Source organism: Onychomys torridus, chromosome 16 (assembly GCF_903995425.1).
Source record: "Onychomys torridus chromosome 16, mOncTor1.1, whole genome shotgun sequence".
Lineage (NCBI taxonomy): Eukaryota > Metazoa > Chordata > Mammalia > Rodentia > Cricetidae > Onychomys > Onychomys torridus.
Window position 1 is genome coordinate 47,499,027 of NC_050458.1, and position 53,338 is coordinate 47,552,364.

General features: G+C 48.9%; 3 protein-coding genes across 8 annotated transcripts; all 3 read right to left on the minus strand.

Annotated features, from left to right (window-relative positions):
- Positions 1 to 224: 224 nt before the first annotated feature.
- LOC118596793 (cytochrome P450 2D4) lies at positions 225 to 14,204 on the minus strand. 5 transcript variants are annotated; one of them, XM_036207678.1, is made up of 11 exons: positions 14,034 to 14,204; positions 5,411 to 5,655; positions 4,017 to 4,188; positions 3,649 to 3,801; positions 3,418 to 3,578; positions 2,908 to 3,084; positions 2,617 to 2,758; positions 2,205 to 2,392; positions 1,488 to 1,629; positions 1,200 to 1,384; positions 225 to 940 (listed from the first exon to the last, which is right to left on the minus strand). In XM_036207678.1, the coding sequence occupies exons 2-10, from the start codon at positions 5,597 to 5,599 to the stop codon at positions 1,206 to 1,208; spliced, it is 1,503 nt and encodes a 500-aa protein (XP_036063571.1). In that variant the 5' UTR covers positions 5,600 to 5,655; positions 14,034 to 14,204; the 3' UTR covers positions 225 to 940; positions 1,200 to 1,205. The 5 variants fall into 5 exon arrangements, with proteins under 5 accessions (XP_036063571.1, XP_036063573.1, XP_036063570.1 ...); XM_036207680.1 differs by lacking the exon at positions 1,488 to 1,629; XM_036207677.1 differs by having other exon boundaries at positions 225 to 1,384.
- Positions 14,205 to 23,247: 9,043 nt separating this feature from the next.
- LOC118596720 (cytochrome P450 2D1-like) lies at positions 23,248 to 27,263 on the minus strand. The gene is made up of 9 exons (XM_036207601.1): positions 27,075 to 27,263; positions 26,153 to 26,324; positions 25,731 to 25,883; positions 25,492 to 25,652; positions 24,752 to 24,928; positions 24,462 to 24,603; positions 24,062 to 24,249; positions 23,565 to 23,706; positions 23,248 to 23,459 (listed from the first exon to the last, which is right to left on the minus strand). The coding sequence occupies exons 1-9, from the start codon at positions 27,261 to 27,263 to the stop codon at positions 23,248 to 23,250; spliced, it is 1,536 nt and encodes a 511-aa protein (XP_036063494.1).
- An 11,049-nt stretch (positions 27,264 to 38,312) lies between these two features.
- On the minus strand, positions 38,313 to 43,563 carry LOC118596792 (cytochrome P450 2D20). 2 transcript variants are annotated; one of them, XM_036207674.1, is made up of 10 exons: positions 43,502 to 43,563; positions 42,348 to 42,586; positions 41,410 to 41,581; positions 40,989 to 41,141; positions 40,749 to 40,909; positions 39,916 to 40,092; positions 39,590 to 39,731; positions 39,205 to 39,392; positions 38,667 to 38,808; positions 38,313 to 38,564 (listed from the first exon to the last, which is right to left on the minus strand). In XM_036207674.1, the coding sequence occupies exons 2-10, from the start codon at positions 42,534 to 42,536 to the stop codon at positions 38,386 to 38,388; spliced, it is 1,503 nt and encodes a 500-aa protein (XP_036063567.1). In that variant the 5' UTR covers positions 42,537 to 42,586; positions 43,502 to 43,563; the 3' UTR covers positions 38,313 to 38,385. The 2 variants fall into 2 exon arrangements, with proteins under 2 accessions (XP_036063567.1, XP_036063569.1); XM_036207676.1 differs by having other exon boundaries at positions 42,348 to 42,573; positions 43,502 to 43,558.
- Between the last annotated feature and the right edge of the window lie 9,775 nt (positions 43,564 to 53,338).

Consider the following 53,338-nt stretch of genomic DNA (forward strand, 5'->3'; position numbering starts at 1 on the left):
CAGACTCCTCTAAAACTTTAGGCAGTGATTGGTCAAAGGGAATAAACATAGGGCCCTGGATAGTCTTCAGGTTGTGCATCCCCTAGGAGTTCCTTGACCCCTGCACTCTTCCCTGCTCTGAGGGGATCTGAGACGTCCAGTGTCTCAAAGTTTGGTCTCTGGGGATCTTGGTGGAACCTCCAGAAACGTTGAGGGGTATCCACCACAGAAGACTACTCAGATACAAATTTAAGCCAATAGAAAGTCTTTATTAGCCGGTTGGCAACTACACTGGATTTCCAGGATCCCAGTGCAGTCCCGAGCCTTTCTCAGGGTGAGCTTTTAAGTACAAAAACCATATCATAGGTTGATAATATCAGTTAACAAGAACAGTTAGCCAGAAGCAGAGCCACAGAAGCCAAAAAGCAAGGTTAGTACAATTAGAGACTTTCCCAGAACTAAGAGGTGCTGTCAGTGTGTTCAGTTTTATGGCCTGAATGGTACTTCCATCATGGAAAAGGTTGTGCTAAGGTCTGGGAACCTGTTACGACACCGAGGTTTGCTGGTTCTACCAAGTCTGGTCTCAGAAGCACTGTGCAAAGGCCTGGACAGCAGTAACCCTGACAGGTCATAGAATTAGTGGTAACTAAGAAGCTTGGGAGGTAACCCCCTTCTGGACTCCCACAAAGCCTTTTAGGGAAGGACCTGGTACCTGATGGCTAACCTTGGACACTTAACCTGGCATATCACTTTCAGCCTCCCTGACTTCTCTACATCTCTGGGATGTCATAGAAGTTCAGTGAAAGATGTGATGATGTTCACTGAGCAGTTAGCCTCAGCTGTGTGGCAGGTGGAAGCGAGTCTGAAATGGGGGCTTCTAGGAGGAATCCCGCCCTTCCCTTCTATGTGACTTACACTGCCACCTATCAGCAGTCCAGGCCCTCCTTCCAGATGTTGGCATCTGAGTACAAACATGATCAATTTGGGTGAGAAATGTGAGGGCAGGGGAAAAGGTAGCTGTCATTCTCTGAGGTTTAACAGACCAGTCCTTCCACTGGGGTGAAATGGCCTTGTAAGAATAAGTAGGGGGTTGGGAATGTCCAAAGGGAGGCTGCTGAGGGCCATTACAGCCTGGAGATCTCACAGGGATGATTTAGTTCAGAGTGAAATGATTTATTGTACATTAGGACCCCAGCAGGGTAGTGAATGAGATTTCGTACCTCCTCTCAGCGGGGTAAAGCACAGAGCTGGTAGGGCGATGGGGTTGTCAGAGCACCAAAGATGCCCTGGTCGCTGGGCCGGGGCTGTCCTTCAGGCACTGAGAAGCTAAAGCGCTGCAGGAGGCAGGTGAAGAAGAGGAAGAGCTCCATGCGGGCCAGAGGCTCTCCCAGGCATGCTCTGCGGCCTGTGGGTGGGAGAGGGGCTCAGTCAGTCTGAGGCCTGATGGGTGCTCCACCCTCCAAGGTCCCCTGGGAAGAGACACGGAGCCAGGCACCCCCACCCAGCACCTGCAGAGAATGGCATGAAGGCCTCATGCTTCACAAAGCGGCCCTGGGCATCCAGAAAGTGTTCAGGATGGAACTGGAGGGGCTTCTCCCAGACAGTCTCATCCTTCAGCACGGAGGACAGGTTGGGGATGAGGGTCGTTCCCTGGCAAGGAGGCATGTGGTGTGAACATGGACCAGGATGGGGTCACCATGATCACATGCACAGATTCTCCCTCACCCACTTTAATGTAACCTCAGCCCTAGAGCTTCTCAGCCCTCTCTTTGATGCTGTGACAAGGGTAAGTGACAAGTGGCATATATGTTGTTTGTTTGTTTGTTTTGGTTTTGGTTTTCAGAGACAGGGTTTCTCTGAGTAGCATTGCACCTTTCCTGGAACTCACTTGGTAGCCCAGGCTGGCCTCGAACTCACAGAGATACGCCTGCCTCTGCCTCCCGAGTGCTGGCATTAAAGGCGTGCGCCACCACCGCCCGGCGTGACATATATAGGTAAACACACCATCACCTGTACTTGTAGCCATGTTTTAGCTTGCATGATTTTCTAGCTGGGGTTCTGGTGTACAATTCTTGTTACTGTTCCACTTCCCATATTCCCCAGGGGAAGCTGGTACTGTGGAGTTGAGAATTGGATAGCCCAGATTCCAGTCCTTCTTAACTGGGCAGCTCAGGCCACTAGCTGGCTGGTAACACTGACTGGATATTAGAGGGCCCCAGGCCAACCTTCGGGATGAGGAAGCCCTGCATTTCAATGTCACGAGATGTCTTGTGAGGCACACCAAGTGGGAGGATGTCACCAAATCGCTGCACCTCATGAATGACAGCATTGGTGTAGGGCATGGAGGCCTGGTCTGCCATCTCTGGACACCGTGCCTGGCCTATGACTTCATCGATCTCCTGTTGGACACGGCCTGGAGGGACAGCATCCCCTCAGTTAAGGAGACCCAGGCAGATAGATGCCCCTTATGCTTCTACTCTCTCTGTGTTAAACGCTGGGTCCATGGGAGAAAGTTGGCAATCACCCTTGCTGGAGTCTGGGTCAAGTCAGTGCTCGGAACCCCAAGTGTCCCAAGAAGGCTTAAGGAGTGTGCCTCTCTCCTCCTCCTTCTTTCTTCCCAGCCCCAGCCAGACTCACGCTGCACATCCGGGTGCAGGATCATGAGCAGCAGGGCCCAGGCCAGTGTGGTCGAAGAGGTCACCATCCCCGCCATGAACAAGTCAGCCACCACAATACGCAGGTTCTCATCATTGAAGCTGCTCTCAGGGTTCCCCTTGGCCTGGGCCAGGCAGAAAGGGTAGACTCAGTGGGAGAGGAAGTCCCTCAATGGCCTCCCATTGTCCCCAGCAGCCCAGGTGCTGAGTCTCTTGGTGATACACAGGATGGCAGCCCACAGCCCCTGGGCTCATGTTAACAGCTGCCCCTCACCTTCTCCACCTCCTCCAGGAAGGCATCCGTCAGGTCTCGGGGTGGCTGGGTAGGGTCCCGGGTTGTCTTGTGTTCAGTTAGCAGCTCATCCAGAATGGCCATGAAGGCCTTTTTCCCAGAGAAGACCTTGCCAGGCAGCCCTGGGATGTGCAGGAGTACCGGGAACACATTCAGGAACTGTGACCAGCAGAGAGACCAAGAGAGGGACCTGGGTGTTCCTGTGCTGTGGGTCCCAGCCTTCTCCAGGGTAGACTAGTGACGTAGTCCCTCCCAATGCCAGCCTCTAACCTTCCTTTTGGCCCTGAGTTTCCACAAGGGCTATCATACCGTGGAAATTTCCAACAGCCTCCATAGCCACTCACCACTTCCAAACACTTAGACTTCAGTCTATCCTGTCCCCTCCCATTGACGTTTGTCCAGCTCTTCCCAGAATGCCCTCTCCCGGATCATCTTCCTGAGAGGCCCCACTGTATGAAGTTATCTGGGTACAGACACCTCCGACCCCCTCACCATGGGCAGGAAGCCAGCTTCCTCCTCGAGAGTCTCTTTCAGCAAGTCCAGTAGCCTGATGAAGCGTGGGTCATCGTACTCAAAGCGGCAGGCATAGAGGAGGGATGCGATCACGTTACACACTGCTTTGTCCAGTAGAGCGTTAGGGCTCAAAGGACGTCCTGCGAGTGGAAACGCCGGTCAGGGTGTGTGTCGTCTATCTCCACTCGGACCCACCAGTCCATCACCTACCGGTATAGTCAGTGAAGGCAGCACAGAGGCATCTGGCCTCCTCAGTCACCCACTGCTCCAGTGACTTCTTGCCCAGGCCAAAGTGACGGAAGGTGGACACAGAGAATCGCCGCTGCTGACGCCAGGCAGGCCCGTACTGTGCTAGGACCACACCTGGAGGACCAAACTTAGGCCTGAGACCCAGGCCTCTTTTCTGCTCACGTCTCACTGGATCACTGCTATAAGATCCTTCCTCTGCCTTTCAGCCACCAGCCTCTGCTGTCTCTTTGTGCCTGTCCCTCCCCGGCAATTAGGTCCCAGACTGTCTCTGGTCCCAGAACCCTCTCTAGTCCCCACTCCCCACCACTTCTGTCACTTTCTGCATTTGCCTTGAGAGCGTGGTCCAAAGCCCAAGTGGTCATTGGTGTGCAGCAGTGGCCGGTCAGCAGTGTCCTCGCTGTATCTCACCAGTGCCTCACGCAGGGCTGTCAGCCCGTTCAGTACAACCACTGACTCAAAGGCCAGCTGGAGGCTGAACAGGTCCCCAAAGCGGCTTCGCAGCTGTAGGCAAGGAGTCAGTGCATTACTGGCAAGCCTGGATTCCTGTGCTTGCTTAGCTGGACTGGATGGGACCTGGCAGGGGAGGTCCAGTTGTGAGCCTCCCAGAAGGATGGAATCTGGTAGTATTTGTCTTGGGAACCGCCCTGGACTCTTATCAGTCACCCCACCATGACCTTGCAGGTCTGTATATCTGCCAGTGGGTCCCATGTCTAGATGAGGAGACTAAGGATCGTGGATGTAAGTGGGGAGTCTGAGAATCTGAGTGGGCAAAAGGGTGGAAGCAGCCGCTGCATCTTTCTCAACTTTGATTTCCTGGCAGAAATGCTGGTTCAGGATCTCAGCCTCTCCCACAGTCTCAAAATATTTCCCTCTGGTGGAATGAGAAGGAATGTGAGGTCTACATAACTTGATTTTCCTTTTATTTTTAGTGTGTGTGTGTGTGTGTGTGTGTGTGTGTGTGTGTGTGTGTGTGAGCCAAGGTCTCAGTATGTAGCCAGGGCTGGCTTGGAACTAGCTATGTAGGCCAAGATGGTATTGAATGCACAGAGATTTGCTTGCTTTTGCCTCCTCTGAGTGCTGGGATTAAAGGTCTGTGCCGCTGTGTTAGACTTTTTTCCTTTAAAAATTTTAGTGTTTTTTTATTCTTATTTTTATTTTTTAATTTATTTTTTGTTTTTTGGGGGTTTTTTTTTTTTTTTTCGAGACAGGGTTTCTCTGTGTAGCTTTGTGCCTTTTTCCTGGAGCTCACTTGGTAGCCCAGGCTGGCCTCGAACTCATAGAGATCCGCCTGGAACTCTGCCTCCCAAGTGCTGGGATTAGAGGCATGCATCACCGTGACACCTGGCTCTCAATTTTTGGTTTTAGAGATAGATTCATTATATACGTTAAGGTGGCCTGGAATTTATAACCCACCTGCCTTAGATTCCCAATTACAGGCATGTTGGAATTAGGACACAGTCCCAGCACCACTACCACCGACTATATTTTGTCATGTTAACTGGATCTCAAACTGGCTGTTAAGTCCCATCCCACCTCCTGGCCATTGCCTTTGGGAAGTTTAGGGTATCCTCAGGTTCTGCACCACTCTCCCCAAGAGAAGGAAGCCTCTTAACTTGCTTTCTCCTGGGAGCCAGCTCCTGTCCAGCATGTGGTTGCACTACCACCCACTGTGTTCTGATGGGGGTTCACCATGGCCTCTCCTGACCTCTAACAATTCTCTTACCTTTTGGAAGCCCGCTGGCATATTCTGGAAGTCCACCTGCATCAGGTTCCCAAGCACAGGCAAGGGCACAGGGCCTGGGGGGTAGCGGGCAGTCCAGCGCTGGCGCCGGTGCATCAGGTCCACCAGAAGCAGGAAGATGACCATGAATATGGCCACGGACCACAGCTCAGTCCCGGTCAGCAGCCTCATGGCTGCCCTGCTGCTCTCTTTCTCTGGAAACACCTCTTGGTCCTCACTCCAGCCACCTAGGACCAGGGAAAACAGTATTATCACACCCCAGGCACTCACCTGGCCCAGGCTGGTCTCTAGAAAGGAGCCAGTGCTGACCTTTGCCCTTTACCCTTTGCCCTCTGCCCTCTGCCTTCAAGCTAAGCTGCTGTGCTTTCAGAGTAGAATACAAGGAGGGGCAAGACAGGCCAGGGGCAATGGTAGCCTTGGATGTCCCTGTCCCCTAAGTCCTCAGGAGCTTATGCAGGGGAAGGGGACGGAAACCTGGGGGAACCATGGGAGCTTAGAATACTGGTTGTGCTTGTTGGGGTACTGGGAGCTCCAGGGGCAGATGACAGATGCACCCTCTGCTCAAGCACTTGGTCAAGAGGCGGTATACAGGCAGCAGAACTTAGAGAGGCTGCGGATACTGCCTCCATCTGGAGTGGGACTCTCCTGGAGGACTTTGCAGGTAGCGAGTGAGGGCCTGAATGACGCCACAGGACACTGGGCTGTGGGGCCAGGTGCCTGGAGTGGACCATGCAGGTGAGCGAGGGGCACTGGGAAGAGGGCAGTAGCTGATCGCTGGTATCAATGCACCAGGTACTCTAGGCAGAAGATGGTCAGGCCAGGCCGCAGACAGTGTTTCCCTGACCAGCAGCCCGCCCTATGGATGCCATGCTGACCCTAGGCACCTCAGGGCACACACGCAGCCTTCCACGCTCCAGATACCTGGCACAGGTAGGGCTCCTATCATATCCTGGGCATCTGAACATCCAGGGCTATACCCTTCTAAAGGAGCAGAGACTGACCTTTGTCCTCCGCTTTGAGTCACGCGGCTATGTTGTCTGTGCAGCCAGAAGAAACAGGCAGAGGCAGGGGCAGCTACAGAGGCCTTCCCCTCCCTCTCCCAGATACTTTCCCAGGGTAGGGAGGCGAACAGAACTTCTCCAACTTCCGATACTCCCGAGCCCCGGTTCCCCACAGAACCATGGTCTGGAGCTGGGTGTGGCGACTCACATCTGTAATCCCAGCATTTGGGTGGCTGAGGCCTGGAGGACTGCTGTGTGAGTCTAGCCTGAGCTACTGTGTGAGACCATGTCTCAAACAACAAAAAAGTTTGAAACCAAGCCCTGGCTTCTGCCCATTGGCTCACTCACACCCTTAATATGGTGCGGGCTTTTGCCAGCATGTCTTCGTTTTCCCTCAACGCACTTGCCCAACCCCGACTAGGCAAGCGCTCTACCACTGAGCTAAATCCCCAACCCTGGAGGCCCTTGTAGTCCAAGGGACCATGTGACAGGAAGCACGGGAGATGAGGGGGACTAACATTCATAAAAGTGTCAGAAAATACTTAAGGCATGACATTTTATCAAGAAGAGGGGGTCAGGCAAGATGGCTTAGTGGGTAAAGGCACTTTCCTCTAAACCTGACAATCTGAGTTTGACCCCAGGACCCACACAATGGAAGGAGATACTCGACTCCCATAAATTGTTCTCTGACCTCTTCATGGGTTCGTGCACGCCCACACACCTACAATGTAATTAAACCTTAGTTTTACTTTGGCTTATGGCTCTGGAGGCTCCAGGGCTCCCTCCTGGTGGTCAAGTCCTGACGGTATTTGTGATGCATTACATGACACGAAACAGGAAGCCTATGTGTGTGTGTGTGTGTGGGGGGTACTGTTCCTCTCCTAGACCAACTGGATTCAACCACAGGTCTACCCTAATGGCCTCATCTAAACTTATTTTCAAATAGTTATCCACTTTTAACTACCATAGAGGTAAGGCTTCCATCTCAGTACCCCACACAGGGATTAAATGACAGCACATGAAGCTTTAGGGGACACACGGCCTAGTGCAAGCTACAGACAGCTACTTCTGATAGGGTTGTGCCATTTTGTAAAGTTCCACATTGGTTGAACTCTGACAACTCCAATGACTGCAGGAATTTGGTTTTTAGAACTTAAGTAACTTGTTTGCCTAGGTTTTTCCTGCTTCACTGCCCCCCCAAGAATGGCTGGCCAGGAAACATGCTTATTGATCACCTGACCTTTCTGAACTGACCGTTCACTGGTTACCCCTAGCAATGGCCAACTGCAAGCCTAACTTAACGTAGATTTACCATCCCTCCTCCTTTCTCTAAAATGTGTAAGGAGGGACTGTCACTCTTCCACGTGGCCCTGATCTATCTCCTAGTCCCCACTGTGCAGCTGTCTATGGCATCAATAACCCAATAAATTTCTTACCTAAAAACCCCTCTGGCTCAGTGTTCCCAAGGAATCTCTTTCCTTGGCCTCAGACTGCATATGTGAGCCAGACTCACTGAGGTGCCTGATCATATAAGTCTGTGACTGGTTCAGTTCCCCACGTCTTCCCACATGCACAACACACCCTCCCACCCCCATCAACAACACACTGGGGCAGCACTGACATACTCCAGGCACACACCCACTCATGTGCTCAGACACACCCCAGTCAGATCTGTGAGGTGCCCAGCTGGTACTAAGAGCCCGGCTTCTGATGCCCAGACTGCCTTTCCTCGGGAGGCAGCACCCAGTGAGGCACTTGGCTCCACACACGGCTGGTCCCAGGAAGTCACATTGGAGTGTCAGAAAGCAGCAGCATCTCTAGCCACTTCTGGAGGGGCAATGTCACGCCTGCCTCTAATTGTCATTAGAAACCAGATGCTAATGCTGTTGATGGCCCTCACTATGTGAGGGCACAGTCCATCATGATGGGGCACCTCAAAGTCATGGTGGCGGGAAGCATGAGACAGCTGGTCCCCAACAACCAGTCAGTCAGCAGAAGGAGAGTCATACACAATCAGGTAGCAGGAGATGAACACAGATGCCCAGCTTGCTTTTATCCTTTTTATTCAGTCTGTGGCTCCAGTCCACAGGATGGTACCACCAACATCCGGGTAGATCTTCTTGCCTTACTTAAACCTCATTGGAAACTCCTCACAGAAACACTCAGAGAGGTGCATCCTAAGAGATTATAGGGGGCTGGGGAGAGGGCTCAGCGGTTGAGAGCACTGGCTGCTCTCCCCAAGGTCCTAAGTTCAATTCCTAGCAACCACATGGTGGCTCACAACCATCTATAATTTGATCTGGTGCCCTCTTCTGGCATGTAGGCAGAATACTGTATACATAATAAATTAATTTAAAAAAAGAAGAGATTATAGATGAGGTGAAGCTGAGAATTTAAATTCAGCACCACAGAGGAACTTCTTACACACACTATTAATGACTTCATCAAATTCTTTTGAGACAGGGTTTCTCTCTGTTACAGCCCTGACTGTTCTAGAACTTGCTCTGTACACCAGGCTGGCTCAAACTCACAGAGGTCCACTTGCCTCTGCCTCCTGAGTGCTGGGATTAGAGGCATGTACTTCTAAGGCGCCAGCTGCTCCATCACATTCCTAACTGGGCCTGCATTGCATGGAAGTTAGTATTTACAAAGGTTTCTGGATCACTGCGTTTCCTCTTCATTCTTAATTCCTGCCCCTCAGGGCATGGACCCTTGGCTGACCATCTCTGTGCTTACTGACTCTCACTTCTGACTCCCTATATCTGCTCTTGAGACTCTGAAGGGATTTACATTTTGGTTATTCATTTTCAACTACAGAATTTCTTTTGGTTTCTGCTCATTACTGGTATTTGTTAATACTTTCATCTTAATGGTACTATTTGTTTTAGGAGTATGGGTGAATGCTGGCAGGTATGTCTGTGTACCATGTACGTGCCTGGTGCCTGCAAAGGCCAAACAAAGATGTTGGATCCCCTGGAACTGGAGTTAACAGATAGTTGTGAGCTTTCACACAGGTGCTGGCAATTGATCCTGGATCCTCTGGAAGAACAGCCAGTGCTTTTAACCACAGAGCCATCTCTCCAGCTCCAATCTTTTACTTTTAAAAGACCAAAAGAAATTCTGTAGTTGAAAATGAATAACCAAAAGGTAAATCCCTTCAGAGTCTCAAGAGGTTGAGTGTCCCCAGAATGGGTACATGAGAAATCCCCCATGTGAGGGGACTGAGCGACCCTAGAGAGTCCATAGACTGGCAAGACACTTCCAATATGGGAAACCAAGCAATTCTAGAAAACACTGATCTACAATATACCCTTGTATCTTGGGGAGAAAAAGGATAAATGTGTCATTTTCTTCTGTAGCTGTATGGTTTCTGTGTTACCTGAACTGAAGATGTGTGCATTAGACTCCAGACAGACAGGAGACAGATGGTAAAGATAGCACACTCCTGCTTTCTGTCTGTCTCACCCTCCTGACCCAAGACAAAGGCCTAGAAGGTTTTTCCTTCTGGACAGTAGCTCCCCTCCCCCACCGGTCAACAAGTTCAAGACTGGGCTGGAAAACATGAACTACTTTGTTGGGTGGACTTTTAGGCGGTGCGGGTGCTTTTACCTCAACCCTGTTCCTTGTAAGCAATTCCTCAACCCACACTCCTCTTAGTAACCCCAGTAAAACCCCATTAGCTCATCGCTAATTACTTTGGTCTGTGTGCATTCCGCTTCTGGGGTGAACAGGTGTGTGTGTGTGTGTGTGTGTGTGTGTGTGTGTGTGTGTGTGTCTGAGTTGCATCTCCCCAGGAAAAAAACTGTTACACAACAGCTCTTCAGGAGGAATGACATCACACTGTGGGTCCAGGGCAATGGCCACTGATGGTATAGGGAATTAGAAAGTCGTGGGTTTGCCTCCCAGCTGGAGCGTCACTGCATGGATGTCCGTGATATTATTTAGAGGCAGGTTCTCTGAAGAATCAAGGAGCACAGGTTCTTGAACTGAACCAGTGGACAAGCATCACAGCTTGGCTGGGCTCCTGAGTGGTGTCTCCCTATCCCACAGGCCCCGGTTCAGTCTGCTACATGCTACTCATCTAACTGGATGGCCAAAACCCAGTCCAGACGTCTCTCATCCCCTTGAACCTTGAATGCTTTGCAAATACTACTTATTGCACGCTTGCAGGAAGCTCCCAGGCCCACTATCTCTGTTAATCATCAAAATTTCCAGAAAAGTCTGTGACCCAGACCCATCACTGTCCACCCCAGCCCCACTCGAATAAAGATCATATTTCTCTGTACCATCTGTACAAATTTGCAAGTCAGTGAGATTAACATTAGCTTCCCATACTCCTAACCTAAAAAGCTCACCGCCTCTAAACCAGATTATGGCTGTCTGTGGCCAAGAGACATTCCATTGGCCTTTTATGAAAACGCCTTGTTTGTGGGCAGAGATCCAAACAGGAAGAAAGCATCCTTTGTTGAATTCCAATCAACACCGCCGAGTAGAAATCACAGCGCCAAGGGAGAAAGCTCAAGTTGCTCAAGTTCCACTCCCCGTGTCCTCTCTCCCCCCTCGGCCCCCACCCTCCCTCCCTTGTTTCCGACAGCTGCATGGTGACCTTGAAGAAGTCACTTAGAAACTCTGGCTGCTTCCCAGGCTTCGAGAACCGGGTCTGCACTGTTGTTGCCCTGGATGACAGGTAATGTGGCCGAGTCGGTACAGAGCACATACACACTGCACACAAATCTGTCTGTCCCTGCAAAGGGTGAGGCTGTTGTTCTTAATTCACTAAGCGCCTCTCCCCTGAAATACCAACAGATTAGAACTCTTCCAAATCCGAAAATCAAGGTGACCCCTGTATCTAGTCTAGCTATGTCAACCATCCCGGCCTCTTTCTCTTTGAAGGAAAAATCCAAACACAGGAACTGAATCTGGATTCAGAGGGCATTAACAGTTATTGAATACATTACTTCACACACACACTTTTAACCAAGCACTAACGATACCTCCTTGTAGTAGCACTGCTGTCCCATCCAACAGGTAGACCTCACAGGTCAAGAACCCCAAGGTGGTGACAAGAAACGTGTTCAGGAAGATGATCCAATGTTGCCAAAATGCATCACAACCGCTTTATGGAAAGGATCAGAATGTCATTGGCCCTCTTCGCCACATTGCATGGTTTCCCATTGATGTTGCTATGTCTAGAGTCAAGGGAAATTGGATGCTATGCACACAGCAGGCACAGGTCTTCACCTGGCCTAAATGTAGCTCTTCACCTATCACAGATGTGGCCATCAAGGCTCTGGGAAGGCACCTGCCTTGTCAGCCAGTTTCAAAATGACAGAATGGGACCTCCTGTGTGGTCTGTCAACCCTGCACCTCGGCAGCATGGTCCCAGGATCCTACTTCTAAACCCCAGAGGGTAGCCTGATGAGTTACAGACCAGGCTAGGCAGTGAGTGACAAGACCCAGGAGGGTCCCAGGCTGGGGTTTCAGATGAGTGTCTTCCCTGAGTAAGCAGCCCTGCTGGAGCAGAGGGGATACAGGGCTTCTTCTACTGTGTGGCATGATACTCCAATGCTCCCACCAACCCCCTCTCCACCAAGAGGCTACATATGGGAGAGCTCTGATCGGGCAGAGAGAGGGACAGAAGCCCGTGTGTGGTGTTCTAGAAACTGGAGCACTTCCATTTTAATAGTCTATTTCCAAGTACCCTTGTGGGGGCACAAGACATATCCCAGCACAACCTCCGGACAGGCCTCTTCTCCCCACGGTAGGACACAGCCTCCCACTGAGCACCCCAGTGCCGCCTTCTCACAAGCCTGTCTATGTTCAGGGCATAGGCAGCATCATAAAATGTCAAGACACTAACATTCACATCCCCCAAACTGTATCTTCTATGAGTAAAGAGACGACCCTGCCCTTTGAACAGTATTTCTGACAGTGGAGACAAATTTCACAGGGCATGTCTTTTCTCTCCCTCTTAGACAGCTGAACAGGGTGAGGGGTTGGTGTTTTGTAGCTGAGCAAGAAAGTACTTGGACCTAACAGTCTCAAAGCCGTAACCTCTAATTCATCACTAGCATGAACTTGCCAACTGTGCCCTAGAGCTTAGAGATCACACATGGAGCATTCAAACCAGGCAAGCTAACAGTGTAAAGGCCTAACAGAGAGCACCCCGGCCATGACCCGCTTCAGTCACTGCCAACACGGGCCGCTGGGGCTTTTGGAAAACACTCCATTCACTCCCTCTTGAAACATTTTGTTCAGTAAGAATTGTTACAAAACTTCTTGTTCTTAGAAGAATTATCTGTGCACTCCATGTTTGTTCTCAGGATCAAGCCAAATGGGGGACAGCTGCTTTTCCATCCTCCGTGGGGCCTGAGTCTAACTTTCCAGATCCCACAGACACAGCCCCGCAGGAAAAAAAAAAAAAAAAAAAAAGACTCCAACCCCTTTACATCCTCAGGGCTGGGAGCAGAAATACTTGAAAAACTTCAGGGTTAAAATTCACATGGTAGCTTGTAATATCAGCATTTGGGAGACTGAGGCAGGAGAACAGTATGGATTTCGAGGCCAGCCTGGGCTGCAGTATGAACTCTGTCTCCATAACACAAAACAAACAAGTGAAAAGAAACCGAATCTCTAGGACCTTCTGTCACTAACCGATGATAGAATTCTAAGACTCTAGAGATGAGATGCGTGCTTGACTGTTTCAGGGGGGAATGTACCAGTGTCTGCTGCTGACTTGACACCCCAACAAGAACAGGATGGGCCGCCTGGGTGCAGGTAACCATGGTAAAGAACAGCAGGATATTAACTGTGCATTCTAGTTGGTGGTCTGTGGTCGTGGACTGTAAAACTCCTTGTATGCTCAACGTAGAATTTCTTGTTTTCTTTGCTTTTTCTTGTTTGTTTTGAGACAAGGTCTCACTATGTAGTTCTGGCTGTCCTGAAACTCACAGAGATCGTCTTGGCCCTGCCTCCAAGTGCTGGGATTTTGGCTCAGCGTAGATTTCTTTTAGTTTTTCCCTAGTTAAATGGGAGTGGGTCCTCAAAGAGGCCCAGTCACCGACAACAACATTCAGCTGCAGAGGGTCCACTCACCAGCCCCATCCTAACTTCCCAACCTTCGCTCAAGCCCAGGGCAAGAAGCAGAGTCTGTGGAGAGAGGGCTGATTTGCTTAGGTACTGCGGTGCCCACCAGGCCCAGAATACACTCCAAAGGGCAAGTTATGCAAAGGCCCAGGGTCAGGTCTCCACCCTGCTCGCTGCAGGACAGAGGTCCTCAGCCCTGAGGCCTGGCTACACGGGGATTCCTGGGCTTTGTGACTTCTGGCGTGAGCCCCAGGAACCTGCTCTTTCTTAGGCCCAGGGTGGTTCTGGCATCTTAGCCTCAGCCTGGGACAACCAAAACTGCTTACTCCAACCTCCTTCAAGGGACAAAAGGCCCTGGGGTTCCCATCTGCTCACTCCAGCGGGGAGCAGCAGCCTGCCCACAGGGGAGGGACTGGCCCGCTCCAGTGCCAAGGTCGCCCCCGCGCAGGGCTGGGGTGGGGGACCGCCTCGCACCTCTCCCCCCAGCAGAGGAGCAGACTCGCAAGCCCCGCCTTTACCGGTGCGTTCTGAAGCCCAGCCAGGAGAGGCAAGAGGTGTCGGGAGCCCAGCAGGAACCGGAGGAGGATCCCTGAGGAGGAAGAAGAGCTCGGGGCAGGATCCACTCAGAGGAGGAGGGGGTGCTGTGAGGAGCAGCAACTCTGAAGAGGAGGGCACTGGAGGAGGAGGGGACACTCTGAGGAGGAGGATCCACCCCGGGGAGGTGGGGACGCTCGGAGGAGGAGGAGTTTGAAGGACGCCTTCCTTGGAAGAGGATCTGAAATGAGGGGAGCTCTAAGGAAGAGGCCTCAACCCTGACAGGTCTGAGGTTCGAACTCCCCGCTCCTCAGTCTCTCCCAGCAGGCAGAGCCCGCTCCAGACTTATTAGCTTGTGCTCCCAGAGGGGTCCAGGCTTACAGTGGGCCACAGATGGTTCTGGAGGGCACTGTAGACAGAGGGCACTGCAGTGAGAATTAACAAACAAACAAACAAACAAACAAAAAACCAACACTATAGAGAAGCATTCATCCTTTACACACAAGAGAACCGTGATGAGATTAACAGTTAACTTCCCATCAGAGACTGTGGAGATCAGAAAATACAGGATAACATATGCAAATCCTGAAGAATGTCATCCAAATTTTGTCAAGAAAAATGATCCTTCAGGAATTAAGGAAAACGCAGGACATTTCCAGAAAAAAAGCTGAAGGGAATCACTATCAGTGGACTTGCCTTACAAGGCATGGCAGAGGGCGTTCTCCAGGCTGAAATGAGATGATGTGAGCAGTTGACTCAAAGTCAGAGAGGTGAGCACAGGTGAGCACTGTAACAATGCCATAAATAAAAGTGTCAGCGTGCGCCAGGGTTGCAGTTCCTTTCTTTTTTGCCTGTATGGCTGCAAACACCACTGCATAAAACAATAATTACAAATCCGTGTTCACAAGTATAAAATGTATAGATATGCAATCTGTGGCAATAATCATAGGATAGTAGGGACAGAGATGAAATGCACAGTTTGTATACTACAGAAAGTGAATTGATACTCAGACAAGGTTTTTGTAAGTTCAAGGCGTACATAACGCCTAGAAGCTCACTGGCCAGCTCTCCTGAGTGTGTATTGTGGCAGAAACAGCAAGCAAGACTCATGCCCCAACAAGGTGAAAGATGAGACCCGAACCCCAGAAGTTATCCTCTGACCTCTATATTCACTCAGGGGCATGTCCTCTCCCCACCCCATTATACACCCTAATAATGAGGGTTTTTTTTTGTTTTTTGTTTTGTTTTTGTTTTTTTCTTTATTTTATTATGTATACAGAAGAGGGCACCAGATCTCATTACAGATGGTTGTGAGCCACCATGTGGGTGCTGAGAGTTGAACTCAGGACCTCTGGAAGAGCAGTCAGTGCTCTTAACCTCTGAGCCATCTCTCCAGCCCTAATAATGAGTTTTAAAAGATGTTAGCTGGGCGGTGACACACGCCTTTAATCCCAGCACTCGGGAGGCAGAGCCAAGCGGACCTCTGTGAGTTCGAGGCCAGCCTGGGCTACAGAGTGAGTTCTAGAAAAGGTGCAAAGCTACACAGAGAAACCCTGTCTCAAAAAAAAAAAAAAAGAAAAAGAAAAAAGATGTTGACTTAATCCCTGAGGTAAAGAATGAAAAGCAAATAAAATGTACAAAGGTGAAAAGAAAATCAAAGAGGAACACCGAGAAGTGACGGAGGGCAGGGACAGGGCCCAAAGGGAATGCAGAAATAAACAAGTGAAGAGGAAGGGGAAGTGGCCGCGCTTGCTCCCTATTGCTGTGATGGGAACACTTGGACCAGAAGAGACTCTAGGGAGGTAAGAGTCGATGTCAGCTTACACTTCCAGGTCACAGGCCATCAATAAGGGAAGGCGGGGCAGCAGCTGAAGCAGAAACCAGAGGGTGCTGCACACTAGCTTGCTCACAGGCATGTGCTTAGCTAGCTTTCTCATCCAGCCCAGGGCTTCCTGCCCAGGGAATGATGCCACCTATGTTGGATGGGCCTTGGTTTATCAATTAACAATGACAATAAACACACACACACACACACACACACACACACACACACAAAAGCCCACAGCCCATATGATCCAGACTTCTCTCAGTGGAGACTCCTTTCTCAGGTGACTCTAGACTGTATCAAGTTCACAGCTGAAGCTAAGAGAGCAAGGATTTCCTCTCAGTAATTAATTGAGGATTAATTGAAGTGCACCCGAGGTAAACCCTCTTATTGAAAGCAGAGATTGGTAAGTTGGTTAAGAAATGAGATCCATGTGGATGCCAGTTTCAGGACAGCCATCAGATAAAATGAAATAAAGAAGTTGAAATTAGAAATATAGGAAAATATATTCTATGCAAAAAGTAACCAAAGCAAGATGGCTGTATTGCAGTCTAATAGACGATTAAAAATTTAGGGCAGGAAGACGATATAACAATTACAAACACACAGTCACACACTACATACTGATGAAAGTCCAGAACAGATGGTCTAGAGGCTTATGGTCCTATAAGATTATATCACCAGGTGACATCACAGCCATCTTGGTTTCTGTAAATACACTACCGTGTCTGCACAATAACGCGATGTGGAGATAATGCAGTTCCCAGACCAATTGCATCCATAAATGAATCTGATTGTGTCCAGGGAACAGGAGAGACCAAAGCAGACAGGGTAAAAGGGAAATATCCAAAGGAAGAGATCGCCCTATAGTCATAGATGAGGGTTTGATAGCTGACTGTCAACAGTGAACAGAAAACCGCACAGAAGCTCCTTGAGGAAATTTAGGATGTGAACCAGTTAGTGCAGGACTGTGAATCAGCAGGACCTGCTAGACACAGAGAGACCCTCGATGGCCTCAGCACATGCACACAGCCAAGAGCACAGGATCATTCTTCTGGATGATCACACGTTAGGCCAAATTCATGTTCAATACCCCTTTAAAAACTGGAGTCTTCTGGTTGGGCATGGGGGCATATGCCTGAAGGCTACTGCAGAAGGATTGCTGCAAGTGTGTGGCATTTACTGAGCTATGTAGTGAGACCCCCCCCCCAATCACACACATACACATGCAGCCATAAACAGGATCTTTCCTGCTACTGTGGAATGAGCAGAGAAATCTACACATTAGCAGTGAAATGGAAACTGGACAAGCATGTGGATATTAGCAATAATTCTCACAAACAACCAGAGGGTCAAAATGCACATACAATCAGACAACAACCCGAGGTGATGATCACAGCAGCTTCATTCATAGTAGCTAAAGGAGTAAACATAGTGTCTACTGATAGTTGAGTCCATTACAAAAGAAAAGAGCTGTAATCTCTAGATCACAGAGCTCCCAGAACCAAATCATAAAATACATTTTTTCCTTATTTTTTTAAAAAGATTTATTTATTTATTGTTTATAGTGTTCTGCCTGCATGTATTCCTACAAGTCAGAAGAGGGCACCAGATCTCATTACAGATGGTTGTGAGCCACCATGTGGTTGCTGGGAATTGAACTCAGGACCTCTGGAAGAACAGTCAGTGCTCTTAACCTGTGAGCCATCTCTCCAGCCCCCCTTATTTATTTATTTATTTTATTTATTTTTTGGAGCTGAGGATCGAACCCAGGGCTTTGCGTTTGCTAGGCAAGCGCTCTACCACTGAGCTAAATACCCAACCCCATATTTTTTTAAAGATGTATTTTAGTTTAATTTATTTATACCTGTATGTGTCTGTGGGACATGTGTCTGTGTGCCTGCCACATGTGTGTGGGTGCCTAGTGTCCCCTAAGAAAAGGATGTTGGATCCCCTGGAGCTGGAGCTATAGGCACTAATGAGTCCCCAATGTAGGTGAAGGGGATGGAACCCAGGTCCTCTGGGGGAGCAGCAAGAGCTCTTAAACCTTGAGCCATCTCCCCAGCCAGTATAAGCTCTAAAAAAATGTACACATACCTATGATGTTTGTTTTATTGATCAGGCACATCAAGAGATTAACAGTAATAACTAATGACAAGTTTAACAAAATACAGTTCTTAAATGTGGAATCCATCTCTCAGATATCTCACTGCACCCACACAATACTACATAGGGTGCTGCGGGATGATGCAAGGCTGATGAGCTGGACTGAGGAGAAGAGCATGGGTGTTGTGATCTAGCATCAGGACATCGTCACCTTCCTCCTTGAACACAAGGACTGAGATATTACAGAGGCAGATCCAGTCACACAAACCCTTCTGATGTCCCTAATAACATGAACATGTAGGACAAAGACACCCTTATGTTCCCAACCTACGTGGATGGCGAAGAATGTGAGAAGAAATTTAGTCAGACTCCTCCGAACGGCACACGATTCCAAAGCTGAGAATTGCTCATTTCTGGAACTTTCCAGGTCATGTTTTTGGACCGTGGTTATCTACTGTAATTGACACCAGAGGAAGACCAGTGAGTCCTGGGTGAGCACTCGTACAGTGCTAATTAGTACAGTGGACGATTGTTCAGCTTAAAGGAGCTAGTGTGATGCCTGCTGAGCACGAAGCCTGAAGACTTAAGTTAGTCACAGACAGTGCATGATCGCATTTGTCACATCATAGAAACAGAAGGCAGGATGATGGGTGCTGGGGCTGGGCAGAGGAGAGAATGGGGTGCTACTGTCCTGGGGTGCAGAGCTTCAGTTTTAGCAGATAAAGTGATCTGGGAAGGGATTGTGGTGGTGGGGATGACGTGATACCCCTGAGCTGTACTCCGCAGATGGAGAGGATGAACTGTGGTGTGGCATGCTGGAGCATGCTGGGTGAGCATGCATAAGGCCTCGGGGTCAGTTCCCAACACCATGAGAAATAGAACGGTAAGGTTGGTAAATATTAGTGATGCCTAACCAAAATAAAACAAAAAAGACTCACAGACAAATGTTTCAGTTTGCCTTGCATGCCAAGAAGCGTGGCTAGGGTAGTAGAGTGACCTCAGCTTGCGCAGTTCTGTTCTGCACATTCCAGGACAAGAGTTGAGTGCCATTAGCCTGTGGGGAGACCTTGCTGAGAGCCTAGAACATGCTGAAAGCAGTGTCTCTGCACAGCTGGGGCTGAGGGCCGTGTGGCCCCGTTTACATCAGGAACAGGGTTTAGGCAAGTGACCTCCATTGCTTGATTCTGACTTGGAGGGTGTGGAGACTGAGGTCATCCATGGGGTGCTCCTCAAAACCATGCTCATGCCTACGGGGCCCCCAAACATCTGGACAGTGAGGCTCTGTTTGCTTAACTGTGAGTGATGTCCTCAGCCTCAGCCACACTTGGTGGCTGGGAGTCCCTATGTCCAGCACCCTGACACATGTGACAGACAGCTGGGGTGTGTCCGATCCCCTGAGCTCTGCTGTCACTTTCCCTGCTGCTGCTTCTCTTCCCCGTCCTCTCCCTGCAGTCACCTCTGTGGGGACAGCAGCCTTCCCAGCTCTGGGAGCCTTTCCAGGCGCTCACACACCTCAGAGGCCCATGATGATTCATAGAAGCAGCCTATTACACCTGTCTCTGAGACCCACGGAATCCCGCCCTCTGCCTGCAGTTGTCACCAACCCAGTCACCACTGATGGCTCTTTATGTGTGACATGGGTGACAGAGGGTCAGCTGTCACTCCTGAATTCCAGTATGCCTCTCCTTTCTCCTTTCTCCTTTTTCCTCCCTCCCTCCCTCCCCTCCTTTCTTCCTTCCTTCCTTCTCTCCCTCCCTCTCTTCCTCTAGTTTTGCTTTAGTTTTATGAGGCAGTCTCCTGGTTACATAGTCCAAGATAACTTAGACTTTCCTTTATATCCCGGGATATCCACACACATGTGTAATCCTCCTGCTTGAGGCTTCCAAGTGCTGAAACCGCAGGCCTGTGCCAGTGTCTAGGCTCAGCACACCCTTTTCTCACAGCGTTAGTTGTCCCTTGGAAAGGGAGGAGGCAAGTGGTAAAGGTCGTCTGGAGACTGTTGTCTGAGGAGCCAGAAGAGACAGGGATTGAGACTTGTTGTTTGATTGTACTCTTTGGTCTTTGTGTGGAGGGGCCTGCCACGCAGCTCCCAATTAAATCACTCCTGGAGGCTTATTCTTAATTATAAATACCTGGCCTCAGCTTGGCTTGTTACTCGCCAGCTTTCCTTAACTTTAAATTCTCCCATTTATCTTTTGTTTCTGGCCTTTCTTATTTCTGTAATCTTACTTTTACTCCGTAGTGTAGTTAGAGTTTTCCTGTCTGGCCCACAGTCAGGACAAATCTCTCTTACCCGCCAGTCCCACAGTCGCTCAGACCCAACCAAGAAAGCACAGAGACTTATATTGCTTATAAACTGTATGGCCGTGGCAGGCTGCTTGTTATCTACCTTTTCTATCTTAAATTAACCCATTTTTGTTAATCTATACTTTGCCACATGGCGTGTGGCTTACCAGTGTCTTTACATGTTGCTTTTCATGGCGGCGGCTGGCGGTGTCTCTCCCCAGCCTTCTACATCCCAGAATTCTCTTCTCTCTTGTCCCGCCTATACTTCCTGCCTGACCACTAGCCAATCAGAACTTTATTTACACAGAGCGATATCCACAGCACTTCCCCTTTTCTTTCTTTTTTTTTTTTAAGGAAGGTTTTAACTTTTACATAGTACAATTACATATAACAAAACAATTATCAAGCAAGAATTACAGTTACAATATTAAAGAAGATACCCTATCTATCTTATATTTGTGAGTCTAAGGTTTTATATCTAACTTATCTTTTATCATAACTGAGGAAATTATAACTATCTAGTCTTCAACCACATCAAAGACCTCAGAAGGATATAACATTACCTGAGAACCGGGAGAAGGATGTGAGCATTTTTCGGGAGTCTTGCAGGGTAGACAGAGACAGCTGGCAGCCTGGACAGTCACCTAATGTTCCTTTGTAAAGTTGGGGCATCTGACTTCAGCCCACAGGGCTAGAGTCTCTCGGTCATTTCTCTCAGTGTCCTGTAGAATGTCTGGCAGTTTCCTCTGCGAAGCAGGAACCTGAAGGACCATTTTGTCAAGCAAAGTTTAGTGGTCACCTTTCTATGGGTCCTGTATGTCCAGTCGATCAAGCAGTCCAGGCAAGAACAGTTTCTTGTCCAAATGGCTATTTTTGTCAAAGTGAAGATAAAATATGAAGTGTCTTTAATGCCCATTCTCCTCTCTGAAGTAAATTGGTGTTGCCAGGAGCAGACATGTCTCACTGTCTAGAAAGTCTAAATTTTAAAAATATTTTAAATGCCATATTCTGAAGGTCTTTGAAGTATTTGAAGATTATCTATCTGAAATATCTCTATGTATACCTAGAAGACTTACCTAACATGGCTATGAGTATGATTATCACAGATGATTAATTATTAATCTATTTTTAATTATCTATTATAATTTTAAATGAGCTATACAAACACAATACCTTAAACACGAGTAGAAATATATACATAGTATAACAAAATTAACTTTAAGTTTGTATCAATAGACTAAAATCTAAACCAATGTAAAACATTTTAAACAAGTTGTTGTTCTTTAGAAGTAAGTTCCCTAATCTATCCTTTTATCCTATCATATCTATATCATATTCCCCTTTCTTTTTTAGAAAGAGATCTCATTTATAATCAACCTGCTTTAAAGAAAAATATTGTTTTTTCTCTGTCCCACACCATAGGGCTCTTCTGATTTGGGACATAAGAATCTCTTAACCTTTTTTTTTTTAGCAATATGTCTGGGTTTAGAGAAGGAGTGAGCCAATTCCATCTCCAAAGCCAGCTTGATAATTTTGGGAAATTGGGCGTAGTTTCTCTTACTACTTCCTGCTGGAGTGGGGTGTTGTATCTTATGGGAACATAAAGAAAATTTTAGGATTATGGAGTAGTCCATTAGGGTGAACCTCTGAGCCAGTGGCCTTGAAACCATTTTGGATGTCAGATCATCTGGGCCATGGTGTCATCGGAGACCTTTCAGGTGGTCTTGGCTGATCAAACCTGATATATCTTAATCTGGAACAAATCTATAGCCTCTGGCTTTCTGTGGAAACAAAAGCAGAGACTCTTTTCCAAAGCAACATATCCTTATATCCAAATTTTGAAGTCAAGTTACCTTTAAAATTTACATATTTATTTAACTCAACAGCTTTTACGATCAAATCTTTTTGTTCAGTTAAAAATCCCAAAGACAACATTAACCAGATTCTCTGTGTAATATCCATCTTTGTAAGACTGAAACGCCGCTGTGGCTGCTGGCTCCACCCACCTCAGCTTCCCAACATGGTGGTAGTACAGTTTGCCGCCAGCTCTGGGTCTGGGTCTGGAGCCGTGTGTACCATCAACTATCAGAAGCAGTTCTATCAAAGCAGTGCATAGCCCAGAAACTTTTTTTCTTTTTTTTAAACTAGCAAAGGCTAAATCTACCACGCAGCAGAGTAAAGTGTCGCTTGTAGACTCCTCATTCCCGCCACACTGCAGGTCAGACGCTAATGTCAGGAACCTGACATAGTAGCTCAAACCGGCAGGCTGCCGCGTTGGGCGCCATTTGTAGTTAGAGTTTTCCTGCCTGGCCCAGTCAGGACAAATCTCTCTTACCCGCCAGTCCCACAGTCGCTCAGACCCAACCAAGAAAGCACATAGAAACTTACATTGTTTAGAAACTGTATGGCTGTGGCAGGCTGCTTGTTATCTACCTTTTCTATCTTAAATTAACCCATTTCTGTTAGTCTATACTTTGCCACATGGCGTGTGGCTTACCAGTGTCTTTACATGTTGCTTTTCATGGCGGCGGCTGGCGATGTCTCTCCCCAGTCTTCTACATCCCAGAATTCTCTTCTCTCTTGTCCCGCCTATACTTCCTGCCTGACCACTAGCCAATCAGAACTTTATTTACACAGAGCGATATCCACAGCACCATAGCTTGCTGTGTAGCTGGGTGGCCCCTGAAGTCCTCCTCCTTCTCTGGCTATTTCTTTTTTTTTTCTTTTCCAGATTTCTCCTACTATATATCCTCTCTGCCTGCCAGCCCTACCTATCCTTTCTTTTGCTTTGCTATTGGATGTTCAGTTCTTTATTAGACCACCAGGTGTTTTAGACAGGCAAAGTAACACAGCTTCACAGAGTTAAACAAATGTAACATAAACAAAAGTAACACACCTGAAAATAATAGTCTACAACAGAGGTTGGAGTAGGAGACAGTGGCAGCCACAAGACTGGTTTATTGTGCATGGCTCAGCCTTAGTTACAGAGCAGGACTGGAATTTGTGTGCCTGCTGGCACACATCACAGCACAGAGCTGGTAGGGGGAGGGAGCAACTGGCACTGCAAAGACGCCCTGGTCGCTGGGCCGGGGCTGTCCTTCAGGCACTGAGAAGCTAAAGCGCTGCAGGAGGCAGGTGAAGAAGAGGAAGAGCTCCATGCGGGCCAGAGGCTCCCCCAGGCATACTCTGCGGCCTGTGGGTGGGAGAGGGGCTCAGTCAGTCTGGGGCCTGATGGGTGCTCCACCCTCCAAGGCCCCCTGGGAAGAGACACGGAGCCAGGCACCCCCCCCCCCAGGACCTGCAGAGAATGGCATGAAGGCCTCATGCTTCACAAAGCGGCCCTGGGCATCCAGGAAGTGTTCAGGATGGAACTGGAGGGGCTTCTCCCAGACAGTCTCATCCTTCAGCACGGAGGACAGGTTGGTGATGAGGGTCGTCCCCTGGCAGGAAGCACGTGGTGTGAACATGAACCCTCCTCACCATGATCACATGCACAGTCTGTCCCTCACACACTTGATCCTTTCACATAACCTCAGCCCTAAAGCCTCTCATCCCCTTGGAGGGCCCCGCTTACAGGTCTCTATGGGTACCCAAGCCAGACCCGTCCCTGTGTGTAGTGCTTCCTAAAATCCCCTGTGGTCATTTTCACTGGCCATTTCTCTTTCTGAGGACTCTCAATGGCTGCACTCAGGTAGGTCCTGTAAGCATGTTGGACATCTGGGCTATGCTGGTCTTGTTCTTTCCCGACCTTGTACGCTAGTGTCATGATGTAATACTATGAGGGCCCAAGCCTACCTTGGGGATGAGGAAGCCCTGGACTTCAATGTCACAAGATGTGATGCGTGGCAAATTCAATGGGGAGATGTCCCCAAACCGCTGCACCTCATGAATGACAGCATTGGTGAAGGGCATGCGGGCCTGGTCTGCCATCTCTGGCCTTCTGGCCTGTCCTATGACTTCATTGATCTCCTGTTGCACACGGCCTGGAGGGACAGCATCCCCTCAGTGAAGCATTCCCAAGGGGCTTCCCTTTGCTCCTCTCCTACAACCATGTGAAGGGCTGACTCCATGTGAGCAAGATGTCCATGAGTGTTGCTGGCATCTGGGTTAAGTCTGTGCTGGGACCCACAAATGTGTGGAGTCTGCTTAGGGAGTGTGCCTGTCTTTCCTGCCTCCCAGCCCCAGCCAGGCTCACTCTGCACATGCGGGTGCAGGATCATGAGCAGCAGGGCCCAGTACAGTGTGGTTGAGGTGGTCACCATCCCCGCAGTGAACAGGTCAGCCACCACCATGCGCAGGTTCTCATCATTGAAGGAGCTCTCGGGGTTCCCCTTGGCCTGGGCCAGACAGGAAAAGTGGGTCAGTGGGGGAGAGGAGTCTGCAATGTCCTCCCATTGTCCCCAGCAGCCCAGGGGCTGAGACACTAGGTGATACACAGGATGGCAGCCCACAGCCTCTGGCCCCGTGTTAACAGCTGCCCCTCACCTTATCCACCTCTGCCAGGAAGGCATCCGTCAGGTCTCGGGGTGGCTGGGCAGGGTCCCGGGTCCTCCTGTGCTCAGTCAACAGGTCATCCACCATGGTCATGAAGTTCCTATTACTTTCTAAGGCCTTGTCAGCCAGCCCTGGGATGCACAGGAGCATCGGGAACGTGTTAAGAACCTGTGACAGCCACAGAGGAAGTCTCAATGCTTCTGCTTTTAAAAGTCAGTTATTCATTATTCATTATCATGTATGAATCTCCTGTGCCATGGTGTGTGTGAGTATGTCATAGGGCAATGTGCCATGTCCATCGTCTCTATGCTACATGGTTCTTAGGTATCAAACTCATGTCTCCAGGCTTGCTTGGCAAGCTCCTTACCCTCTGGTTCTTAGCAGGCCTCTTGGACCCATCTCAGATCCCAGCCTCCTTCACAATGGACCCAGAGCCTGTTTGTCCCTACCTATCACCTGCTCCTCCTCAGTTCCTGCCTTTGGACTCCTGTAGCCCAGGGTGGATAGAAGGCTTGAGTGGCTTCTGTGTGGACAGAGGGTACATACTCCCTTTCTAGAAACCCTGACTTTCAGCCACTTCTCCCCTCCTGTTCTGATGTTTGTCAAGCTCCAGGCCTTTCCTCCTGCAGTTGACTCCCAGAAAGCCTCCCCCATGGCCTTGGCACAGTTTCCTCTGTGACCATGGACAACATAGAAAGAAGCAGCTCTGTAGGCTGCCCTGAGCCTCCTACCTCAGGAATGAAGCCAGAGATGTCTGCCAAAGCTTTTTCCAGTAGTTTCAGCATCCTGATGAGGTAAGGGTCTTCATACTCAAAGCGATGAGCAAAAATGAGAGACGAGATCACATTGCACATAGCTTTGTTCAGCATGGTGCTGGGATTGAAGGGCCGCCCTGGGAGTGGAGTTGTAAGGGAGTCACTGTACTGCTCATGTCCTCTGTGCCCATCTGCACCCCTCGCCCATCACCCACCAGCCTGGTCGGCGAAGGTGTCACAGAGGTGGCCAGCCTCGTCTGTCACCCACTGCTCCAGGGATTTCTTGCCCAGGCCGAAGTTGCGCAGGGTAGACACAGAGAATCTTCGCTGCTCTCGCCACTCAGGCCCGTAAGGTGCAAGGACCACACCTGTAGACACATCTGTGTGTAACCAAGGATGCCTGGCTGTGCTGTCCTCTGCTCCTGTCATCCTTCTTCTCCACTGGGTTTCTACCCGTGAGCCTCTCAAAACTTTGCTATCTCAATCCAGCTCATGCCTACTGGGTAGTTTCCACCCTGGATGTCAATGGCTTTTTGTTGAATTGCTTGACCACATTACCACCCCCCTTCATGTCCCATGCTTCCTCTGCTCATCGCCATATCTCCAGGGCCACTTCTGCTCCTGCACAGCCCTTTACCTTGGGATCTGGGCTTCAAACCCAGGTGTTGAAAGATGGGGATTGGCGGGCGGTCAGAGGTGTCCTCTCCACAGTTGACCAGCACTTCCCGAACCGCCTTCAGTCCGTTGATCACGACCATAGGCTTCCAGGCCATCTGCAGGCTGAACACGTCACCATAGCGTTGTCGAAGCTGAAGGAGAGGGACAGAGCCCTTAGGAAGTGGAGGTTCCTCACAGACCCTAGAACCAGGCTCACTGCACAAACATGTGTAGTCTCTCTCTCTCTCTCTCTCTCTCTCTCCATCTCCCTCTCTGCTCCCCCATCTCTATATCTCTGTGTATGTGCATTGCTTTTTATTGAACATTGGTCCTGACAAATGCTGGGCAAATGCTCTACCACTGATCTACATCCCCAGCATGAGCTCTGTTGTCTTGTGGCTGAGGCACCTCATCCTTTAAGTTCATCAAAGGACCCATAATAGATTTGGTCACCCAGCTGTGAACTTGCTAGAGCCAGGGAAGTGTCCCCAGGCCCCTTAGCATCCCACCAGTATGTGAGGAAATGCAGGTTCCTTGCAACCCAAACCACGTGGCAGCAAGGGATTCAAGCAGATGCAACCCCTCCCCCCACTGACACAGTACCCTAGATCCTGGTGTAAGCCACCCCTAAGATCCCACCCACTGATGAGATCAGAGGGACTTAGGGCTTTTGTGACTTTGTTCTGCCCTGTCCATTGGAATCCCAAACCTGCTGCTACATCCTGCCCCACCTCCTGTCCTTTGCCTCCCAAAAGTCCACAGTGTCCTTGGGCCATGAAGCCTCCTCCCCTTCTCCCAGGAAGTCTCTTACCCCTCCTCCTAAAGGACCAGCTTTCTGTCCAGCCTGTACCTGCAGCACCACCACCATGCTCTCTGCTGCCCACCATTACCATCTCCCTCACCTTGTACAAGCTGTATGGCATGTTCTGGAAGTCCACATGCAGCAGGTTGCCAAGCACTGGCATTGGCATAGGGCCTGGTGGGTAGCGAGCAGTCCAGCGTTGGCGCCGGTACATCAGGTCCACCAGAAACAGGAAGACAGCTGTGAATATGGCCACAGACCACAGTCCATCCCCAGCCAGCAGCCCCATGGCGGCCTCACTGAGTATCTGGCGTCTTTGGGAAAACCTTGAGGTCCTTACTGAAGCCACCTGGAACCAGTAAGAACTCTCTGACTCTAGCCTGGGCACCCTGTCCCTTATATAGGACCCCAGGTTGCCCTTTGCCCTCTGCTGTGAGCCAACTTGCTGTGTTTACCAGCCTGAGTGTGTAGGAGAGGGAGCAAGCAGGCCAGGCAGGGCAGCCCCAAGGTTCTTTCCTTCCCAGATGTTGTCCAGGGGAGCTGCATCTTCAGGTGGAAAGAGCTCCGCATGAACTGGGTGTAGTAGTCATGCCAGGCTGGGCACAGTGAGCACGGTGGGCAGCTGTCCAGTGGAGGCCTGTTCTGAACGAGTCAGACAGCTGACATGCCATGCAGGCAAAGTTTTGAGGGATTTGTGAACATTGCCACAGACTGAGTGTCTTAGTTAGGGTGTCTATTGCCGGGACAAACCACCATGGCTAATAAGCAAGTTGGGGAGGAGAGGGTTTATTTGGCTTCCGCTTCAGCATTGCTGTTCATCACCCAAAGACAGGGACTCAAGCAGAGCAGGATCCTGGGGGCAAGAGCTAATTCAGAGGCCATGGAGGGGTGCTGCTTACTGGCTTGTTTCCTGTGGCTTGCTCAGCCTGCCTTCTTATAGAACCCGGGAGCAGCAGCTGAGGATGGCACCACCACCCATGGGCTGGACCCTCCCCCATTGACCACTAACAGAGAAAATGCTGGATCTCACTGATTCATTTCCTCAACTGAGGCTCCTTCCTCTTATGACTCTAGCTGGTGTCTTGACACCTAAAACCACCCAGTACACTGGGATAAGACCACCCTGGAGGCTCAGGATTACTTTGTTGGTAGGACATCAGCTGGCTATGACAGGAAGTGCCAGTGGTTGATTTTGTGATGAGTGAGGGGCAGTGGGAGAAAGTTGGCTGCAGCCACGGAGTCTTGTGTACAGGTTGGAGGTTACAAAATTGACCAGGAAGGCCACTCAGAAAAGGGCGGTTGTTACATTGGATCTGAGAAATCTGAGATACTGTCAACAACTGTCAGATAGACACTGGAGCCCATAGATGGGTCAGATTCTTGTCACATGGTGGACTCTTTCCGTTATTTATCTTTTGTTTCTTGTTGGCTCAATATATACCACAACGTCTTCCACATGGGATATGGAGGCAGTGTCCTCCTCATGCCAGAGGCTGTGGTTAGGATGGGCAGCCATGAGGAACATGTAAAGATGACTCCTGAGCCTTCGAACACATGCGCTTGTGTCCTGAGCACAGCTGGGCGCACTGCACGTGACAGCTCATCACTCACTAGGGTCAGCAAAGGTGCAGTCCGGCCATTGTGGATCCAGACCTCTGAAGACCAAAGGCTCAGAAGTCCCAGTGGAATCCAGGTGGGCGTTCTCTGCTGCCCCCTCCAGTGTGGCAGAAGGGAGGCAGGAGCTGATGAGAGGAGAAGGAGCCCACACCATGCAGCACCTCAGCAAGGACCAGACCCTGGGTCCTCTCCTCTCTGCTGCCCTGCCATCCCCTTCTCTGCTCACATCTATGTCACGGGGGCCTGTGGGGGACTCCATGCTTGCTGCTGGATTGAAGCCTCCAAGTCTGCTAAATGTTCCTTCCTGTCCACGATTCTTGGCCCTGCCCAACCCAGTTAGGATAATATGGCACCCTAGGTTGGGGCACAGACAAGGGTCTTTCTCTAGCTCAAACTTGGCCTGAATGGAGCCCTGAATGAGAGTCAGGACAGCAGCATGTGTCATAGTCAGGAGTGGAGGACAGAGACAGCTGTGCTCTGGTCACTGATTGGCTCAGGCTGGTGGCTTCCTCCTGTTTTGCCCCAGGACCCTCCCAGGGTAGCTTCTGAGGCCTGATGGTTAAACCTGGATGTTAGTTGTCCCACATTCTGCCTCTCTTCAAGTCCCCTCCTCTCTTCTGTGTGTCATGTATGATGTCATGAGACAGTGGCAATGGTGCTGACTGGTCCAGATGTGCAGTGTGGCATGTGCCGCCTCAGGCCTGATTTTTCTGCTTCAGGCTAAGAGAGTCCCTGTGATGTAAGTGCAATGAGCAGGTGAGAGAGGTCACACACCGTGTGTTGTAAGGTCCCTGGTCTATCACCAGCTCTTGGGAGATGACATGATGCTCTGGTGAACATCTCTGCCTGTTAGCACTGTTTGGCCCCTTTCCTCCTCCGTCTGTGCCTCTGTAGCAGAATTGTTAGAGGTCTTATTAATAAAATAAATTCGAAGCCAAGTATTGAGGTGAATGTTGGAAGATCAGAGATACAGAACAAGCCACAGCTTCCTCACCTCGCTAGTTCCTCAGACTGCAAGCTTCTGAGTCCTCATCCAAATGAATCTCAGCTGAAATGTGGGGCTCAAAAGTCTAACAGTTTAACCAGTCAAATGCTTAACAGGCCAAATGCTGCTAGATTCTGGTCTCCACACCTTATATATCTTTCTGCTTTGTGCCATCACTCCCTGGGATTAAAGGTGTGGGTCACCATGCTTGGCTGTATCCTTGAACACACAGAGATCCAGGTAGATCTCTGCCTCTGGAATGCTAGGGTTAAAGGCATGCGTTAACACTGCCTTTCCTCATGTTCAATATTGTGACCGTCCTGTTCTCTGACACCAGGTAAGTTTATTAGTGTGCATAATATTTCGGGGAAGACAATACCACCACATGCCTCCTCAGCCATGTGAACAAATGTGACCTGTCAGGATCCATGTGACTTCCAGGGGGACTGGGATCTTGATATTCACATCAGCTGCACAGGTCTGCCATATCCACAAGAGCAAGCAGGAACTGAGTCCCAGGTCATCAGGGTTCAGGGGTGCTCCCAGTTCAGAATTCTCTGCACACATGTCAACAGATCCTTGATCACTGTCCTTTGGACTCCACTGGAAAAGGACCAATAGACTCTGGGCGTTTCCTGTCCCCTGACACATGTGACAGACAGCTGGGGTGTGTCCAACCCCTTGAGCTCTGCTGTCCCTTTACCTGCTGCTGCTTCTCTTCCCTGTCCTTTCCCTGCAGTCACCTCTGTGGGGACAGCAGCCTTCCCAGCTCTGGGAGCCTTTTCCAGGCGCTCACACACCTCAGGGTCTCTGGACCTCCTGCATCTCTGTCACCAGACAGGAGCAGTGTGGGTCCTGTCAGGCTCATGACACCTGTCCCGGGACCCATGGAGTCCTGCCCCCTGCCTGCAGTGTGTCACCACCTCAGTCACAGCTGCTGTGTCTTTCTGGTGAGGAAGAGTCAGCCCACACTCTGCACCAGCACTCTCCTTGTTCCTCTCTTTGCTCCCAGCCTGCTCTCCTGCTTCCCCTACTTCCCATTAAGTTCTTCCATTTTCTCCCTTCCTGGTTCTGTGTTCGTGAGACCGTGATCCTCAGTATGGACTCTGGCAGTCCTGAACCTTGCTTTATAGCCCAGGCTAGCCTCATACTTGCCATTCTCTGTGTCAGGTTCACGAGTGCTGAATCTGCAGGCTGTGCCTCTGCACTAGGATGAGCTCAACCCTTTCCCATAGCATTCAAGGTGTCCATTAGGAAGGCTCAGGAGCAGGGTGCGGGGTGATGGTGGACAGTCCTCTGAGGACCAGATGCAGACAGGGTGAGAGTTTAATGAGAAAACAAGTGGCAGCCACAAAACTGATTTATTGTGGGAAGATCAGAGTGAGCTGGGGGCAGGACTAGAAAGGGTGTCCTGCTAGCGAGTGACTGCACAGAGCTCGTAGGGGGAGGGGAATACCAGCAACATAAAGTCCCCATGGTTGCTGGGCCGGGGCTGGCCCAGTTCACAATTCTCTGCACAAATGTCAACAGATCCTTCATCACTGTCGTTTGGACTCCGCTGGAAGAGGACAAATATAAAGAACCCAGACGGGCTGGAGAGATGACTCAGAGGTTAAGAGCACTGGCTGCTCTTCCAGATGTCCCGAGTTCAATTCCCAGTAACCACGTGGTGGCTCGCAACCATCTATAATGATGAGATCTGGCGCCCTCTTCTCTATGCATAATAAATAAATTAATCTTAAAAAAAAAAAAAAAGAATCCTGGCATGTCTCTGCTGGTTTCTGTCCTTTCTGCCATTTTCCTTTGCTGCCTTCAACTGTCCGGGTTCACTGCAGTGTAGACCAACAGTGAGTCCAAGAGCCATTCCTGGGTCCCTGCCTCCTTTCCCTAGGCTTGGTGGGAAGTGCAAAGCCACAGGACTTGGAGAGTGATGTGACTCCCTGGGGTGACTGTGTCTCTGAGAGTGTTGCTTTGGGAAAGCTTGATTTGGGCAAAGGAAGGCCTCAGGTTAATTGGGGTTGATTAATTTTCATATCCAGATAGTTCCTTCACTCATGATATGATAGGATGTTACCTATGGAACTACAAACCACAGAACCTATGCTTCAGATGATATATGTAAAAGATTGAGAATCTACTACATATATAATTCCTGGGTGAATGCTGTTTTTCCTACAGTGAAAAGTCAGGAGATGCTGAGCTAGATCATCATACTAAACTAATCTCAATTTCAACTCACCAAGTTGTAGAAGTAGTTGTCAGTGGGTTGAAACTGTTCTGGAACCAAGATAGGCTCATGACTTCAGGTAACAAAGAACAGAGCTCAAGGGGATGGGGTGTAGGGCAAAGCCAAGCAGCCACTGAATCAGGTTCCAGGTGTTGCTGTTTCCTATGCAGCTGGGGCAAGATCATCAGTCCCCTGAGAACCTGAGCTCAAATGGAATATGGTGGACACAGTGGAGGCTCTTGGTTCTGAGTGTAGAAGAAGTGTGAGCTTGTCTGTGAGACACAAGGCCACAGCTCACTTGAGATGATGTATCCCAGGTAGGGGCAAGACCATAATCATTGATCATAGATTGTATAATTGTGTGTGTGTAGGAAACAGGGAGGTTTCACAATACCATATGAGAACATCAAACAAATTCAGCAAAGATACAAAGTCAACACAAGAAAACCGCCTGTTCTTTCTTCATCTAACAACAAAGCATCTGGAACCATCTGAGAACTGAATGACAAGCAGTATTATATATAAAATAGCATCAAAGAGAGCCAGTATTTCAGGGCAGGGCAGTGCCTCTCACAGTATGGTGCTTGCTGTCTAAGCATGAGGACATACACTCATTCTGGAGCATCTGGACTCGCCAACCACTTCTGCAATGCCAGTGTTAGGGAGGCAGAAAAGGGAGGTGCTCAGTTGCTGGCCAGCCAGTCTAGTTCATGAGTGGGCTCCAAGTTGACTGAAACATTGTCTCAACAAACAAGGTGGAGAAGAATTGAAGAGGACATTCAACTTTGACCTCTGGCTTCCACACAGAAATGAGGACCTGCATCCATGTGCATTTGTTCCCCTCTGAAGTGGTCTCACACACACAGACGTGTACACACACATATGCAATGAATAAAATGTTTGTACAGTAACCTATAACACCATCAGAAGTGACTGGCTGATATGTAAATGGAATGCATTGAAGAAGTAAAATTTTAAAGAGAACATTAGGACAAGAAGGCTTGATTTATTGTTCATGGGTTCGAACAAAGTTCTGGGGTAAGATCTGTTACTCAATGGGATCTCAGCACTCAATGCAATTCCTTCAGATTCCAAAATTCCTAAAATGTGTGTGGAAAATTGAGACCACAAACGCTGCTAAACATCTCAGTGGCTCGTGTCTGTAATCTAACTGCTCCTTGGCGTTTGGGACCAGGTAGTCTCTTCACATTGGTGAGAACCAGGTTCAGAAAGTAGCCCTGAATCTAAAAGCATGATGGATAGTGACTGAGGAAAACGCCTGACATTAAGCACTGACTCCTGCATGCATGCATATGAATACACACACACACACACACACACACACGCACGCACGCACGCACGCACGCACGCACGCACGCGCGCGTTGGAAAACTCATATTTCTTTTTTGTTGTCTGTTTGCTTATTTGTTTTGTTTTGTTTGGGTTTGGTTTGGTTTGGTTTTTCGAGGCAGGGTTTCCCTGTGTAGCCCTGGCTGTCCTGGAACTTGCTCTTTAGACCAGTCTGGCCTCAAACTCAGAAATCTGCCTGCCTCTGCCTCCATGATGGGATTAAAGGCATGTGCCGCCGCCGCCGCCGCCACCACCACCACCACCAGGCTAAATTTCCTGTTTTAAACAGGACTCAACTCTGGTTTATGATAGGGCTAAATCCCAGAATTCCCACTGCATAAGCTACAATGCATTTCACACTCTGACCTACATCCCTGCACCATGGCATGTTACAGAGCCTTAGAGAGTCATTTTTGAGACACTGGGGCCAAGCGAGAGCTAAAACTTGGTCCCAACTGCCATCACCAGAGGTTCCTACTCACATGGGCAGGCTGAGAAGACAACATTCAAAACCTGGAGTTTGCACTGAGTGTGTGATACCTTCTTGTGATCTCAGCACTTAGGGTTCTGAATTAGGAAGTCTGAGATTACCCAGAACAGGCTGGGCTGCCTAGTAAGACATCACTTCAGCAAACAAAACACAAGTCAAGCAAGAGTTAAAACTTTACTCTTTAGTTACTGCTGGGATTGCACCACTTGGATACAGTACAGTCAAAAACAAGCTGTCACACCGACATCTGGATTCTGTATATGAACCTAATCACGGCATTATTTTGCCAAGAAGATATACCCCAAAGGAGACCACCTAGAGATCAGTCCTCAGGGACAGTCATGTGACCCATAAGTGCCTTTCAGTGCAAGGCCACATACATGTATGTACATAGTATGGTTAGATTATAATGGTGCTGAACTATTTCTGTCCCCCAGTCACACTGGACTCATGTCACTGTGTTACCATCGTCTGTGGCATTGCTTGGTAGCCTCGGAGCAGCAAGCTCTTCCTTCCACCATCCAAGTTTGAATTGGTAAGGCTCTGTGACTTGCATGAGGGACTTGTCTAATGTGCTTTCCAGAACTCAGACCCTGGTGTAATCTAGATGGGCAAATGATGAGCCCTAACACCGTTCCATATGGAAGACAGTGTGGAATGGCCCCGGGCAACCCGACAACCTCGTGCACAGGAATGCTACTACCAGCAGCTAATACTACACACAAAGAGGAAGTTTAAATGGATCAAAGACCTGAAGGTGTGAGCTCACCTGTAAAGATGTTGGGGCAGAAGCTTCAGTACAGTGACTGTCGGCGGTCACTTGGACAGGACACCAGAGGCACAAACGTCAGAGAACCGAAGACAAACTGGGATGTTTAATAGTTAAAAACTTTGTGTCTTGTTGGGCGGTGGTGGCGGATGCCTTTAATGCCAGCACTCAGGAGGCAGAGGCAGGCGGATCTCTATGAATTCAAGGCCAGCCTGGTCTACAGAGTGAGTTCCAGGAAAGGCGCAAAGCTACACAGAGAAACCCTGTCTTGAAAAACAAAAACAAATACAAACAAGCAAACAAAAAACCTTTGTGTCTCACCAGTCACTGCCTGGGCTGGTGAGATGGTTTAGTGGGTAAAACACCTGTGACCCAGGTCCGCAATCTGAGTCTGATCTCTTGAAGCTACATGGTAGATGGAGAGTTCCACATCTTCCTGTTGAGCCAACCCCCTCTTACCTTCACATGCATACGAAGCATACACCTACACCCACCTATATAGAAAATAAGTGTTCTTTAAGATGGTCACTGTTGGGGCTGGAGAGATGGCTCAGAAGTTAAGCGCACAGATTGCTCTTCTAGAGGTCCTGAGTTCAATTCCCAGCAACCACATGGTGGCTTACAACCATCTGTAATGAGATCTGGTGCCCTCTTTTGGCCTATAGTCATACATGCTGTATACATAATAAATAAATAAATCTTAAAAAGAAAAGAAAAAAGATGGACACTTTCAAGAGAGGGGAGGGGAGATGAACCAGGAGAGGGAGAAACTAATGACAGCCCACAGGTCTGACTTGACTGTCATACCCAGAAAACAAACCAACCAACTGAATTTAATAACCACATATATCAGATATCTAAAGCAAAAAATGAGCCAAAAGCTTGCACAGACATTTCTGATAGAACCACGCTTCTACCCTAAAGTCAGCTTTAAATTTTAATTAAATTGGGACTACAAAAAGACCATTTGTCTTTTATAGTTGTGAAGAACAACAAAAACAAGTAGGAAGATTTATGGATTTTGTCCTGTTGGAAATATACTATACCATTGGGCCAGTTTAACTCTTAACTATCTACTCTCCTCAGCAGGCTCTCCTGCTCAAATCTATTCTTTGTCAATCTTGATGGTATTAATAGTTTTTCCTGTCCTGTGGAAACAAACGCAAAACCTCTTCCCCAACATAACATACAGCCTGGTTTCCATTCTGAGTTTTAATACATTTTAAAAAGAAATAGGTTGATTTAACTCATTAGGTTTTTTTATTATCCAATGTCTCTCTGAAGCTGTTGTACCCTTTTCATTAGTATTTAAGAAATTTAAAGTTAATAAAGCATTGTTCTCTATCTCTGGATGATTTTGTTTCTCCCTTCTGTTTATTAATCATTTCTTATAAAGGTCAATGAGACCTTTCTATAACTGCTTGTCCTGTGGGGTTGTGAGGTATAACTGTAATATGCCTTGTGTTATAATATATATAAAAAAAACGGTTTCATTATACTAGACACACATGCTGGAGTATTGTCAGTCTTAATTTCTACAGGTATCCCCATAATGGCCAATTACTTCTAACTGATGTGTAATTATAGAATCAGCTTTTTCAGAACTCAAAGCAGTTGCCCATTGAAATCCCGAATATATATCTCTATGGTATGGTATACACATTTTAATTTTCAAATTATGCAAAATGAAACACGTCCTTCTGCCAAATTTCACGTCTTTGAGTACCCTTTGGGTTACTTCTTGCAGGTAGTGGAGTTTCGGTTATACCAGAAACAAGTAGGACATTTTCTTACAATTTTGTTGGCTTGTTGCCAAGTGAGGGAATATTCCTTTTTAAGCCCTTGCTATTGACACAGTGGTTTTTTTTTGTTTTGTTTTGTTTTTTGGTGGTTTTTTTTTTTTTTTTTTTTTTTTTTTATGAAACTCTGAGACCTCCAGAACATTTCAGAGACCTCCAGAACTCTCTGTGTGTGTGAACAGGCTATACCACATATTCTGCAAGTGTATGCCTGGTAGTGGCACAGGGCCTGGTGGGTAGCTGGATTTCCGGAAATTCCAACAATGCATCAGCTCCACCAGTAAAGGAAGATGGCCAAGGATATGTCCACAGGCCACCACAGTTCATCTCCTGATGGGCACATCACTGCTTCTAGGTCTTTCTTACCACTTCACATTCAACCAAAACAACCCCCTAGGATCAGGAAGAAGACCTCTTAATGCAACCTGGCATCTGGTCCCCAGTAAAGGAAGGCTGTCCTTTGTCTTATGTCTTGAGTTGACCTTCTGTATTTTCTCTGTAATCTGCATGTCAGGAGGGGCTGGAGCAGTCTAGGAAGTTTACCTCAGTTTCCCACCTCTTCTTCCTTCCCCAGGTGCTTACTCACTGGAGGGCATCAGGTTGTGGAAGCTGACTCCATAGGAGCTGTGCATACTGGCTATGTTAGGCTAAGGACTGTGAATATGGGGCACCAATGTCAATGAACCCCTGCTCCAAAGGACACAGGAAAGTCAATCATCTGGCAACAAATGTCGGAGTTTATGGGCTGTAGAGATGCTTCTACAGTGACAAGCACTGGCTTCTCTTCCTGAGGACCCAGGCCTCATTCCTAGCTCCCACAGGATGTATATAACTAACTGCAACTCAGGTCCCTGGAGGTCCTAAGCAGTCTTCTGCCCTCTTGGGGGACTGCACACATACAGGCAAACACCATACATATATAATAAAAATGAAGGGGGTGGAGGGAAGAAAAGGAGATGCTGGGAAAACTATGTGCCTTTTCCTATAGCCAGAAACGAGGTAGGACTGTGAAGTAAAGCGACCTGAGCTTGGTGAGTGTTTGGTCCTGTACATTCCAAAAGCCAATGTCTGACTACTGATGGGCTGGGGGAGGGGAGCTTCATGACATTCCTAGAATGAGGGTGAGGGGGAGAACATTTTCTTTTCCAAAAGAAAACCAAGAACAGTGTGCCCACACAGCTGTGTCTCAAGGCATGCCACAGAGGTCAGGGTCTTGGGATGCTGCAGTCTGGCCTCAGATTATATGAAAAGTAAGGTGAGCCTCAAGGGGTGCTCCATGCCTCCATGTTCTACCAGACTCCACCAAGCCCCAAAATATTCAAGTCCCAAGATTCTTGAGCATTCCTAGTAACACCCATTATATCTGTCCAACATGATTGCCGGGAACACTCTCTTCAGTCTGGATAGACGGCCCCTGACAGAACAGCTGGATCCTGCACATCCTCCAGGATTCTGACCAGTCACCTTTTCTAACCCAAGTTTTCTCTTGCATCCTTTCCCTGCAGCAAGCCTGAGCTGTGAGGACAGCAGCTGGTCTAGCTTGAGAGACCTCTTGACCATTTGTGGCACTTCAGGGTCTTGCAGACCTTTACCAACATCTGATATCAAAACAATAATCGTGCTGAACTCCATCACAGGCCATTTGCATTTCCTCTAAGAACCACTGAGTCTTGATGTCTGTCTGTGGTTGGTCACCCACTCACCGCCACTGATGGGTCTGTCCGTGTGATCTAGGGTCAATCACTGAACGCCAGCACAACGACCTCTCTTCCTATACTGTGTCAAATTTCCTTACCTCCTTCCTTTCATTTCCTCCTCCTTCCTGAATAACAGCCTTGTGACTACACACCCCTTTGTTGATAAGGGATCTCTTTAAGAAGTCCAGAACATATAGCCCAGGCTGACCTTGAACTTGCAATCTTCTTGCCTTGGACTCCTTCATGATAGTCTGCAGGCCCGTGCCACTGCTCTTGGCTCAGTAAACTCTTTTCTCACAGCATTAAAGATGATCTAAGGGCAGGTCTGAGGCAGAGGGGGAAGACTGACTGTAGACTGTTGTCTTGGGACACAGTTGACAAAAGGATGGGGGTTGGCCTGGGAATGAGTGGCAGCCTCGGAACAGGTTTATTGGACATCAGTTAGCACAAGCTTGGGAGCGGGTTGGGAGAGTCGAGCTAGCGCAGGACTGCACACAGCTCATAGGGGTTTGGGGTAACTGGCAATGCGTAGATGCCCTGGTCGCTGGGCCTGGGCTGTCCTTCAGGCACCGAGAAGCTAAAGCGCTGCAGGAGGCAGGTGAAGAAGAGGAAGAGCTCCATGCGGGCCAGAGGTTCCCCCAGGCATGCTCTGCGGCCTGTGGGTGGGAGAGGGGCTCAGTCAGTCTGGGGCCTGATGGGTGCTCCACCCTCCAAGGTCCCCTGGGAAGAGACATGGAGCCAGGCACCCCCCCCAGGACCTGCAGAGAATGGCATGAAGGCCTCATGCTTCACAAAGCGGCCCTGGGCATCCAGGAAGTGTTCAGGATGGAACTGGAGGGGCTTCTCCCAGACAGTCTCATCCTTCAGCACGGAGGACAGGTTGGGGATGAGGGTCGTTCCCTGGCAGGAGACAAATGGTGTAAACATGGACTGGGACATGGTTAACATGACCCTGGTCACCAAGTTCACATGCACAACCTCTTTGTGCACATACTGGATTCTTTCATCCACCCCAACCTCACAGCCTCTCAGTACCTTTGCAGGTACCAGTCAAGGCCCTGTGACAAAGCTCCCATGGGTACCCAAATCAAGTCTCTGTATGTAGTGCTCCCTCAAATCCATATGGCTTATTTTCTTGGACATCCCCCTTCCCTGGGGGATCCTGGGCAATGGCTGCTGTATACTCACACACAGGTTGGTCCCATCACCATGTGCAAATCCAGGATGTGCTGGTCTTGGTCTTAGTAGCCTTTGTTTGCCTAGTGGTGACCCTGGGACAAGGGAACCCACTCATACCTTAGGGATGAGGAAGCCCTGTACTTCAATGTCACGGGATGTCATATGTGGTATATTCACTGGGACAATGTCTGCAAAGCGCTGGACCTCATGAATGACAGCATTGGTGTAGGACATGCGGGTCAGGTCTGCCATTTCTGGATGCCGCACCTGCCCTATGACCTCATCAATCTCCTGTTGGACGCGGCCTGGAGGGACAGCATGCCCTCAGTGATGCAGTCCCTTGGTGGCTCTTCCCTGATCTTCTCCTACTCAATGAATAGGTGAGGTAAGACTCCCATCAGACTTCTGGGGGTCTGGGTCAAGCTGATGCTGGAGCCCCCAGCTTCTCCAGTACTTCTACCTTTCTTCCCTCACACTCCCTCCCAGTGCCAACCAGTCTCACACTGCACATCCGGGTGCAGGATCATCATCAGCAGGGCCCAGGACAGTGTGGTAGAGGTGGTAACTGTCCCCGCCATGAACATGTCACCCACCACCATACGCAGATTCCCATCATTGAAGGTGCTCTCAGGATTCCCCTTGGCCTGGGACAGATAGAGAAGGTAGGCTAAAAAACACAGGCAGTAATCCCCAAACCATCTACCATTGTGGTCATGCACCCCAGGTGTTGAGTCCATGGATGACATGTAAACTCCACCCTCCTGGCATCACAACTCACAGAACAGTTCTGCCCAAAGACACTGATCCCATGTCCATGGCTGACCTCACCTTCTCTATCTCAGCCAGGAAGGCATCTGTCAGGTCTCGGGGAGGCTGGGCAGGGTCCCAGGTTGTCTTGTGATCAATCAACATCTTATCTAGTGAGTCTATGAACTCCGTCAGCTTGGGGAAGGCTTTTCTAGGCAGCCCTGGGATGCGAAGAAGCACTGGGACAGCATTCAGCACCTGGGAAAGAAACACAACAGTCTAGTTGCTTTTACTGCTAATGAAGAATCGTGTGTGTGTGTGTGTGTGTGTGTGTGTGTGTGTGTGTGTGTGTGTGTGTATGTGTACATGCGCACCCAGACATGTGCACAATGGCTCCTGTTGGGTTGTCAGAGAATAACTTGTAGAGTAAGATCTATCTCCCCCATGGGTGCCAGGGATCCAGCTCAGATCTCCAGGCTAACTTGGTAAGTCCCTTTACCCATTGACCATCTATCTCCTTCGCCTGCATGCTGTTTCTGCTCACTGTTCTCCTGGACAGGTTTCAAGTCCTGGCCTCTTCCACAATGACTCAGAGTCTGTTTATACCCACCTAGAACCTGCTTCTTCCTCCGTTCCAGCCTCTAGGCGGTCTTGTAGCCCAAGGTGAACCAAGTGACTACCCTGCCAATCTAACAGGATGTGCAGGTTCCATGTACACACAGGGCATAGGTCACTCCTTCTAGAGCCCCTGACCTTTGTCCACTCCTCCCCTACTGTTACCTGAGATTTGACAAGGTCTAGGCTTTTCCTCCTGCATTTGACTATCAAACAAAACCATACCCCATTCACCCTGAAATCATAATTCTTATTTTACAGCACAGATGTGGCCATGCACATTGCCCTGAGACTCATACCTCAGCAATGAAGCCAGAGTCCTCTCCCAAACTTTCCTGTAATGTTTTGAGCAACCTGTTTAAGAAAGGGTCTTCATACTCGAAGCGGTGGGCATAGATGAGGGATGAAATCACATTGCATACACCTTTTTTCAGGAGATTGGTGGGATTAAAGGGATGTCCTGGAAGCAGAGATGCAAACAGGTCATGGTATTGCTCAGAAGTGCCTGCCCACATCTCTACATCTCACCCATCACCCACCAGCCTCCTTGGCGAAGGCGTCACAGAGGTGGCCAGCCTCCTCTGTCACCCACTGTTCCAGTGATTTCTTGCCCAGCCCGAAGTCTCGCATGGTGGTCAGTGAGAATCGCCGCTGCTCTCGCCACTCAGGCCCATAAGGTGCTAAGACAACACCTGCAGAGACATCTGTGTTACTAAGGATACATGTGGCTGTGCTGTGTCCTCTGCTCCCAACATTTCCCTGTGGTCAGTCTCAGCCCCCAGTGTCCCAGCACTTTGCTGTCACATGGCAGCACATGGCACTTCAGTGTCTCCACCCTCCGTTCCAGTGACTTCCCCTTGCAATGTCTGAACACATCCCCTCTATTAGGTCCTGTCCATCTTCTGTCCCTGGCTCCTCAAGCCCTGTTCTCTCTGCTTCATCCCCAGGATAGATCTTTGCCTTTAGATTTGTGCCCATAGCCCAGGTGATCATAGATGGGCATTGGCGGGCGGTCAGAGGTGTCCTCCCCACAGTTGACCAGCACTTCCCGAACCGCCTTCAGTCCGTTGATCACGACCACGGGCTTCCAGGCCATCTGCAGGCTGAACACGTCACCATAGCGTTGTCGAAACTGAAGGAGAGGGACAGAGCACTCAGGAAGTGGAGGTCCCCAGAAGGCTCACTGCCTAACATTGGTGTAGTCTCTCTCTCTCTCTCTCTCTCTCTCTCTCTCTCTCTCTCTCTCTCTGTGTGTGTGTGTGTGTGTGCTTGTGCACACAAACTTGAACACACGTGTATGTCCTCACCACTGAACCTTTGTCCTGCCCTTTGCTGAGCAAATGTTCTATCACTGACCTCTATCTCTAGCTTGAGGTATGGCACCTTGGGAATGGGATATCCATTCTTCTAAATCAAGCAAATTTCTCATAGTAGATGAGGTCATTCAGGGGTGACCTTGCCAGAGTAAAGTCCTTGTCCCCTTCATACCCCATCATACAAGAGAAATTCAGGTTCCTGAAATGGGCAGCAAGGCCTGAGTCCATACAGCAGCAAGAGATTAGAGCACACACAGCCATCACCCCACTTCCCTTTCCTGACTGACAGGCTACACTGGAACCTGGCTCCTCCCGTCTGTCCCTGAAACCACATCCACTGAGGCAATCACAAGGGACCTGGAGCCTTCCCAACTTCTGCCCTGTCCAACCAGACTTCCAGCCTGCTTCCATGGCATTGCATACTGAGCTCTGCTCTTAGAAAGTCCACAGTGTCCTCAGACCCAGAAGTCAGTGGCACAAGGAAACTACTCAGCCTTTCTCCTCTTGGAGTCCATCTTCCTGTCAATCCTGTGGCTTCAGGGGCACCATGATCTCTACCCCCCTCCATCACCTCTGTCTCACCTTGTACAAACTGTAAGGCATGTTCTCAAAGTCCACCTGCAGCAGGTTGCCCAGCCCAGGTAGTGGTACAGGACCTGGAGGGTAGCGGGCAGTCCAGAACTTTCGTCGGTACATCAGGTCCACCAGAAGCAGGAAGATGGCCGTGAATATGACCACAGACCACAGGCCATCTCCAATGAACAGCACCATGGCTGCTCCACTGCTTCCCAGGCTGTTTGTGGAACACCTGCTCCAGACACCTGAGATCAGGACAGACACTCTGTGGACAGACTGGGCACCTGGTCCCTTATGAAGGGGATAAGGCTGCACTTTGTTCTCTGCCTTGAGCCAAGTAGTTGTGTTTACTGTTCAGCCAGGGTGTGTAGGGAGGGGTGAGAACAGGTGAGGGGAAGTCAGCCTCAGAGGTTCCTGCCCTTCACCTCTTCTCTGGTGCTTATCCAGGGGAGAAACATCACTTGCTCCACAGGGAGCTGTGCACTGTGGTTATGTATGCCTGGGCAATGTGAGCTCAGAGGAAAGATGACCAGTTGACTCTGCCTCAAGGTGCAGGTTCACAAAGTATAGAGAAGTCAGTCAGTGATAGGCCATACAGGCAGAGCTCTGGGGCCCTGAGCACATTGTCTGAGAATGGATTGTGTTCTTGTGAAGCTTCATGAACACTTGGCTTTAGGACATGAGGTGTGACCAACTCGGCAGGCACTATCACTGTGTGGAAGGGCCACTGAAGTGGCGTGTGTGTCTAGCCAATGAGGATGAATGACAGGCAGTGTGAGGAAGGCAGCTCCATCCTGGGGAGCCATGAGTACAGATGTGAGGTCACTCAACTATGAGGAGGGCCAAACTCACAGCCTGGGGACCTCTTAGCTCCAATCTGAAAAACTGGAAAAACCATCTACAACTGTCAGAGAATCCTGGGGAGGTCAGATGGATGACCAGGTGCTTTTCTCATGGAGGCCAGTGTGTCTAATTTTATTCACCTTTGTTTCTTGGTGGGTGGAGCCCTGTGTCTACAGTTATAATAGGGACAGAAAGGCTGTTGCTCCTCATACCGCATAGGCAGAGTTTTGAGGGATTTGTTGACAATGCCACAGCCTGGGGTCAGACCGCTCTGGAGGCTCAAGGCTCACTTAGTTGGCAGGACACAAGGAACTTACCAGCCCAGCAGGACACCTCAGGTGTCTGTTACAGGAAGTATACTGGTTTTGTGGTGGATGAGGGGTACCAGGAGGAAGGGTGGCTGCAGCTTGTGGAATCTTGTGACAGGTTGGTGGTTGCCGAATCGATCAGGAAGGCCAGATGCAGAACCGGGCACTTCTTACACAGGGTCTCAGAAATCTGTGAAACTGTCAACAATGGTCATTCAGTCCCTGGAGCCCACAGATGGGTCAGGGTCTTGTCCCATGGTGGTCTCTTTCCTTTATCCACCCCTTGTTTTTTGGTGGGTCAATTTCTCCCCCAAGGTCTTCCACATGGAGATATGGAGGGACTGTCTTCCTCATGCCACAGGCCTGTAGTTAGGATGTCAGCCATGAGGAGAATGGAAAGATGACCTCTGAGCCTTCCAACAAATGGCACCTGTGGCCTGGGCACTGCTGGGCACACTGCACATGTGAACTAATCACTCCCTAGGGTCAGCGAAGGGGCAGTCCTGTCCTTGCTGGGGATCCAGACCCCTGAAGACCAAAGGCTCAGCAGTCCAGTGGAATCCAGGCGGGTGTTCTCTGCTGCCCCCTCCAGTGAGGCAGAAGGGAGGCAGGAGTTGATGAGAGGAGAAGGAGTCCACACCATGCAGCACCTCAGCAGGGACCAGACCCTGGGTCTCCTCTCTGCTGCCCTGCCACCCCCTTCTCTGATCACATCTATGTCACCGGGGCCTGTGGGGGACTCCATGCTTGCTGCTGGCCTGAAGCCCCTGTCCCTCTGGCTCACTTGCACCTGTCTATTCCTTTTGGTCCTCCCAACAGGTGGCACCCTGGCTTGGTGAACAGTCAACAGCTTCCTCCAGCTCCACCCTGGCCTGAAAGGAAATGTTTCACAGTACTGGAGCCAACACAAGCCCACCAGGGTGGGGGGTAGGAGGCAACAGAGACTTAGTCACTGAGGGCCTTAAACAGACAGTTTCCCCTGGGCACACACAGCATACTCCCAGGGTAAGACTGACACCTGACAGTTAACCCTGGGGTTAGCACCAGGACATTTCCTCCCTTGAGCAGCCTCTGCCTCTTCCGTGTGTCACATATCACATGAGAGAGAAGCAACGGTATTGACCACTGCTGGCCCCCAGTGTGGCATGGACCGACTCAGGCCTGATTTTCCTGCTTCAGGTTAAGTGCGTCCACTGAGCAGCTGAGGGATGCCACACCCTGTGTGCTGTAAAGGATTCCCTGGTCTGTCGTTTGAGACGACCTGATGCTCTGCTGACCATCTGCCTGTTAGCACAAGTGTTCCCTTTCACCCTCCGTCCGTGCCTCCTCAGCCACGTGAACAACTGTGTCCTGTCGGGGTCAGTGTGACTTCCAGGTTGGGGTCAGTGGCACTGATATGCCATGTCTACAAGAGCAAGCTGGAACTGAGTCCCTGGCCATCGGGGGCCAGCGGTGCTGGCAGATTCGCAATTCTCTGCACACATGTCAACAGATCCGTGATCACTGTCCTCTGGACTCCACCGGAAGAGGACACACGGAACCTGGGCATGTCTCTGCTGGTTTCTGTCCTTCCTGCCATTTTCCTTTGCTGCCTTCAACTGTCGGGGTTCACTGAAGTGCAGACCAACAGTGAGTCCAAGAGCCATTCCTGGGTCCCTGCCTCCTTTCCCTAGGCTTGGTGGGAAGTGCAAAGCCAGCGGCCTTGGAGAGTGATGTGACTCCCTGTGGTGACTGTCTCTGAGAGTGTTGCTTTGGGAAAGCTTGGTTTGGGCAAAGGAAGGCCCCCGGTTGGTTGGGGTTGGCAAAGCTTTCATACCCGGCTGGTTACTTCACTCCTCATGGTTTGAGGCCACAGCGGGACTATGGGCAATTATGACCGGATGTTACCTATGGAAGTACAAACTACAGAACCCACGCACAAGATGATGGACACTTGGTACTTAAAGAAATGTAAGGCGAGGGTGGTCCAAAAGGCCCGCGGAGGGTGAGTGAGTGTGTGGGGGGGGGGGGGCGGAGGTTGATGGGCGGGGTGCTTGAAGTAGGAGGCGAGCAGCAGGGCAGCGGGTTCCCCCAGCTCGAGGTCCACACCTACCTTCTAGCCTTCCTCTCCCAGGCCTGCTCATCCAAGAAAGAACCTTTGCAAGAGCATGGTGCTGCCACTCACCAAAGGAAACTGAGGGCCAAGCGGAGACCAGGAGAATGGGCTGAGGCAGGCTGGAACCACGGACTTGCAGCCCGGGACGGCCGCACCGGAAGGGCACGAAGGGACTTGCCACGCACTGTGGAATCACCCCGGGCGCCTCCGCAATCTAGAAAATGCACAGTGCTAACTAACAGACAGCAAGCTGGGGCGCCCCACGTAACCTGCGGAGCCTCACGCACGCCGGAAGCCACGCCCCCGACGTGGTGCGTCCGTCCGCAGGCTGGTCCTCTCGCTTACCCGGGGTTCGCTAGGGAAGATCGCGTGGGATTTGCCCTTGGCCAGACTCGATCTGTTTCTCTCCTGGAATGGGGGGAGGTCCCTCAGGCAGTCGCCTCGCTCCTGCAGTCATCCACTTGGGTGAAAACGGAAAGATTCAGGAGTCACAGGACCTTGTCTTCCCAGTTGTGACACTGTGCTGAAGGAGAGCCATGGGTCATTAGTTTCCCCGCGGCGGACCTGCGGTTTGGATTCGGATTCTGACTCTTACTTGCTGCAGCGTGTCACCTTGAACAAACCCTAGGTATCTCAGAAGAACGGGAAATACTAGCAGCGTGAATGGGACCCGAGGACGGGGCGGTGTAAGCGTTGCACCTCGGATGGAAAGGTTTCCTGGCAGTCGGGAGCCAAGGAATACCACAAAGTCCCTGTGGGAAGCCCTGCAGCCCCGCCCTGTGGAAGTGTTACAGCCCTGCCAGGGAAAGTTCCCCCAGTGCAATTGTGACAGCTCTGTTAGGGTGGGGGAGGGTTTCCCCAGGGAAAGTGTTACAGCTCTGCTCTGCTAGGGGAAAGTTCCCCAGCAGTGTCGCACCACACAGCAAACCTCACAGAAGAGATTTACTGGGAGGGAAAACACCAGAAGGGTGGCCAGAGTAAAGAAGCAGCAGCAAACTCAACAGAATACAGGGCTTATATAGGAGTTATTGGGGGGCGGGTGCTTTCCAGGGTGGCTTGGGATTGGTCTGGGATTGGTGGGATTTTAAGTCCAAGGGGTCTTGGTTTCAAGTTAGGGTATGGGTGTTTTTCTCCTGGCCCCTTTCCCTACAGTTAGGATTGTATGTAAAGCACAACTAAGATGCATTTCCTGTGTGCTCATCAGGGCTTGTGGCGGTAGGCAGTAGTAATTCAGGTAATCTGGTTACAAGTTCTTACCCAGTAAGGAGAATCATACGAGCTAAGATATAAACATGTGACTGGAACTCAATAGAGCTTCAGGAAATGTTCCTTTCCTGGTTACACCTCCCTCTCTCCCCCGCCCCCGGCGAAGTGCCATTTTAGAATGTTGGAAAAGGTGAGAGAGGATGTCTCCTTCGCATCCTGAAAGTTTTCCCATCCTTTTGAAATAAAGATTGCTTCTTGGTGGCCTGCTGGTAGATGGTGTAGTTCTGACGTTAGATTATTCAGCCCATTCCAATTTTAGTTTTGCTACCTAAGCTCAGAACTAACCACTGGTCATCACTTTCTTGAGAGATTTAAGTCGTGAGTGTTATAGTGAGAGTTAAATAATCCTGCCAGAAACACCTGATTTAGAATGCCCCAAACCCTCCGGGCTGTTTTACGTCTGCAAAAGTAGGGCACTGAACATCGGAAACAAAGATGTAACGTGTAACGTCACCTGAGTGTCCTTTGACCTATCGCCTAGTAGAATCAGAACCATCTAGGTTACACAAGTCTGTTGACTCCAAGGTCATGGCTGGGAAACAAAGTTTATATTCCAGGATACTTGGAACTGGATGGTTCTCTCCCACCTGCCAACTCCTGAATAACCACTCCCAGGCTTATATTGATTATAAATGTTTGACCAATGGCTCAGGCTTGTCCAGTTATCTCTTACATTTTAAATTAACCCATATTTCTTATCTATGCTTGGCCACGTGGTTTGTGGCTTGTTACCTATTATCTGTATGTTTTGCTTCCTATGCGGCTGGCTGGCTGGCATCTGCTCCGACTCCGCCCCTCTTCATCTCCTATTTGATTGTACTACCTAACCTTATTCTGCCTGGCTATCGACCAAAACAAGTTTTATTTATCAACCAATGAGAGCAACACATATGCAACAGCATACAGAAAGACACTGACCCTGGAGTGTAATTCTGGCATCTTCAAATGTAACGCTCTCTGCCTCTAATTCATTCCAAGGGTTCCTATCATTGAATGAAAGGACGGGTTTGCTAAAGGCTGTTAGTATTCTGCCAGTTAAAACAATTTTTGAAGTTCTTACTTGTCAGGAAATGGCTCATGACTTCCCCACTGTTTTGGATGTGTTTTGCTTCCTCTGTTCATGCTTTTGCCCCTTGAAACTGAGACAAACCCAGTGAGGCAGCAGCCGTGGTGAATGAGGTCCACCACAGTACAAGAGCAGGATGGCAAGGCAGAGTTTTGGATGTGGAGAAGTGGCTGTGCTTCAAAGGGGGTGGGGTATTGGAACACTTGGCTTTATGTTGGTTGGTACCACTGGCTTCTCAGGCAGGGACAGGTTTCTCTGTCTAGGGAGAGAAGTTAGTGTTTTGAAATAGGGGCCCAGGGAAGAGGGATCATGTGATAGTTGGTGTTTTTGTTTGTTTGTTTGTTTTGTTTTGTTTTGGGGGGGTTGTTTTGTTTTGTTTTAGTTTGGTTTGGTTAGCTTTTTGGGTTTTTTGAGCACAAGTGTCTCAAGCCATCTCAGAGAACGAAGCTGCTTCAGGATTCCCCTTGGCCTGGGGCAGGTAGAGAGGGTGGGCTGAGAGGATCATGGGTAGAAGTCCACAAAAACCTTCCACTGTCTCCAGGAAGTCCAGATCCTGATTACTGTGTGACACACAGGCTCTGTCCTGCCATCCTTACCCAACATTACAACCACAACTGACACCTTTTCCACCTCAGGCGTGAAGGCATCAGTCTGGTCCCAGAGTAGGATCTCAGGTCTATCCTGTGACCCCATAAGTGCCTTGTGCTTTGGGAAGTCTTTGTTAAGGTGCTTTGGGATGTGCTCGAGCATTGGGACCACCTTCAATACCTATGACAGCCCCAGAGAGTAACCAAATGCTTCATTCTGTTAGAAAATTTTAAATTAATTTCCTTATTATTACTGTGTGAATAAGTATGTATGGTGTAGGTTTTGCATGGTGTGTGTGTGTGTGTGTGTGTGTGTGTGTGTGTGTGAACATAGAAGACAGAGAACACTTATGGAGTCAGTTCTTTCCATCTGAAATGAGTTCCAGAGATTGATTCATGTCCTGCAAATCCTAATTGGTCTTAATTTAATAAAAACTCTGAGTCAGATATCAGGGTAAATGCTGAAAGATCAGAGAGACAACAGGGCAGGCCACAGCCACCTCTTATCTCACAACTCCTCAGCCTGAAAAAGAGTGAGCTCCTGTCTCCTCCCGATTTATATTCCTCTCTCCGCCCAGCCATATCTCCTCCTGTCTCCACCTCCCTAGTGCTGGGATTAAAGGCCTGTGCCTCCCAAGTGCTGGGATCAAAGGCCTGTGCCTCCCAAGTGCTGGGATCAAAGGCCTGTGCCTCCCAAATGCTGGGATCAAAGGTGTGAGCCTCCACCTCTTAGCTCTGTTTTTCTTTTAGACTGGATCAACCTCGGGTACTCCAGGGTGGCCTTGAACTCCTGATCTTCCTGCTGCTTCCTCTCAAGTGCTGGGATTAAGGGTGTGTGCCACCACTGCCTGGCCTCTATGGTTAACTAGTGGCTAGCTCCACACTCTGATCTCCAGACAAGCTTTATATGTTAGAGGACAAACAAAATAGCACCACAGATTCAGGGCTCCAGGCTGGCTTGGCAAATTTCTTCATCCACTATCTGGCTTGCTCTGCTGCTGCATCTGTTTGGAGTCCACATGGGTTGGTCTCGGTTTCCAGCCTCTTCCAAGGGGCCTCAGGGCCTCGTTCTGGAATGTTATTTTACCCAGCCAAAGAGGTGTTACTTTTGTAACAGGTACAGGGAGACAGTGGACTCCTCAGTCACCCCCTGCCTCACTGAATTCATGGCCAGGCAGGAGTTGACAAAACCACCACTGCTCTCACCATCCAGACCCACAAGGTGAGAAGACCACACGTTTCCCCTTTTTGTCTAAAATTTAAAAAGATTATAACTAATAACTAAGAAAAACTATATACAATAAGTATATACAATATATACAGGCAATAATTATATCAATGTCTCATCCAGTAACACCTGACAAATTCAGAGAAAAAACGATCTTGGTGGGTCCAAAGTGTTATACCTAATTCACTTTCTGTTGTCTTACCAACTGAAAACTATCTTCTGATGTCTCTCAAATTTATACACTTTACGCTGCTTTAGTGAGTTTCTTTTCTGCATTCGTTAACAAGGAAAACTATTGCTATAACTATGTGTAGTCTTCAACTCCAGAGACCTGAGAAGGAAACAATATTAACTGAGTAAGCAGGAAGTTCAAGCAAGTGACTTCCAAAAATTGTAAGAAATGACAGAAACAGCTGGCTGCCTGGACAGCCACCCAAGTTTCCTCCGCAAAGCTGGGGCATCCATCTATGGCATACAAGCCTAGCATCTCTGACAGAGTTATCCAAGAAGCAGGATTTTCTGAAGGGCTGTTCTACCTTGTCTTGGCAAAGTTCAACAGTCCTTTGTTTTGTGTCCTGCCTTGTCCGTTTTGGACAACATACTGTTAGCAGCCGAGGAAAGGCCCCAAAGAAAGTAAAGTCAAAGGAATTCCAGACTGTCGAGAGCCCTTTAGCTGAATCACCTTGTTAACAGCTCTTAGATCTGTTACCATTCTCCATTTTCCAGATTTCTTTCTAATAACAAATACAGGAGAATTCCAAGGGCTGGTTGATTCTTCAATATGTTGAGCATTTAACTGCTTCTGAACCAGCTGTTCTAAGGCCTGTAGTTTCTCTGACTTTAAAGGCCATTGCTGAACCCACACAGGCCTGTCTCTTAACCGTTTTAAGGGTAGAATTTGGTGCCTTTGGAAGAGCAGCAGCTGTTGTGCCCTGTTCATGTACAACCTTAATGGTCAGTGACTGTTCTTTATAATACTTTCTGATATTTTTCCCAGAAACATATGTTAGTTTATGGTTTGTTTCTGAGATTGGAGCAATGTTCTTGTGGGTATTCCATTGCTGTAACAAATCAAGTCCCCATAAATTCATGCAATAGTAGCCACTTATGGCTTTAATTTTTCTCTCTGTCCTTCTGGCCCTATACATTTGACAGATCTCATGCTCTGTTTTACCTGAGATAACATTCCAGTACCTAAAAGCTGAACATTTACACCTTGAAGAGGCCAATTTAGATGTCAAGAGTTCTTGTGAGTGTATTGTTACATCTGCACTTATGTCTACAAAACCTTCAATGACAACTTCATTCATTTGTATTTTTAATTTTTGTCTTTGTTCATTTATAAAAATCTGCCAAAAATATTTGCTTTATGGTTTCATCTAAATTTTTTGTTCTCCATTCTATAGCTGTTCTACCATCCAGAACAGTATGATTTCTTACAATAGGCATTAAGTTCTTTAATTGTTCTGGGAAGGAGTTTCCTCCATGATGACAAGAAATAACTGAATCAAATTTGACAAGTGGGCCCATGAGAGGTCCCTCAGGGTGTTTCCCGTGGGCAAAGACAAGGGATTACCTGGTTTGTACCTTGTTGACCTACATTCATTAGTCCAATGCCTGCTTTTGTCACATCTTCTGCAAAGTCCAGAAGAGAAGGGTATTCTGTTGGGATTAATCTTAGTAAAAACATCATTTCTTCAAGGAACACTTTGTTTACAGTCCCATTTTAGGTGACCTTGTTTACCACAATTGAAACACTTAACATTTCAATTTTTCTTCAAACCTCTGTAAATCACCTTTCCTATCCAAACGTCATCATGGTTATGAGATTCAATACTGATTGTATCTCAGATCTATTCCTCTAAGGGTGCTGATTTTGCCTTTAATGGCCTAATGACTCTTTTGCATTGTGCATTGGCATTTTCAAAAGTCAGAGATTCAATTATTATTTGCCTAGCTTCTGAATTTTGTATCATCCTATTTACTGCTGAAGCCAATCTTTGTAAGAAATCAGTGAAAATTTCTGCTGGGCCCTGCATGACATTAGTAAATGACTTAATTTTCTTTCCTACTTCTTTAATTCTATCCCAAGCATTCAGTGCTGCTGTTCAACATAAAGCCAGGGTATGGTCATCATATAAAGATTGCCTTTCTTCATTAGCATAATCTCCCTCTTAAGAAGTTAGTCTTGGGAGACTTCCTTACCTCTAGCACTACTTTGTTGTTCAGTGCTCTTCGCCTCATCCTTCCTTACACCAGGTCCTCCATTGTAATTGGGGACCAACCTCCAAAACTGCTGTAACCAAATCTCTCCAGTCTTGAGGGATAATTCATTACAAGTTGACAATGAGTTTAACATCTGCTTCACAAAAGGTGAGTGCATGCCATATGAGACTATCACATCCTTGAATCGCCTCAAATCTAACATTTGCACAAGAGTCCATTCAGCTCTTACACAATCTTGGGGATATATATCATTTGGCTGTTCCTGTAAGGTTACAGGGTAGATTAAGTATGGCTGTTTGAAAACCTTAGGCTGTTTCTCTGCAACCTTATAATGCAATGCTGAGATTGGTTCACCTTTAAATTCCTCTGTTTGGGTCTGAATATCTCTATGATCTGTTTTTAGCAAGTTTTTCTAAAACTCTTACCTTGGCACTCATATAAACAAACTTTTTTAGGGATAAAACAAAAATGACCAAACAAATGATATTTATAATGGACATTATGTAAATCCCATGTGAATTAGTTATCCTCTCATTTAATTACTCTATTTTCAAACCTTCTAGCATATTATCAAACAGAGACCTAACTCCCTCCATTGTAAAAATGTTTCCCATTTTTAAATGTGGGGGAAAAAAACCTCTTTTTCAAGCCAGGTGGCTGTGGCGCACACCTGTAATCCCAGCGCTCAGAAGGCAGAGGCAGGTGGGTCTCTGTGAGTTCGAGGCCAGCCTGGTCTACAGAGCTAGTCCAGGACAGCCTCCAAAGCTACAGAGAAACCCTGTCTTGAAAAACCAAAAACCAAACCAAAACAAAACAAAAAACTCTTTTTCTAACTAATTCCTCCCTGGAAGAAATCCCAGTTGACTCACCAACTTTGCTGACAATGATTCAGATGATGGTGAAGTGAGGCAGCTACCTAGTGTAGCAGAAGTCCAAGGAGGGAGTCCAGGGAAAGCCACCACCCACTGGGAGAGAAGAAGCCAAAGAGCCAGCCTGTGGAGTCTGATGCAGAGAGGCTACAACAGAAAAAAATCCCAGACTCTCTCAGAGGGTGTGGGAAACAAAGGAAAATCTAGCCAGTGGGGCAGTGACTCTGGCCACATGTAGCTCCAGCCTGAGCCAGTAGCTAGAAAGCCATAGGCAAGTGGCTTTTTTAAGAATTCATGCCCTAAAAGTTGGATACCAGATGTTGCATTAACCCTAATTGGCCTTAATAACAAAAACTTGGAGTTAAATATAGGGCTAAATGCAGAAAGATCAGAGAGACAAAAGCCACAGCCACCACTTCTTACCTCAGCCTGAAAGAGACTGAGCGCCTGTCTCCTCCTGCCTTGTCTTACTTTCTCTGCCCAGCTCTATCACTTCCTGTCTTAACCTC

Excerpts from the sequence above, each read along its gene's own strand:
- LOC118596793 (XM_036207678.1), bottom strand. The coding sequence starts at position 5,599 with ATGAGGCTGCTGACCGGGACTGAGCTGTGGTCCGTGGCCATATTCATG. Across the intron at positions 3,085-3,417 it reads AAGCTGGCTTCCTGCCCATG|TTCCTGAATGTGTTCCCGGT; the intron begins GTGAGGGGGTCG and ends TGCTGGTCACAG. Across the intron at positions 2,759-2,907 it reads TCCTGGAGGAGGTGGAGAAG|GCCAAGGGGAACCCTGAGAG; the intron begins GTGAGGGGCAGC and ends TGCCTGGCCCAG.
- LOC118596720 (XM_036207601.1), bottom strand. The coding sequence starts at position 27,263 with ATGGGGCTGCTGGCTGGGGATGGACTGTGGTCTGTGGCCATATTCACA. Across the intron at positions 25,884-26,152 it reads TTTGAAGCCCAGATCCCAAG|GTGTGGTCCTTGCACCTTAC; the intron begins GTAAAGGGCTGT and ends ATGTGTCTACAG. Across the intron at positions 24,604-24,751 it reads TCCTGGCAGAGGTGGATAAG|GCCAAGGGGAACCCCGAGAG; the intron begins GTGAGGGGCAGC and ends TGTCTGGCCCAG.
- LOC118596792 (XM_036207674.1), bottom strand. The coding sequence starts at position 42,536 with ATGGTGCTGTTCATTGGAGATGGCCTGTGGTCTGTGGTCATATTCACG. Across the intron at positions 41,142-41,409 it reads CTATGGGCACAAATCTAAAG|GTGTTGTCTTAGCACCTTAT; the intron begins GCAAAGATCTAT and ends ATGTCTCTGCAG. Across the intron at positions 40,093-40,748 it reads ACTCTGGCTTCATTGCTGAG|GTGCTGAATGCTGTCCCAGT; the intron begins GTATGAGTCTCA and ends TTTCTTTCCCAG.